At 35.8% G+C, this 70,078-nt stretch overlaps 8 protein-coding genes and 1 pseudogene across 10 annotated transcripts in view; 2 read left to right on the top strand and 7 right to left on the bottom strand.

The window, feature by feature from the left end:
• Positions 1-397, bottom strand: part of LOC114753430 (uncharacterized) — a 7,595-nt gene extending 7,198 nt beyond the window's left edge. The window contains exon 1 of the mRNA XM_028942120.1: positions 365-397. Coding sequence (XP_028797953.1) covers positions 365-397 — 33 coding nt within the window. The remainder of the gene's footprint in view (positions 1-364) is intronic.
• Positions 398-6,649: 6,252 nt separating this feature from the next.
• On the bottom strand, positions 6,650-10,215 carry LOC114753429 (PLASMODESMATA CALLOSE-BINDING PROTEIN 3). Its single transcript, XM_028942119.1, has 4 exons — positions 10,085-10,215; positions 9,762-9,998; positions 9,636-9,669; positions 6,650-7,274 (listed from the first exon to the last, which is right to left on the bottom strand). Exons 1-4 carry the CDS (start codon positions 10,137-10,139, stop codon positions 6,983-6,985), a joined length of 618 nt encoding a protein of 205 aa, XP_028797952.1. The 5' UTR covers positions 10,140-10,215; the 3' UTR covers positions 6,650-6,982.
• A 4,499-nt stretch (positions 10,216-14,714) lies between these two features.
• Positions 14,715-16,944, top strand: LOC114753425 (flavonoid 3'-monooxygenase-like). The gene is made up of 3 exons (XM_028942117.1): positions 14,715-15,178; positions 15,582-16,025; positions 16,115-16,944. Exons 1-3 carry the CDS (start codon positions 14,717-14,719, stop codon positions 16,751-16,753), a joined length of 1,545 nt encoding a protein of 514 aa, XP_028797950.1. The 5' UTR covers positions 14,715-14,716; the 3' UTR covers positions 16,754-16,944.
• Positions 16,945-21,428: 4,484 nt separating this feature from the next.
• On the top strand, positions 21,429-25,823 carry LOC114753428 (transmembrane protein adipocyte-associated 1 homolog). The gene is made up of 6 exons (XM_028942118.1): positions 21,429-22,011; positions 22,797-22,988; positions 24,285-24,447; positions 24,697-24,799; positions 24,900-24,981; positions 25,573-25,823. The coding sequence occupies exons 1-6, from the start codon at positions 21,712-21,714 to the stop codon at positions 25,648-25,650; spliced, it is 918 nt and encodes a 305-aa protein (XP_028797951.1). The 5' UTR covers positions 21,429-21,711; the 3' UTR covers positions 25,651-25,823.
• Positions 25,824-26,936: 1,113 nt separating this feature from the next.
• On the bottom strand, positions 26,937-28,965 carry LOC114753424 (flavonoid 3'-monooxygenase-like). Of its 2 annotated transcripts, XM_028942116.1 has the most exons (4): positions 28,461-28,965; positions 27,762-28,205; positions 27,632-27,676; positions 26,937-27,379 (listed from the first exon to the last, which is right to left on the bottom strand). In XM_028942116.1, the coding sequence occupies exons 1-4, from the start codon at positions 28,914-28,916 to the stop codon at positions 27,029-27,031; spliced, it is 1,296 nt and encodes a 431-aa protein (XP_028797949.1). In that variant the 5' UTR covers positions 28,917-28,965; the 3' UTR covers positions 26,937-27,028. The 2 variants fall into 2 exon arrangements, with proteins under 2 accessions (XP_028797949.1, XP_028797948.1); XM_028942115.1 differs by having other exon boundaries at positions 26,937-27,676.
• Positions 28,966-31,645: 2,680 nt separating this feature from the next.
• Positions 31,646-34,645, bottom strand: LOC114753423 (flavonoid 3'-monooxygenase-like; annotated as a pseudogene).
• Positions 34,646-38,599: 3,954 nt separating this feature from the next.
• Positions 38,600-42,229, bottom strand: LOC114753422 (flavonoid 3'-monooxygenase-like). The gene is made up of 3 exons (XM_028942114.1): positions 41,672-42,229; positions 39,672-40,115; positions 38,600-39,545 (listed from the first exon to the last, which is right to left on the bottom strand). Exons 1-3 carry the CDS (start codon positions 42,125-42,127, stop codon positions 38,904-38,906), a joined length of 1,542 nt encoding a protein of 513 aa, XP_028797947.1. The 5' UTR covers positions 42,128-42,229; the 3' UTR covers positions 38,600-38,903.
• An 11,664-nt stretch (positions 42,230-53,893) lies between these two features.
• LOC114753433 (chaperone protein ClpB1) lies at positions 53,894-57,850 on the bottom strand. The gene is made up of 6 exons (XM_028942125.1): positions 57,592-57,850; positions 56,215-57,378; positions 55,908-56,089; positions 54,902-55,804; positions 54,581-54,778; positions 53,894-54,493 (listed from the first exon to the last, which is right to left on the bottom strand). The coding sequence occupies exons 2-6, from the start codon at positions 57,362-57,364 to the stop codon at positions 54,191-54,193; spliced, it is 2,736 nt and encodes a 911-aa protein (XP_028797958.1). The 5' UTR covers positions 57,365-57,378; positions 57,592-57,850; the 3' UTR covers positions 53,894-54,190.
• A 1,305-nt stretch (positions 57,851-59,155) lies between these two features.
• LOC114753434 (protein LEO1 homolog) lies at positions 59,156-65,209 on the bottom strand. 2 transcript variants are annotated; one of them, XM_028942127.1, is made up of 12 exons: positions 64,966-65,209; positions 64,227-64,563; positions 63,384-63,526; positions 63,097-63,285; positions 62,542-62,718; positions 61,469-61,600; positions 61,206-61,385; positions 61,004-61,135; positions 60,755-60,859; positions 60,412-60,660; positions 59,841-60,007; positions 59,156-59,544 (listed from the first exon to the last, which is right to left on the bottom strand). In XM_028942127.1, the coding sequence occupies exons 1-11, from the start codon at positions 65,077-65,079 to the stop codon at positions 59,867-59,869; spliced, it is 1,899 nt and encodes a 632-aa protein (XP_028797960.1). In that variant the 5' UTR covers positions 65,080-65,209; the 3' UTR covers positions 59,156-59,544; positions 59,841-59,866. The 2 variants fall into 2 exon arrangements, with proteins under 2 accessions (XP_028797960.1, XP_028797959.1); XM_028942126.1 differs by having other exon boundaries at positions 63,384-63,522; positions 64,217-64,563; positions 64,966-65,208.
• Between the last annotated feature and the right edge of the window lie 4,869 nt (positions 65,210-70,078).

The raw sequence follows: 70,078 nt of genomic DNA, 5'->3' as shown, positions 1-70,078 counted from the left end.
TTACGCGCCACATCCATTATGCTAAAATCTTATTCGCATTAAACTTTCAAACAACCTAGTGGTCGCCTCCCTCACCCCATTCCAAATCTTATTTTACACAGACTCGCCTTCAATTCCAAAGGGGACAAATAGCAAGAAGTTCCAGTGATGTTTTAACAGTCACGCTAAACATCAAAACAAACGGTCAACCTCAAGGATCCAAACCAGTAATTTACAGAGGCGCATACCATGACCGAAATGACTGAAAACACGTCGAGAGTTAAAGAGGGGGGAATTCATACAAGAATGTCTCAATAATGTAGGACGAAAACAAACAAGCATGGAGAAAAATGCTGTTGGAGTAGGGTTTTCTGGGGCCTCTTACGCTGTGAGTGTCGCCTTGTTGCTGCATTTCCATGATTGTTGATGGCTTGTTGCTGCAACTTTTTGGAGCTTCTTGTACTGAAAGGAAGGAAAAGCGAAAGGTGGCAATGCATAGAAATGGAAAGACGGACCGACGAAGGAACTGGAGCGGCCCCACTGAGCCAGTCAAGAAAGGGAAAATGACAGAGTGGCGCGATGGAGCGGACGAAAATCCCGTTGATGCACTCATGTACTTGGGTGGGGCCCACCAGATGAAGATAAACGGTGATGATTGGGAGGAGATGAAGCTTGACCTGATGCGCTTTAACGGCTGTGGGCCTGCCCTCCATATTCACATGACAAATGATTGTTTAATCAAATTACAGTAAGCACGCGACCAGCCATAGCCCATAATCATTTGTGGGGAAGCCGTTTCTCCAGTGACCTCCCGTCTGCTCGTGGCGTGGGACGCGGCGGTTGAGGGCTAAAATGGCTTGATTTAACGCCAATCAAAATGTTGTCTCAAACCCACGATTTACTGGGCAAAGCTTTTTTTTTTTTGTCAACATGTTTCATGTAAAAAAAAAAAAACTTTTAAACTGCATTAACTTTTTTTTAAAATATAACAATTTTTTAATTTTACCCTTATTTGATATTGTAAACCTTTTTGAAAAAATAACTATATACACACAACATAAATGAATAATAAAATATACATTCATGCTAAAAATTTAATGAGATGACATATAAATAGAAGCAAAGAAAACTTTTTTCCTGCTTATAAATAGGATTAGAAGAGTATTCTCTTCATTTATCATTCAGAAAATTAGTAAAAAAAAAATCCCTATTTAAAAATTTAATATGGTTAAAAGGACTTGAATTTGAAACACATGCAAGTATAATCTATGAATACAACATATCTTTCACTATGTGTAACATATTTTTCGCTATATGCAAATAACTTCTATATTAATAATTGTTGCACACATCATTTGATGATATGTTGCATACAACGAAAGATATGTTGCACTCACACAGATCATAATTGCACTCGCTCAAACTCAGGTTCTTTTAGCCAATTAAATTTTCAAATAGGGATTTTTTACCAATTTTTTCTTTATCATTTATCTATCTAGCAGAACACATTTTAATGAGAAAATAGAAATATAAATATAATATATGCATCTGAAAATACGTATGTAAATAAATCATAATACCAATGGCTGATAAATAGCTTTTCTTAATTTTATATCATATATAAAATAAGTACAAATAAACAGAAATATAGTTTGTTTGATGGTGGAGAAATGGCGAGAGTGTGCTGTTGTGCGTCAAGAAAATGGCCTTCTATTTTTTTTTCAAAAAAATAGAAAAAAATTATACTAAAATTAAATCAAAACTCATTTAAGGGTATTTAGATTAGTTTTTAGAAATAATTTTACGATATACAAAATAACTATGAGAATGAGTTTTTTTTCAATTTACATGAAAATACTTATTTTTAAGTGATTGTTAAATGATCATTCTCAAAAATTTGTGTATTCAAACGATGAAAGGAAAATTATAAATAAATGCCACAAAAATTTGCATATCTCAAATCAATGATTTGGATTTCAGTAATTCCAAATCAATATAATATATTAAAATAATGTTTTAAAATGTTTATGTTTTTACAACATTGTCCCTTATTTAAAAAAAAAGAAAAAGCCCAACTACCCTTTCAATACCCAAAAAGGATAGCGATCATTTAGCCACCAAGCAACTATGTTAGACGTATGTCATAGATTCGATGCTTTATTCATTTTGCTCCTTCAAATTTAATGGGTACGAGACCATCATTTTGGTCTCCTTCTTGATAGTTAGACTCATAATATCTCCTGATAGCTATAGTAGGCATGATATATTTTGTCCCACATTACAAACTACTCCTCCGATCCTTATTATAAGACCCAATTTGACTTTTTATTTGGTCCTAATTATAAGACCCAAATCATTTTCTCTCTTATATTTATGCATTTTTTTCCAAGATAATCCTTCTAATAATGATAGTTTTAGCCAATATACTTAATTAACAAGGATATTTTAGGAATAACAACACTTATTAATTTCTTTTAAAACCACTTTGGCTTCTATGGATTATGATAGCAGTGGATTCAATGACTAGTTAGGAAATTGATGGAAGAGAAATTAAAGGTAAATTTTAAGAGTTAAAAATTATTTTCATTACTTATATTATTTTTTTGCCGTTACCAAATGTGCAGTTGAAGACAATGTATATAAGATATGGGGACTAAAAACCAATCTAGTAGCTACAATAGCTAGACAAGCATATCACTGCATATACAGGTTCAACTGTTTCAATGAGAAGGTAATAGCAAATTTTCAATTTCATCAATTGAAAAAATAACAGGAAGAATGATTAAAAAAAGCTGAAAATTAGTAAATTTCAAATCAGGTTTGTTAACAACACTTTATTTAATGTTGACAATACTGAATTTGTAAATGATAACAAATTTTTGTTGACATTCTTCATTTGGTATTTATAAATTTTCAACTTCTTTTTTTATGTCATTTTCTTAAAAAAATATTCATCAAATTAAAGCAAATATCAAGGAAAAATTAATCTCTTGGTTCTTGTAGTTTTCGCTCATTTATAACTCAATCCTTATACTTTGACTCGGTGCAACTCAATCCCTATAGTTTTAACTCAGTTGTAAGTTAGTTCTTGAAGTTTGACTCGCTGCAAATCAACCCTTATACTTTTAATCATTTTTTAATTTAGTCCTTCCTTTTATTAGATATATAATTTTATTTTTCAAAAACACAAGGACTAAATTATAAAATGGATAAAACTACAAGGATCGAGTTGCAACGAATTAAACTTCAAGGACTGAGTTACAGCCGAGTCAAAACTATAAGGACTAACAACACTTTATTTAATGTTGATATACTGAATTTGCAAATGATAACAAATTTTTGTTGACATTCTTCATTTGGTATTTATAAATTTTCAACTTCTTTTTTTATGTCATTTTCTTAAAAAAATATTCATCAAATTAAAGCAAATATCAAGGAAAAATTAATCTCTTGGTTCTTGTAGTTTTCACTCATTTATAACTCAATCCTTATACTTTGACTCGGTACAACTCAATCCCTATAGTTTTAACTCAGTTGTAAGTTAGTTCTTGAAGTTTGACTCGCTGCAAATCAACCCTTATACTTTTAATCATTTTTTAATTTAGTCATTCCTTTTATTAGATATATAATTTTATTTTTCAAAAACACAAGGACTAAATTAAAATGGATAAAACTACAACGATCGAGTTGCAACGAATTAAACTTCAAGGACTGAATTACAACCGAGTCAAAACTATAAGGACTGACCTGTATCGACTCAATGTATAAAGACTGAGTTACAACATGTCTAAACTATAAAGACCAAAAAATTAATTTTCCCGAATATCAATTGTTTTCTTTTTTTAATTGCCAAAAATGTGAAAATGAAGAAAAACTTAAATTTTCACTTAGGGAGCTACAGAACAATTTTATGAGATGCTAAGCAACGCCACTGATAGAGTTGAGAAATTAGATGAGTATGAGACAAGACTTTTATAAATTCAGTTGCCCAAACCATCCCAGAGGGATGGTATGAGGATGGGGAAACTCACATCTTTTATTAACCAACTAGAAATTCTTCTCCCGTGCGATGCGCGAATTAGTATATTTAATTAAATTTAAAATTATAATAAATTACATTATTTATTATAGCTCAAGATTTACTTTTTAGAAGAGTATAATCTTTTTATTTATTCAAATAAAACTTGAATCATAGATGCGGAATTTAGGAGAAATCGATAAAAATTTAAATTTATTTATTTATTTTTTCATTTAAAACTCCAATTAACATACTATTTAATTATAATGCTCCACATTTAATGCAATATATTCAAATTCAAATTCAAATATTATTCAAATTTAAACTTAATTATTAATTTTTCTTCATTTAAGCTTCTAATTGAATTTCATTTATTTATAATGTTTCTCATATTCAAATTTCAATTAATATATTATTCAAATCTCATTAATTAAATATATTCGTATCCATTAATGTCATACCCAGCCCATTTTCAAACCAAAAAGGTATTACAAGTTTTTAGGAATATAGTTGATGATTCTTTTTTCCTAATAATTGAATTATCTGACAATAAATTTTTTTTCAAATCGCAAGTCTTTATGGCATCAACAGTCTAGTTAAGGAAGATATAATATTAACAAGAATTATGTCATAACTGGAAGTAGGGCAGAACTCGTGTCAGCAAAAAAGTTAGTTAACCTTTCATCCATAAATTTCCATCAAGTTTAGCTCTATAATACAATTTATATAATGATATACACACTCTTTATATTACTAGGTATAGAGAGGACATGTCAATTGATGACGCTTTGGAGCTTGCCCAAAAAGCAACGCACCAGCCAGTTACTAACGACAGGCAAAATGGGGGAGCTGTCATCCATACATAACATATTTTTATTTTTTTTTATCTGCTCTCAAAATTTTTTACTGACTATAATTATACTATTGTTATAGTTTGCCTCGTGGGACAATGGGAATCAATGGAATTATGGCGCGGTAATATCACGGGTCGTTATAATCCTCACTATAACGAGGAAGCTCATCACTGTAAAGATGAAGATAGCAAAGAGGAATGTCCTCCTGATCCCATGGATGTTGAGGGAGGGAAGGAGGTTGAAGAAGAAGAAGGACTAGTGCCAATGAAATTCAAAGGGATGAAGAGAATAAAGCCTTAAAATTAGCTTATGTTTCAACGATTATGATTACGTTAGTTTTAAATTGAAAACATTTTAAAATTTCATTTTTATACAGTATATTGGTTTGAGATCATTGAAATTGGAATCATTGATTTGGGATATTCAAATTTTAGTGGCATTTATGTGAAATATTTCTTTGATTCATTGAATATGTAAATTTCTTAAAATTATAATAATTTCTCCCTCATCAGTTCCCTAACAATATGATCGTTAAAACTTTAATACCCACCACTCACCGGATCGAAACTTGGCTATGATACCGAATTATAAAATCTTTATCTTATATTTTAGGATAGAGAAATTACTCAATCAATCTATCTATTATTAATATATAATAGTATAGTACAAAGCAACACTCACCAAAAGGCACCATGTGGCTTCACCAGGATACAGCTAAATTGGCATTATTTTCCTATTTAATATTTAATAGTTTCTTATTTAATAATTATAAATGAAAAATAAGCCCCTTGTAGCGGTTTGTTTGTTGTGTGCGCCTTAGGACTTGTTTGGATTGATTTTGGGGTTCCAATCCTGATAACTAGCCAACAGTGATAATGAGTCATGCTAGTAGTCTAGGACGTGTGGTTGGAAGGGGAGAAAAAATAATCCTCTCTCCTCATTTGTCCGAAATTTTGGAGGGGCCCCAATTAATTGTGAGAAATCTAAAATCGTGGCAATCATTCCAGCCTTCTTCAAGGTCTAAGCAATGCTGACTTTTTTTTTCAGCCCCCAATTATAAGCACAAAAGTCATAGCTTCGTCTGGCCGCATCCTAAAATTTCAATGAAAAAGAATTAAAGTGAGAATAATTCAGATATAGTAAATAGTAAATAGAATTGGCCAAGATAAAAAAAAAAAAAAAGATAGAGAAAGATATTTGCCAAATAGCAAGTTTTTTTGGCCTGAACTTAATAGTAAGTTACTAATAATCCCATCGTTGGAGGGAAAACAAGGAAACTAAACTGAATTGGTTAAAATAGTGATTTAGGAATCGAAAGTCCAAATCGAGCAAGGCTAATCATAATTGAAATAATATAATTTTATTTAAAATATATAAAAATACTGTTCAGTACTCTTAACAGGATCCACTAATAGGTTCCAAAAAATTGGGTTTCAGCATCTTGCATTATACTACTTCCAATCCTAATTATAAGAGTTAGTTAACTAATTTAAAGAATTAAGAAAACAAGTTAAGTTAGTTATTTGTAATAAATATATATTATCTTTTCTAAAATATCCTTACTAATCAAATTTGTTAGTTAGAACTATCTTTATTAGAAGGACTGTCTTAAAAAAATACATAAATATTAGAGACAAAATAGGTTAAGATCTTATAATTAGAACTAAAATAAAAATCAAATAAAATTTTATATTAAAGACCGGAAATAATACTTGATTTATTTTTTTAACTGATTGCACTTTTGTGGATCTCTCATAGTCTGATCAACAGAGGCCTTCAAACCAAATTAGAGCCCAAAAAACCAAAGGCAACAAAATATAAATAAATAACTGACCTCAGAATCCAGATGTACAAACATATTATATAACATAGATGATGCAAAAACAGAGTCTCAAGAAGGAGCATTATGTAGTAGCCACACCATACTTCTCTATGCTATTAACTATTAGCCCATCATACAGTGCTCCGGTAGGTGGCAGGAGTAGGGACTGTGTCCCGAAAAGACCAAAAGAAATAAAGTGAAAAAGAAGAAGAAGAAGAAGCAGAGATATGAATATGATCACGTCTTAGTTAATTAACAGACTCTCATGAATACTCATTCTGCACAGCTAGCATAGAATGCCTTTCAAGTTCAACCCCAACAGAACTGAATCATGAAGATGCATGAGAACAGCACGGCTGAGATGCAAGAGTAGATACACGTCTCCACGAGTCTAAGCCCGCTGTGGCTATCATCGGAGTTCATGCCTGCTCCCGACGGCCCTAGGCTGCCGCTGCCGATGCCTCCAAATACTCCCGGCGCCGTACCATACGGAGTGGCCGTCGAGGTGGTCGAAGACGATGGCATCCCACTGCCGGTGGCTGTTGAAGATGAACTCCCGGTGGAAGGCGTGGCTGCCGTTGGGGACCCACTACCTGCATTGCTGGTTACCAGAAACAACACCCCAAATTGTTTCTTGGATCATTAGGACTTTGAATCCAGCCCAACAATAAATTATTAACGTATAAATATTAAGGAAATTAAATATGACATAATATTCCATGCAAACGGAATTGCAACTGAAAATGAGCTCAAGCTGCAAATTTATGTGCCACGAGCAGGTTAAGATATCCGATAAGTTCGTCCTCATTCATCCTAATCAAAGCCGGTTGAAAGCTTATAAATTCTCGTACTATGTATGGGTATTTAAAAAAAAAATAAACTTGAACCAAAATGCATGTATAGTGTTTTTAACTGAACAAAAAAAAAAAAAAAACAGATCGACCATTCTAACAAAATTTAGCATTATTCACTCGTTTAACCAAAACACAAACTTTATAACAACCAGGTTGTGCAACCGGCAAAACACAAACTTTATAATTACCCTTCGAGTAGGAAATCAAGAAGGGAACCTAAAAAGCTTGAGCGAGAGGTGGAACTCTAGCCAAAAGCTAGATGTTGAGACAAAAGAAGCAAGAACTTAAGTATCTGATTGACCATCTCATACTACTTAATATGAGATTTAAGAATATCACATTATCAAGTTTTTGTATTAATTTAAAGTGACAGTGGAGGAGCTAAGCTATGAAGGTACACAAAGATGAAGAGATACACGAACGTGGGCTTTTTAAAAAGAAGGCTCGGACATCAAAACAAATGATAATGCGCCTCACCGTCATCAGCCATATGCAAAATCAATCACAGTATTATTCATGGTGTCCACTTCCCCCACTTTTTGACTGCTTTGTAACTTTATTTCATCGGCCCAAAAAAAAAAAAAAACAAAAGCAAAAGGCCATCACAGCCGCCACCCCACTACCACTAGGGACACAATTGTCCTTTTTTCGTCCTTGATCCCTAAAGAATAAGATAATGATTGAGGTTTTCTCAATTGTCTTAAAATAAGACAAAACATTTTAAAAAATTCTGAGGTAAAAAAGAGGTGATGCTTGAAAACTGGAAAGATAAGATAGATAAGGCTCAGATGATTTGAGAATGATTTTTTGTAATGTCTAGCTCAATCCCTTTTAAATCCTTTCTAACACGAGACAGCTAAGTTTTCAAAATAATGATCGTTTCTCTAGTTTTTCATTATGTAATTTCCACGAGGCCCGTGCTTCAGAGGAAGGCATCGGATCCCAATTACTGCGGCGTCTTTGTATCCAGCTTGCGAGTACGTACGATGACTAAATTATGACCAATGAGTCGTGAACAAATGTATTGGTCACATTCGAAAAGGTACTCATATCCGTTGGATCAGGCCCACAAACAGTAACATTTATACCAAGCACCAAGCAACATAGAAAATGAAGGTACAAAAAGAAAAGCAAAAGGGAAAAGGAAAAGTGGCTCGCTAGATTTTTCCTATCTACTCAGTACAAAATAATAAATGTGAACACACAGAGCTTATAAAAATATGAATAATAATAAATGTAGGCGTTTTAAATTAATAATAAATGTTTCATTTTGGTTTTCTTACATCCAAACCAGATCTCATTAGATGTCATTTTCAGTAATTCCCTATCGTTTTCTCACACGCCAAACAAAGACATATTTCAGGTGAATTATTGGTACAAATCCTTAATGAGTTTTCCGTGCGTGAACTGGGGGAACAGTTTCAAATTTTTTTTTTTAAAAAAAAAAACCTCCACCACTTTTCTCCTACATAATGCGCCCAAGGAATTTCAAATTATTACATGTACAGTGCTTTATCCATGATTAGCCACACACAAGTTTATTTCCAATAGTTTATAGTTTATACTGGCATGCCAGAAAAACACTGATTTGCACCCCTTTACCTTTCGGCCTGATTTTGTTGCAACCCTGCTTAGACTCTTGGGAACCACCGAATATATGAGGCGCCACCTAAAGCAACTTCATTTGAGGTCAATTCATCTACGCAGTCGCTAGCCCCATCGTCCCAAAAGTAAAGTTGCCGCTTTAATTGCCTTTAAAGGTTTTGTTTAAAGATGACCACGATAAGCAGATATGAGAGGAAAGATTGGGCCTGTTTTTGCTATTTTGAATTTTACAAGTGAACTCCACTACTTGTTCCTTTTCTCTCTCTTTACCCCATCTTAAGTTTTACTTTAATCTTCTTCAAAAAATCCAAATCCGTGAAGTTCAGTTCAAGTGATACGGCATTGATAAATACTCACATACCAGGCTTCAACTAGGATCTTTAGGTCATTAAAGAGGTAAAATCACTACTATGCTTAAATAAACAGCTAAGGGAAGCTAAAAAAAGTGAGATGATAAAAGAAACAGCGAACGAAAATGCAAGCTAAAGGAGAGAAATGCTTACGTGGAGCTTGAAGGGTAGACACAGCCAGATGTACCTGCTCGTCATCAACCAGAAGAAAATGCAGGGTCAGATATATATATTGGAACCGTTTGTTTGGTGAGAGAAAGAAAGAGGAGGAGAACTGACCGGGGTTAGAGGCGGTGAGAGTGGCGGTGCCGGCGAAGTCACAGGCGCCGGAGGACTGAGACTTGCGTTGGAAGTAGCTGTTAACGGCGTAGTTGCAGTGAGCCCTCACGGTGTTAGGTTGGAAGCAAGGTCCGCTCGGACGGATGGGGTTACAGTCAGCTCCTGCTCCACAAGCATAGTCCAGCGTCTTCTGCAACACTTGGTCGCTTCCGTCCTTGCAGACGCACCAGTTCCCACCTTCCACAATTCAAAACCCAGACCAAGTAAAAATCAACACAGATTTATACAGACTCTCTAAGTTGGAGAAAAAGAAGAATGCGTACTGGAAAGGGGGGTGAAGGCCACAAGAGCGAGTGCCAGAAGTAGAAGAGAAGCCATGTTTGAGGAATACAAGAAAGAAGCTGGATGGATGAGAGAGAGAGAAGGATGGGAAGAGAAAATATGACAAATGAGAGATGGGGATATGTGTAAATGGCCTGCTATAAAGTCGGATGACAGTGGCCGCCCCTTTAATTCCGGTGTCGTTTTGTGCTGGCTTTTTCATGTTGCTGTAAATAAAAATTACTTTTCAAAATTATGGAAGTCCTTAAAATTTAGACATATTGTCATCAATTAATAGTAATACGTATATTATCTTTATAATTTAGAGTAAGGATATCTTATTTTTGTGCTGATTTTTTTAAAAGTTCCGAGGGGTCGTGGGCCCTTGAATCGGGCAGAGCTCTTTACCCGCTATCGAGGACAGAAAAATACAGAAGCATTGGGAGTTGCGAAAAGCGAATAGGGCGGAAAATAAAAGAGGCGCAGTCTTGCACCGCTTTCTGGAGCCTTGAAACATTTCAAAGCGCACCGGAGTCACTGATTTTTGTCTTTTTTTTAATGGGCACACACTAAAAGCATGAATTCACAACAGCACGTACAATTTTTGGCCAACCACAACAGCACGTACAATTCGGAACTTTTACTTTAAAAAAAAAGTCTCATGAAACTGGACTATGAGATGCTAACTAGCAAAGTAATACTCTTCCGGTTCTTAATATAAAACTTAATTTTTAAATTGGTTTTGGTTCTAAATATAAGACTCATTTCTCATATTTATCAATTTTCTTTAAATTACTCCTATAGATACTCTCCCCCCATAATCAAGTAGAAGAGGGAGAGGGGTATTAAGAAAGATGATTATGGTATTTTGGGAAAAATGTGTCACTTTTCTTATAATTAACTAACTTACTTAACTTTCTTAATCTAATCAAATTAGTTAAATGGGTCTTATATTTAGGATCGGAGGAGTAATTTTTTTAAAATTAGAAAGACATATACTAGTGGTCTAAGATAATAAATGAGATCAAATCAAAGTTTTTATATCACTGAATTACCCCAGCTATAGTGGACACCTCCAATCGTACGGAGTATTACTTCTAAATGGGCTAATGAGTTCCATCTTGATGATACACTTTACATCTCAGAACAAAAACAATCCTTGAACTCTTTAAGCATAAATCAGAAATGAGATTTTGAGGAGTCTAAGTGAAAAAGAGAGCCATCAAGTGGATTGGGCAGGAAAGGCTCCAAGCTGCCGCCACATGCACAGAGATGACCTTGGGCCATACCCATGGCCTCTTAGTAACAGTGCTCACCATTTAATCGGCTTCTCTGGGACTTCACTTACGAATACTTTAACCCAACTGGGCTAATTCTTTTTTTTTTTTTAACAAAAGAAATGAAACACGTTAAGTGAGTTGGATACTGAGGGCTCATCAAAACCCATACATACCTTCAAGTTCAAAAAACACTTACAAAGATACTTACAGATCGTCCACTAACAAGATTCTCAAATTGGCAGCGGGATTCGAACTCACGACCTTGTGGGTTATGAACTGACTCCTTACTGATTAGACCAACTCTTATTGAAAATACCGTATGATTATTTCAATACACAAACAACTAATGGAGTTTGTTCAATTGATAACAACTCAATTCATAACTCATAAAGTCATAAGTTTAAATTTTGCTCCTGATACGAGGGCTTTGTTAGTAGATAATCTGTGCATACTTTTGTAAAATGTCTCCAAATTTTAAGATATGTCTTCACCTTGGTGAACTCGCAGATATTTAAGTTATCTAAGTTTTTGTATTTAAAAAAAAAACACACAGACGCAGATCCAAATTCAATTGCCTTACTGCTACCTTGGTCGCTTACGGTTAGTTGCCTAAACGGCAACGCTGGTGTCCAGTGTGAGGCTGGTATTTCCGTTTGTTTGGCTTTTAAAACACTGCGGTATTAAAAATGTAAATTAATATTAATACATAATTGATGACTGACATTGATAATTGAGTATTGAATTGGTGACTCTATATATGTCGACGCTGACATGAATGATCCCCTGTAAGAAGCGCCACGTAACCATAATTTGTTGTATTGTTTCAGAATTTAACGTCATCCTGCTAATTTATTCCTATTCTGATTTTCTGACTTCAGAAAAAATCTTGCACGCTATGTCCAGATCTCTACATGATGCTCGTTTTCCTTTACTTTAAACTGTTTAGACTTGAATCCAGCAGTACAACTTTGAAAATCTTGTCTATAATATGTTTAACTACGTACGATCATAGTTAATGTTAAAATAATATCTTTCTTACATATGTTTTGCTCTCCACAAAAATACAAAATGTCAAAATTAAAGAATATGAAATCATGCATCAAAATATAATATGGACAATTATCTATGCAAGAGCCACTAGGGGCGCACCATGTGTACTCCATCTGGTCAACTAGTGTGACTCCCGGTTTGTTTGACCAACTTTACGTTTACAGTAAGGTCAATCTTTTTACGTATATGATAATGAAATTTAGACTGACTGATAATTAACGTGAATATAACGTTTATACATATTTAAGTATACTATTGTTTTAAAATGTAAAAAATTAAATTAATTTTTGTAGCACACATAGAATTCAAATATACAGGAATAGGGTGTAGTCAATGAAATGGAAACAGAGATAAAAATCATGTTCTAGAATGAACAGATCACCATAGAAAAATTGGAGCAGTTGCAATTATCAAAAATTAAAATTCCTTTACGTTTACTTATTTATTTTCTCTTGTGTTTTTCAATAGTCATCATTTGCGATATGAAATTGTTGGATTAAATTTAAACATCGTTGCGTTTAAGAATGGCTCTCCTCGTGGGATTTTTTCTCTTCCCTCCTCTAAATTTCTTCTTGTATATACGTTTTTCTAGTTTGGCTAAAGTATACATTTGGTCTTTTAACTTTATACAAGATTTTAGTTTGATCTTTTAACTTTAAAAAGTATACTTTTAGTCTTTTAACTTTAAAATTATTAGTTTTAAATGATAATTTTTTATAACAATCAAAGTTATTTTGAAAATTAAATTTAATACTACCTCCGGTCCTAATTATAAAAGTCAGTTGACTAATTTGAGCAGATTAAGGAAGTAAGTTGAGTTAGTTATTTGTCCTAAATAGGTGTTATTTTTCTTAAAATATCCTTGCTAATCAAGTGTATTAACTAGAATTATCATTGTTAGAAGGACTACTGTAAAAAAAAATATAAATATGAAAAAACAAAGTAGATTGGAGTCTTATATTTATAATTAAAATAAAAGTCAAACAAGATCTTATATTAAAGACCGGGGGTAGTATTACAGTATCTAGTAACATTTTATCAACATTCAAAAACTCAATGTTATCATTTCTTGTTAATGGTTATAAGATTAGAGGACTAAAAGTTTACTTTTTAAAATTAAGGGACCAAATAAAACTTTATGTAAAGTTAAATGACCAAAAATATACTTTAGCCTTCTAGTTTTCTCCCTGCTTAAATCAAATCACGTAAATAGCAACACAGTGACGTAAACAACTAAGAAAACAAGTTACAGGCATATATCCACAGTCCACGCATGGGGCAGTATAGGAACACAAAATCCACAGAGCAAGGATGAGACAGAAAAATCAACCGATTCCTTTTGAATCACAATGCTGTAAATGTTCGGATTCCATGAATTCAAAAAATTAAATTGACTTGTCCAATCGCTAATGTAATATTGTGGCTGCATTATTAGTGCTCTTCCTATTGAGTTATTTATTAAGGGAAATATTAATAATAAATAAAATACTCCCTCCGGTTCCTATTACAAGCACATGATAATTAACAACTTTACATAAACTAATGAAATTAGTAAAAATGAGTTATTTCTTATAAAATATTAAAATTATTCTTGATAAAATCAATTAACTGTACAGGAGTTCGGTTAATTAGTTAAAAAGTTTTATGATTTGTTAGAAATACTAATATGAAAAAAATTATAATACTTTAAACAAAACATGTTAAAGATCCTGGCAGGAGTATTTAGAATGAAATTGAAACTTGTCCCAGCCGCTTTAAAGATGCCAATCTAAAAGGGAAAATTAATTTAAAGATTTAAAAAGCCGTTTTATCCTTCTATTTATAGTCGACTACAGGGCTATAGACTACAGCTCAGGGGGTTGAAATTTTATAAGAAAAGAAGACCCAAAAAATTGCAAAAATTAACAAAGTTAATAAAAAAAAATTATTGCATGTATTGCATGAAAACACGTGTAATTAAATCCTAATAAAAACGCCACCAATCTAAATTCACCTATTTTTTATTTTAAATTTCAACTTTCCCTTTTGTCATCAATTGCATTCGGGGTACGTATGTAGCTATTCAGAAACTTAATACATGGATGGTGGACACAACAATACAAACCATATAGGCAAGCACGTGCACCCACCGCACTTAACCAACTCAGATTAACACTAAACCATATAAGTTTTCTCCGTCTCTATATATGCCTAAACCATCCACTTTCATATACCACAAACACTATATATATATCGTACTATTACTCTCACTCACTTAGCCACACAGTTGTGCACCGATCAGTGTCTCGGATCCACATATATAATATGGATACTGCGACTGTCTCTTCCCCTTGGCTTCTGGGCTTGGCTACGCTTGCATTAGCCAGCCTCCTTTATCGGCTTCTTAAGATCTTTAATCGTCCTTCTCTTCCTCTCCCTCCTGGTCCTACACCATGGCCTATAGTAGGAAATATGCCTCACCTTGGCCCTATGCCGCACCAGGCTCTAGCCGCCCTCGCTCGCCACCACGGTCCTCTCATGCACCTCCGCATCGGCGTCGTTCACATAGTGGTGGCCGCCTCCGCTTCAGTCGCCGAGCAGTTCTTGAAGGTTCATGATGCCAACTTCTTGAGCCGCCCACCCAACGCCGGAGCCAAGTACTTGATGTATAACTATCATGACCTCCTCTTCGCTCCCTACGGCCCACGGTGGCGGATGCTCCGAAAGATCACCGCCGTCCATATGTTCTCCAGCAAGGCCCTCGATGATTGTAGGCATTTCCGTCAGGTTCATTTTTAACCCGAGAGAATTTTCCATTCTCAGCAAGAAAACGGACAGTACGCAAATATATAACACATCTCAAAGAGAAATAATATAAACTAATTAACACAACATGCATTTATATAGTAGTATATAATAATAACTCTAGCAAATTTTATTATGCATCGGTCATGAACATGAACAGACAAATTATTTTTAAGACACAGTGTAATACTCATGCTAATTTTAGTTATGCACTTCTTAAAATACATGGCAAACTATTTTCTAGATGATGATAATCTTACACTAGCAAGATTTCGCATGCTGTGATTTTGTTCTCTTTTCTCTATGTGCTCGCGCCAGTACGTGTCAAGGGGATTGAGAGAGAGAGACGTGGCATTAAATTAATTGATGAAAGCAAGTATTGCAGGAAGAGGCAAGAAGGCTGGTAAGTAATCTGGCAAAGGTTGGGTCAAGTGCTGTGCAATTAGGGCAACTGGTGAACATATGTGTGACTAACGCGCTAGCAAGGGCAATGATAGGGCGGCGCGTGTTCAACGACGTTAGCGGCGGGAGCGATCCCAAGGCGGAGGAGTTCAAGTCAATGGTAATGGAAATGATGGAGTTGGGCGGAGTTTTCAACATCAGTGACTTCGTCCCGGCGTTGGAGTGGCTCGACGTCCAAGGAGTTCATGCCAAGATGAAGAAGCTGCACAAGAGGTTCGACTCATTCCTGACCAACATCGTCGAGGAACACAAGGCTTCTGAGAGACACAACCACAAGGACTTGTTGAGCACGTTATTGTCGCTTAAGGAAGTTCAGAATGACGAAGGAGCTACTCTCACCAACGTTGAGATCAAGGCCCTACTTATGGTACCATACTCTTGTCTGTAAAATGAACTTCTTTTTTTTCTTGGCCTTTGGTTTTACTGACGATACGACAATTATATTGACTGGTGCAGAACTTGTTTGCCGGTGGGACAGACACGACAACAAGCACAACGGAGTGGGCCATGTCAGAGCTGATTAAGCACCCGAGCATGCTGGCTCGAGTCCGGCAAGAGCTAGACTCAGTTGTGGGTAGAAACAGACTCGTGAACGAGTCAGATCTACAGAATCTGTCATACTTGCAGGCTTTCATAAAGGAGACCTTTCGTCTCCACCCTCCAACTCCTCTCTCTCTGCCGAGGATCTCAGATAGCGACTGTGAGATCTTGGGTTACCACATCCCCAAGGGCGCGACTCTGCTGGTGGATATCTGGGCCATAGGTCGTGACCCTAACGAGTGGTCCGAGCCGTCGGTGTTCAAGCCTGAGAGGTTCCTTCCCGGCGGCGAGAAGGCTGACGTCGATATTAAGGGGTATGACTTTGAGGCCATCCCGTTCGGTGCTGGTCGTAGGATCTGTCCTGGCGTGAGTCTGGGCCTCAGCATGGTTCAGCTTCTAACAGCAACTATGGCCCATGCTTTTGAGTGGGACCTGGAGGATGGAGTTAACCCAGAAAAGCTTGACATGGAAGAGGTTTATGGGATAACCCTCCAACGAAAGGTCCCCTTGGCAGTGAACCCAAGACCCAGGCTCGCCCCACATGCTTACTCCTAGTTTGTCCGCCTTCATCCCATGTCTCATGTTTTGAGCTGAAGACTTTAGACTGTCTGCTGATAGCCAAGTTAAATAAATCGTAGACAAATATACGAGTGTGTCGGATATATTTCTTAAATGTGCTTTCTGATGTGCTTGCAAATATTTTTTGGGTTCCGTTGCCCCATGAGATGTAGAATTTCTAAATAAAAAGCTGGCGGTGTGGACTCACAAGTTCAACTAATGCGTCAAGATCATCTCGGTTCAACAATGCCCACACCCCTCATGGAGAGGAGGTTGTGGATTCTGTATCCGGATGTTGCGAAAATGGGCTAAGGGGGTGGGTGTGCGGATTCACCCTTATGAGGGGAGGGTTTAAATAATTAAATTGTCCAACCCCCCCCCCCCCAAAAAGAAAAAAAAAACCAAACTTCAGCCAATCCCGCCTCTGTTTTTATGCGAAGACAATGGAAGGAAAACCTTTCTTTTTGTGAGTACGTGGATATCTTGTTATTATTGAAGACAATCAAAATATTATTGAGCAATAAATATGGATATTTCTATTAACAGGGTCTCAAGTTGGTGACTGAAAAATAGCAGAATTATAGTTTCATATTAGAGCCTGTTTGGATGACATCTAAAACTATGGTTTGGAAGGCAAAACTATAGTTTAGATAAGATGACATCCAAACAGTCTCAATTTTTTTGAAACCTTAGTTACAGCTGAAACAATGGTTTGGTGAGAAGTGAAAATTGTTGCTTCTGGGGAGTGAAAGTTGAGTAATTAGAGTGATAATTAGGAGTCAGATCGGAGTAACAGTATATTTTGACCAAAAACACCCAAATTAATAATTTTCACGGAAAATTAATAATTTTCTGTTCACAGCAAAATAAGTCATCTTCTCCAAAAATATTTTTACTCGTATATTTTATAAATATATATCCATGTATTAACAATTAATTAATTAATTATATTAAAGATAGGAGCTAGTATGTTGTTACAAAAACTAGTTGTAAAAAAATATTATGGAATTTCATGTTTAAAATCTTTAAATAAAATCAATCTTTTTACTGTTAGTGAAAAAAAGTATTTTTCTCTAAACATATTTAATCTTATATTTTATAAATATATATACACATATTAATTACATTATCTTATATATTATTAATTATGTTGGTAAAAAATATATTATTAACAATTTTATTACTTTAAATTAAAATATATGATAAAATTTATCTTTTATGTAATTATCATATTAATTTATGCTTCTTTTTAGTAATTTGTATATATAAAAAGTACTTATGATAATAACTATCCAAACATTCTCACTTCATCAGAATCACTTTTTCACAAAATCCATTCTTCATAGAATCTATTCTCTCTATAATCTATTTTTCAGAAACTATTCTTTAAATCATAGTTTAGTTTTGACCTTGATGGTAGAAGCCATGAGCCTGAGGTAACGTGATTTGGGTGTTGGGCCTTACAGAGCCCAGCTTCCTCAAAATGTGGGGCGTGGACAATTGCTCTCCGGGTCACAAGCTTTTAACACGCAGGGTCGGAGAAGGGATGATGGATGAGACGGACAGCGATGCTTATGTACAGATAAGATAAGAGCCATACCAATTGTGGTCTCCACTCCTTAAAAGTAATAATTACAATTCTTTCCAAATAAATTCTCCCTTTTTTTTTGCCATCCCAAATAATAGTCCTTTTAATTTTTGCTATGATGACCTGGTGGCACGTGAAACGCATAACATGCATTTGTTTTGTCATGTTTTGTTTCTTAGCAAGGCAATGTTAACGTTACATCACGCTTCACCCAAAACAGAAACCATGTCACATCTTTAGTTTTTTTTTTGTATAAAAAAAATTAGCTTGTTGGCTTTGTATTTTGCCCAACGCAATAAATACTTTAATCCCAATCATCATAGTGGTGTTGTGGTTGCCAATAGCAACATATTCATTAACATATCCATAAAAATATTATTATCCAAATTTTATATGTTGAGTAAATATGCCAGCTCACCTTGATCAATGATGACCATGTATTTTCGTGTGCTTTGACGGACCATTGCAGTTAATTATTTATTTCTTGGCCGGCAATTGCAGTTATTTATCCAGTTAGAGATCAATATCGACTTCTCATAATTTTTTTAAAAAAAGAAGAGATTAATATCGACTGTTATGAATGAAATACTATAATTACTTAATTATAAAAATTTTATAAAAAATAATTGAGGAGTTAATTACATCATATCTTTAAAAAAAATTCATTTATGGCCGCAAAAATTTACTATTGACACAATTAACTCGCGTCAAACTGAACTTTTTTTCCAAGTAAAATTTTGAATTTTTTGGAAAGCTTATGGGTGAAGTAAATGGAACATGAAAAAGAGGAGGAGGAGAATTCAAATGACGTGGGGATAAGTTTTAGCACATCAATGAAGCAAGTAAACGCAAGACGAAATGAGACGCAAGCAATTAGGATAGGATGGCCCCATGCCAACCCTACTAACTTGTTAATCCCCAATCCCGCCGAACATGCCAAAAACCAAAAAGAAAAAGAAAAAAGAAAATCAAACTTATTAAATCACGTTTGATGTGCAAGTTCGATAATCATTGTTTAAAAAAAATCGTATTAAAATCTTATATTGAACGAAGAGGCTAAAGAATGATTTGTACTGGTCATTGTTAATGTTTGACAAATAAATGTTTTATTAAATACTAGTCACTTTATACAATTCTACATAAACAGTTTAATTATTAAATAACTTCATAACGAATTAGTGCCCGTATGTCATTTGTTATAGTAGAATTTATCATTATATAATTGTATGCTTGTCACTTGTTGTGAAGTTTTTAATAATTATATTATTTACAGCACAGTATCTTTTTGAAAAAACATTAGTGATTGCACGGGGGGCATGCTAAGCCTGTACTTTAATTGATCGTAATAAATTTTGATGTTATGATCATTACCAAATTGAAATGCCGTTTAAATCTCATTTGTTATGTTATTTATTTTTATGTACTCCTCCGATCCTAAATATAAAATTTTATACATACTAATATAAAGGTCTTATATTTATGATCGGAGAATATTAAATGTCAATTAGTGCTCTCCCTAGAAACTTTGAGAAATAAGTTTTATTGTTTTCCGTAAATAACATTTTGTAAATCTTTCTAGATTATAAATAAAATTTGTTATTGTGGGTGCATTAAACTTGTTCCACTTGAATTAGAGGATTTGTATTTAAATTAAACTGTATTCAGTACTCCGAAATATTTTTTCCGGTACAACTATTATCCTAAAATATTTTGTGGTACATTCATTATTCTGAAACATTTTTTTAGGGTGTGTTTGGATGAAACCAAACCATAGTTTAGAGGATAGCTTCTGGAGAATAGATTCTAGGGAGCATAGATTTTGAGGAGAATAGATTTTGTGAAAAAATGATTCTGAGAAGTGAGAGTGTTTGGATAGTTGTTATCAGAAGCACTTTTTATATATACAAATTACTAAAAAAGACATAAGTTAATATGATAATTACATAAAAGATAGATTTTATGATATATTTTAATTTGAAGGAATAAAATTGTCAATAATATATTTTTTACCAACATAATTAATAATACATAAGATAATATAATTAATGAATAATTAATATGTGTATATATATTTACAAGATATAAGATTAATATGTTTATAAAAAATTAATTGAGGGATGTTAAAATCATATTATTGTTGAGATCTACTCTGACAGGCACAATTATACTCTCCAATTTGAGCCAAAAGCAGAATGGATTCACTTCTCCTGAAACCATAGTTTCGGGTTATGACATCAAAATTGATGCTGTTTTGGTGATATTCCACCCAAATCATGGTTTTGCCTCCCAAACCATCGTTTTGGGAGTCACCCAAACAGGCCCTTAGATGTGTCCAAAACCGTAAATTATTTTTTGATGCATTTAACATATCAAAATATATTTTTTTTGCGTCTAGCACTCAAAAATATGTTTTTGTGCATTCATTACGAAAGCGAAAAAAATATTTCTAAACATTAGATGCGTTTAAAAAGTATTTTAAAATACTGAATACATCATATAATATTTTAAAATGTTTGATATATTTAAAAAATATTTTGATATGCTAGATACAGTTTAACATTTTATATTTTATAGTTGTTCAAACTAATCCCAAATTGTAGGCCGATTCGCAGTCGTATTAGATAATTTGATTATTTCTTTAATTAATGCGCTGCTTATCTTATTACCATCCTGCTAATATTTTTCAGGCCCAAAAAAAAAATTCCTGCTAATATTTTACTATCTTACCGTATTAAATAAACAAGAAAGCTCAGGCCACAAAAATAATACTCCTCCAGTCCTAATTATAAGATCCAATTGATTTATTTGAGGAAATTAAGGAAGTAAGTTAAGTTGGTTATTTATAATAAATAAGTGTTGTCATTCCTAAAATATCCTTGCTAATTAAGTATATTGGCTAAAACTATCATTATTAGAAGGATTATCTTGGAAAAAAATGCATAAATATAAGAGACAAAATGGATTGGGTCTTATAATTAGGACCAAATAAAAAGTCAAATTGGGTCTTATAATAAGGACCGGAAGAGTAAATAATTAAATAAAACCCGATGAAGAAACTTCCACAGACCGAAGTCGTTCTCGTTCGCCGGTGGAATGAGCGTTGCCTTCTCAATCCACCGTACCCGGAATGTCACCCAAACCTCCATCATCCATCGCCCAAGTTGCAATTTCAGCTAATCGAATCTTTTAAACTCTCTGATCTTCTGAATTTATCATGTTTTGAACCCCTCCAACCAAACGTCACCCAACTATGCTCGTTCGGTTTCTCAAAACCCTTTTCTTCTCAATACACCAATCTGATTCCAGCCTTTGATATCAGTAAATAAAAAGCGAGGAAGAATAAGGAATAGTAATTAATCCACGCGAAATGATGTCAAGGAATCTCCTTCAGGCCATCCAAACCTCGCTGTCTCTCCCTCCAACTGCGAGCCCTGCGTCGAATACCAGCGATCGAGGTCTAAGATCTCTCTTCTCTTTGTCTAATTGCAATGGTTTCTGGTACGACGCCTTCCTTGTCGTTCCGTCGGTTTTGTTTGTCCTGTATCTGGCGGTCCACGCGAAGAAGAACCTGAAGAAACTCTATAATGGAGGATCTCATGTAATGAAATCATGTTATGCACTGCTTTGGGTTGCTACCCTTTTAAACCTCGCTTGGTGTTTATTCCAGGTATGCATAGTAGCTTCTTGTGTTCATTGGTGCGGCTAATTGCATGATAAACAGAAGAAAATAGTGGGGAGACTGGATTTTTGTCCTTCCCAGTTTTTTGACCTTTTCTTTGGGCACGAGAACCTGAGGAGATGAAATATATTATACCATTTAGAGCGAGTATCAGGATGTGAAGTTATGCAAAACAAATTAAAGTGATAAAGATTTAAGATTTTGGATTGTAAAGTCAAGGTTGCTGAATAGATGTTTTTGATGATTGCTGAGACAAATATGATCCTCGTTGCTGACACTTGAAATTGAGATAATACTTTACGCGTTTATGTGCCAGATGGACCTTTAGATTTGGATCTGAAAGGTCCGAGGTGGCTGAGTGAATGCTACCGAGTGTCTATGCTGTAGGCTGGGGTTTTTAGTCCCATGACTATTTATTGAATAAGCTTTTGCAGCTATATGTTTGATGCAGTTTCTAAGGAACTTATGAGTATGCATTTGACCATCTCTGGAATTTCTTCCAGTGAATTTGCGCATGTTATTAAAACTTTCTTTTTTTTTTTCCCTTCATCATTCACTTACGTGTAATGTTATTGTTGTTATTTCAAGCAAGGAAGAGTTCACGTTATTTAAGTGGAGATAGTAAAAGTGTGGCGTGATTTTCAACTTTGTTTCATCGCAAATATGTGAAAATACTCACTCGTTGCCCCTTCAGTTGGTTTCAGGCTTTGCATGTGTGCTATTATTGGCTGTAAAATAAAATTTCAACTTCGACTTCTCTCTTGTTTAAGCAGGGATGGCAGTGCTCTTCGGGCAAGGACGTTGCATGGAATTTCCTGTCATTATTGACGGCATCTGGAATTCTTTGGTTGGAGATAAGCATGACGGCTTTTCTTCTCAAGGATAATTATATGAATGGGATTGAAACTCTGGCGCAAACTTTCCTTGTATCTGGAATCATTGTGGTTGTGGATACTCTTCTTAAGGTAATATTTCATTTGCATTAGTTGATTCACATGCATGCGTTACACATTTTCCGCCTGTTCTCGGAGGTAATGTACCATAATTTTTGGCCCACACTGAAATATATTAACTTTTTTCTACTTCATATATCATGGAACTACTTTGTGTATACAGTCATCCCTTGCAACCCCCCCTTCTCAAAATCCGTGATATATATATATATATATATATATCTACCATGAGCACGTTGAATCTTTGCAACGTATGTTTTTGGAAGCTTTAATTTAAATGGCTTTCAGAACCTTTCTGTGTGGGTTACCAAATGATTTGCAAACTCATTTATTTGTCTATGGTTCCAACTGTTGCTTCCCCATTTCTGTCCTACGTAGTACTAACATAGTAACAGAGGTTTCAGACTTAAAAAAAAAAGAAAAAAGTAAGGGGTACTTCAAACATTTTATATCCAATTTATCCTCAAAGCATCTCTTGAGCTGCTTAAAATTGAGACCCCATAGATAAATAGCCTTGACCGAGGAGACCCCAAAAGTGTTAATATTTTTCAATTTAAGGCTTGTAGTTGCAACATGTGGATTGGATTATCATTTCTATTCTTCTATCACTATTTTGATCTCGCAGTTATTGATAGGATTCACTCACTTGTTAACTTAATTTTGGTCCTGCCATATACCAGACGCATAAATAAAAGAACATTTTTATGTGCTAAAATCTGAGTTACGTTCTATTGTCTTTTAAATATTGAAACAAGTGGTATGTTGGAAGCTTCATTTTAATTTTTCAGTTCATTTGGAAAGAGATTTCCAAGTCATTACAAAGTATCAACTTGAATATGGGGAAGAGGGCTAGGTGTGCCAAGAATTTAGTGGTGAAATTTTATCATAACTACTTATCTTTGTGAACATGATTTTGCACAAATGGGGAAGGGTGTTGGAAGAAGTGTATTTGGGGCGAGGATATCCTATTATTGTTGTACAACTTGATTTAGTGATTTGACCTTTTTATATTGATGTTGGTTGCTTTGTTTCTCTTGTATTTTGATTATTGCTATCGTAAAATTTCATTATTCTTCCTATGAATTTCCCTTTTCCTCCCCCTCTCAATTTTTTTGGTTGGTTATGATTACTTTTCACAGCATGTTCCTTGCATGTGACTTATGTTGTTTCTGTCCATTTAGTTGCTGATTATTCTCTTTGATGTCAATTTTTCTGTACATGCTCGTCAATGTTGCCACTTTCCTCTCCACTCATCTCGAACGTTTTGTTTCTTGATATGCCTTCACTAATTGAGTACTTTTATATCAGGCAATATATGTTTTTGGATTTGGAGTCCCTTTGTTCAATCGTGATGTTGGAAGCTCACATAAGATCAAGTGGGGTTTGTTGATAATTCACAAATTGTTGCTTGCAGCAGCATACGGCTTCATATTGTTCGTACATTTCTCTAAATGGAGAGAAAAGCTGCCTCGTAAGTGTGTGTGTGTGGGGTTCTGCTGTCACCTTTGTTCTTATTTGATCCATGTTCTAATCAAAGTAGATCCTCTCCGTCCTTGCATTTGGAGATATAGTGACACAAAAGAATGTTACTGTTTATAGGATCTACATGTCATAATCATACTCACCCATTCTTTTTCATCTTTCTCCCTCTCTGAAATCCCTTTGTAGGAAGGGGACCACAAATGTGTTCTGATGTATAAATTTCTTCTACCTTTTGCAGCCAGACCAGCATTCTACAACTATGTTGTTGCAATGTTTGTCTTTAGTTCAGTTGCCCTGTTTGCTTGTGGGCTAGCAGTGGTTGGGGCTGGCTTGGGCAGTTGGTAATCTCGCATCCCTTCTCTGCCATTGAAAGTAGCATTCAATAGTTTATTTTATGTTATATGAAATTTTCCCTGAATGGATGGATCTCCTTTCCTGCAGGATATACGATCTCACTGTACTTTGTTATCACTCTCTATATCTGCCATTTCTGTATGTAACTTTTCTTGAAGATTTTTTCCAGGTAATCATTTCTTGCCATATGCTACAGAAGTTACATCCAGATTTCCTATTAACAAACACTAACAAATAGGGGTTTCAAAATGAAGACAAATCAATTCAATTGACTGAAATTAAAAAAGGAGCGAAAATTGGTTTCTCTTGTATTGAAACCGATTTAATCGACATAAAGGTGACATTTGGGAGGAAAATCTCTGGCTAAACAAAAGTACTTACATCACGTGAGAAAAAAATAGATTTTTGAAAGTCAAGAAATCTGAAATAACTTCGATCATAAAAAATAAATAAATAATGGAGCAAATCGAACTTTGCTGAATCAGAATTAAAGAGAAAGAGTCTTCTTTTATGCAAAACTGATTAAAGCAGTCTGGTTTAATTTTGAATGAGGTCCTAAACAAACTCGTTGTACCCATGAACAACTCTATTCACAATTGTACTGCTTTCTTGTGGTGGAATTGCCCTAGTGTCATGCGGCGAACTCCTGAGTGCGGTCCCTCAAAAACATTGTAGTAGGCATTGCCCACTCAGGGATGTCTCTTATTATAATAAAAGCTTGAGCAGCGTATGATGTGTTAGTTCTTGCTTCTTGCTGCAGGAGGAAGACTTCCTTTTGGATAATGCTTATTACTCCGAGATGAGAGATGCTGGATTCTTTGACGCTGAGTGGGAGTAATTCCTCGACAACTTGTAAATGGACAGCCATCTTTTTATCTGTGTAGTGTGTAAATATTTTTAGATACCTATTGTCTTTTATGGCAGAAGCAGGGGGGAAAAGATTTAAGAGAACAAGTGTGCCTGAACGAAGCTTTAATTTGAATAAACCGATTTACTCTTTTAAGCGGTTTATTCCCCTGTTATGTTGCATGATCTGCACTGTAAAATAAGCTTCCATGGACTATAACAAAGCAAAGCTGGGAGGATGAATTGCATGGAGAATAAGAAAAGGGATAAATACTTGCAAACAACTGGGTGCGATGAATTCAGAAATCCCTATCAAATTGTGGGCTTTCATGAGCCCCTTCAATATGTCGGCTTTTCGCACTTGTTCGGTATATGAATGTGTCCGTGTTGTCAATTAACAAATGCCTAGGCTTCACCGTAACTCGTCTCGCGATCTCAGCAACCAATCCGTCCAAACCATCCATACCATAGAGGACCACATGCGGTGGCCTAAAAGACACATCGCAATTTATTCAATCGTCCACGACGGCTCAATCCTGCCATCTTCATGCCTGGTAACAGAGTAGGCGGGTTGATTGAAGCTCTGACATAGATACTTTGTAGGGTGGTTCTGGTTTGCTTTTCTGAGAATTGGGTTTGAAGGCCAACATGTGGTTTGCTTCTTTGACAACCCTTTGACCCCCTCCAGTGTTTTTGAGTATGTCGCCTCCCACATCCATTGCACTTGTCTGCTTGAGCTCGGTCTCATAAACACAGCACCCAAATCCATGTTTCACATTTGCATGGCATCAGCGTGTGGGGCTCATCTAATGTATTTAACGTTGTGCGCCTCTTCTGTTAACGCAGGTCGACATTGGGCTGTTTTAAAACATCAGGGGAATAACAATTGCGCCTCTCCAAATATTTCGGGCTAAAATTTCACCTCAACCCTCCTGTTCTAAGATAACCTAATAATTGTCTTTTATTAATTCTTCCGTTACAATTCGAGAATTCGAACACTGGACTGCTGCCCAAATCCCATCCTATGGCTATATGTCATTAATTTTTACTAACGCAGATACTGTATAATCAGATTCGCATATGAAATTGGCTAATGTGAAATAATAATTTGGATATTCACTCTAAGCACTGAAACACACTATGGGAAAATCAAAAGAAAAACAAAGGCTAGATACAATGAAGGGATTAATCTTTAAAAAGAAATTACAATGAATAAATTGGAGAAAGAATAAAAATTACAGTTTGGCTTCTCTTCTCTAATGCCATTGGCTCATGAAAAAGAATTATTCAAATAATGTAAAAAATTTCAACCATTGAATGCAAACACAGAAGAAAGCATAAGGACATACAAATCTGGAATTCTATTATCTTTAGGGAGACTGTGAGTACAGGTGTGGTGCAAGCCTGGGCTTTGGCTGGGCCAACAGAGGGACCTTCCGTTGGAGGGTAAGCCCATAAGCCTCGTCCATGTTGAGCTTTTGTGGGCTGAGACCATCGGCAAGCTCCCAATTAAAAGCCTGGGCCAGAGTTGCAGTCAGAAGCTGGACCACTCGAAGCCCAAGGTTCATGCCAGCACATATCCTCCTCCCACCACCAAATGGAATCACCTCAAAGTCATTGCCCCTAACGTCCACACCAGCCTTCTCCCCGCCCGGCAAGAACCTCTCGGGTCTGAACACCAACGGGTCGGACCACTCCTTGGGGTCACGGGCTATGGCCCAAACATTGAGCAGGAGAGTGGCCCCCTTAGGGATGTGGTATCCGAATATCTCACAGCTCTCAGCCGCGACTCTGGGCAATGAGAGAGGAGTGGGTGGATGAAGACGGAATGTTTCCTTTATAAAGGCTTGTAAATATGGCAGGCTGGGCAAATCCAACTCATTCACCAGCCGGTCCTGGCCCACTACGGAGTCCAATTCCTGTTGGACTCGGGCCAACATGGTCGGGTTTCGGATCAACTCGGCTATGGCCCACTCCGTGGTGCTGGATGACGTGTCAGTACCGGCCGCAAACATGTTCTGCAAGCAAATAGTCATCAACCATGCATGTTAGACCAAGCAAATGCCAATTGATCAAAGTGGACTCAGTAGGAAAATTAATTACCAGAAGTAATGCTTTGATCTCAACGTCAGTGAGCTTGGTTCCTTCATCATCTTGAGCCTCCTTAAGAGAAAGCAATGTGCTCAACAAGTGCCTGTGGTCCTCGTTCTGAGAAACCCTGTGTTCTTCGATGATGTTCGTCAAGAAGGCATCGAATCTTTTGTGCAGTTTCTTCATCTTGCCTTGAACTCCTTGAAGGTCCAGCCATTCCAACGCCGGAATGAAGTCGCCGATGTTGAAAACTCCGGCCAGCACCATCATCTCAACCACCATCGACTTGAACTCGTCCGCCCTGGGATCACATCCGGCAGCACCGTCGTCGAACACGCGCCGTCCTAAAACTGCCCTTGCGAGTGCGTTGGTGGTGCACACATTCAGCAACTGCCCTAAGTTCACCACTTGTGAGGCGGCACTCGCGAGATTACGCGTCAGTCTTCCCACCTCTTCCTGCAATTTGCATTCACTGAATGAGTTAAATTCATATTGATTAAAATGCAGGCGAAGTTGCAAACTCTGGTTTGATGTCACTCGAGGATCATCGATTCTACTATATTGCAATTTTTTTGCCTGAAATATACATTTCTTCATTATGTAATTTTTGCACACTTCTGTGATGTACGTAATGATTAAAAAAAAATGCATACGAACTTGTTTTCCTCCCTTACGTACTCAGTGTCGCATGGAGGGAAAGAAACTACTAACCTGACGAAGATGTCTGAAATCTTCCAAGGCCTTGCCGGAGAAGAGATGAACAGCGGAGATTTTTCGGAGCTTGCGCCACCGTGGGCCGTAGGGAGCGAACACGAGGTCTTGATAGTTATAACCCATGTACTTGGCTCCGGCGTTGGGAGGTCGGCTGGAGAAGTTGGCGTCGTGAACCTTCAAGATCTGCTCGGCGACAGAAGCCGAAGCCACCACGACGACGTCGACGAAGCCAAGGCGGAGGTGCATGAGAGGACCATAACTCCGAGCTAAATCGGCCAAAGCATGGTGAGGCACAGGTCCCAAGTGAGGCATGTTCCCGACGATGGGCCAGGGTTTAGGACCGGGAGGAAGAGGAAGAGAAGGCCGCCGGAAGAGGTTGAGAAGGCGATAAAGAAGGGAAGCTAAAACCAGAGAAGCCAAACCCAGGAGCCATGGAGAAGTCACAAAAGCCATATTCGAAAAAGACGAATTAATGAGAGAGTGTATTATAATAATGGTTGAGCAGGATATGAATCGAAGAAGGAGAGAACAATAAAAGAATGATGTGTGAGGAGGAGGAAGAAGGAGCTATTTATAGGGTTTTGATGTGGACAAATAGTGAAGAGTGGTGGGTGGTTGAATTGAACTAGAAGACAAGGTCAGTGAGACGACTTTGTGGCTTTCGCGGGCTGCTAAAACGCAGAAAAGTTCATACGGGGATGAAGCTTCTGTTTATTAATTGCGCTTCCAGAATAGGATAGCAAGTCAAAATAAGATATATGGAGGAATTTAACTTTAACGGTATTTTTTCAGCACTGGTATCTTCTTGGAAATACCCCCTTATATATATTGTTAAATTGACAAATTTAATTCTAATTTTGATCATTTTTCAGAATATATATATATATATATATATATATATATATAGATGTCAAACACGATTATGCTTTTTACGTAATGTTTCAGTTGAGAAAGGGTCAAAGATATAATTGGCGAAACTATCTATATTAGGAAAAAAAATTTAAAATCATAATTAATCTTACTCTGGCCAACAAAAGGTCATAATTGATCTTTATATCAACATTTAATTAATACTAATCTGATTTCTATAAGCGATGACTGAGAAATGTTGATATATATTCTTTTTTTTTGATAAACATGATATATATTCTTTTATCAAATGAGAAATCAGTAAAAAAATAAATAAATAAAACTTCATATCAATATTGGAAAGGATGGCAAAATTATCAGCGTAGTGGTAATTAAATAAATCAAATTCTTACGCACAAGATAGAGTATTCGATTGAATTGATCTTTAGGAAGGGCCAATAAAGGTAAGATTTTGAATAATAGGAATAGCAAATTAATTAATAGAAGATAATCGATGAAAAGGATCTTTTGAACTATAGTTTGGTCAATTTATTCAAACATATATAAGTATATCCTATTGACCAGATAATAATCTGGAACTATATATTAATAAATTTATTGTGCTGACGATTGAGGAGCGAAAAACCTACGCAACGCAAGCCGACAATATCGATATATAAACAGAGAAAGGAAAACGCACAGATGAGGGAATAATAGATGATTGCATCAAAACGCTGTCACGAACAAGCCACACAAGTCATTTGTTTAATTGGATTCACTCTCAACATTTTAATAATTAGAGAATTTCAGCTGTGATGGAGACTTTCACCAAGTTTGAAACTGTCGTTTTCCCAAAATTAAACGTGTTGAATAGTAAAAGAACGACCAACATATATATATATATATATATATATGAGAGCAGAGGACGTACGTCCATCAGCGATGATCGACGTCGAAATCATTGATGACGCATATATATATTCTTAATATCCTCAAAACAAGAATTTATGTGAAGTTTAGAATGAGAGCAACAAAGCGACATCGAGTTCGGAGGCACAATTGTAGGCAAAAATATTCCTAGCTGGAACTTATAAAACTCATGCCGTTGACAACTATAAGCATGCATAATGCTTGATCTTCCATATCTCCAAAAACACTGTCTACACACACACTCCAATTCCAAGCGACGTAGGACACCAAGACTGCTTAGCAGTTTTAGATCCGTCCAGTAGGAATCTCCAGTGACTTCCTCATATATACATAAACCCAAAATAAGATAGCAATTAAACCACAACTATTATCATCTACACCTTTTTATCCTAAATATAGGAGCTAGCTAGTTATTGAGGGATCATTTTTAAGTAGCTCCTTTATATACATACACAGAGAGAGAGAGAGAGAGAGAGAGAGGAGAGAGAGAGAGAATCAAATAATGGAGTATCAATCTGTATTCAAGCCAGGCACACAATGCAACCAACACCTGAGATGGGTCAATTATAAGAGATGCTGGACAGCCAAACCACGCATGATCTTCACAACACATGAGCCTGTTGAGTGGCATAATTCCTTTTAATTTCCACAATTTTTCTTATACGTCGTGCAGAGAGTGGTCGCATGAGGATTGCGAAGCTTTTTGGGGGAAAAATTGGATGCCAACTAATTAAATTAGTATGCTGTCCACAAATGATATAATATATATATATATGAGAAGATGTAGGCCAAGTGATAGATGATAGGCTTGATGCTTCACTTAAACTGTCCCAATACAACACATGCGTGAAAGATCATCACAAACTGAACTAATTAGCTGAATGGCCTCTCATAGCTGTTAGCCATATATATTCCTCCAAATCTGAAACATCCTAGTCCTCTTTCGATCAATCAATATAACATACAAATGTAGCAGCCATGAGATCTACGTACTGACTCTCACCGCAGATTTGGGTCGGAACGAAGCCAGGGGCTCATGCCAAATCAAATGATTGGTTCATAAATTTCTGCTAACCAGCACATTGGATTACATGCCCAACCGGATCCGCCACCTTTTTTTTTTTGCAGCCATGGAGTCACAATGGGACGAAACACGTAATTATATCAATGGTAAATCTTGGGGCCAAAAAGAATCAGTGACGTGGAACACAACAAATTGGGTTAAAAATTAAAATAATAATTTGGATAAAATCTCTGAGCACTGAAATAAGCTTCGGGCCGCAAGACAAAATAGAAGATAATAGCAAAACGAAAGTAGAAAACAACGCTAGTTGAGGACCATGAAGAGACGAACAATACTATGAATATGTGAGAGAAAAGGGTGAGATTAAGCCAGGACCATTAGGCTTCTCTTCTCTGGTGCCCATTGGCAACTGAACAATAAATTATACAATATAACAATACAGCAAATTCTAAACAGGTGAAGGAAATACACAGCAAATCATATCCACAAGCATATTTGGAAGTCAGATGGCATATCTCAGTAGATTGTCAGTACAGGTGTGGCAGAAGCCTAGGCTTTGGTCGATCCATCAAAGGAACTTTCCGCTGGAGGGTAAGCCCATAAGCCTCTTCCATGTTAAGCTTTTCTGGGCTGAGCCCATTTTCCAGCTCCCAATCAAAAGCCTGGGCCAGGTTGCAGTCAGAAGCTCGACCACTCGAAGCCCAAGGTTCATGCCAGCACATATCCTCCGCCCACCACCAAATGGGATCACCTATTCACCTAAAAGACCTTGCCCCTAACGTCCACACCGGCCTTCTCCCCGCCCGGCAAGAACCTCTCGGGCCTGAACACCAACGGGTCGAATCATTCCTTCGGGTCACGGGCTATGGCCCAAACATTGAGCAGGAGGGTGGCCCCCTTAGGGATGTGGTATCCGAATATCTGACAGCTCCCAGCCGCGACTCTGGGCAGTGGCAGAGGAGTTGGTGGATGAAGACGGACTGTTTCTTTTATAAAGGCCTGTAAATATGGCAGATTTGGCAAATCTAACTCATCGGCCAGTCGGTCCTGGCCCACTACAGAGTCCAATTCCTGTTGGACTCGGGCCAACATGGTCGGGCTTCGGATCAACTCGGCTATGGTCCACCCTGTGGTGCTTGATGACGTGTCAGTACCGGCCACAAACATGTTCTGCAAGCAAAAAGTCATCAATCATGCATGTTAGGCCAAGCAAATACTGATTGGTCAACGTGGAGTCAGTAGAAAAACTAATTACCAGAAGTAATGCTTTGATCTCAACGTCAGTGAGCTTGGTTCCCTCATCATCTTGAGCCTCCTTGAGAGAAAGCAAGGCGCTCAACAAGTGCCCGTGGTTCTCTTTCGTAGAAACCTTGTGTTCTTCGATGATGTTTGTCAAGAAGGCATCGAACCTTTTGTGCAGTTTCTTCATCTTGCCTTGAACTCCTTGAAGGTCAAGCCATTCCAACGCCGGGATGAAGTCGCCGATGTTGAAAACTCCGGCCAGCACCATCATCTCCACCACCATCGACTTGAACTCATTGGCGCTGGGATCACATCCGGGGGCACCGTCGTGGAACACGCGCCGTCCTAAAACTGCCCTTGCGAGTGCGTTGGTGGTGCACACATTCAGCAACTGTCCTAAGTTCACCACTTGTGAGGCGGCACTCGCGAGATTACGCGCCAGTCTTCCCACCTCTTCCTGCAATTTGCATTCACTGAATTAATTAAATTAAAGTCGTATCTTGATTAACAACATGATGCCAAGTTGCAAAGTCTAGCTAGGTATTAATTGTCGAGATGCAATCCCATGCTTTATTAGTGGGGAACTAGTTTCAATGCTTATTGTTTTGATGAGTACTCCAAGCTCATGAAATTTTGACCGTGTATATCTAATTTGAATAGTTCAGATTTAAAATCTTTAATTAATCATTTCAAATAAAAAATTATTTTAAAAAAATGATAGTTAAGAAATTATTTTTATTTTAGATTTCATCCATATTAAAATAATTATTTGGAACAAATAAAAATAAAAAAGAAATCAAATCTTGACTATCTAAATAAAATATGAATAGTTTAGATCTGATGAGTTTAATGTATTTATCAAAACGATAAGTACCGAAACTAATTTCATTAGTTGCCTTCATATCCTTATAAAAAGGGCCAGGTTGTTTGAATCGAACGGGGAAAGAAGTTCTGAAACTCTCATATGGTAACGCTGTCTTGCTTTTTTCCTAGCTAACACGGCATCGCTAATTTAAAATTTTTTTTTAGAACTTGGTATGGGAAAATGGCCAAAATTCTTATTTATTTTTTCATGTTTATAATATCCGCTTGTATGATTTAAATTTTAAGCACACTAATAATTGATCAATCGTCTTATCTACGGACGGTCATTTCCCAAAAAAAAAAAAGAGGCAATCTGCTGACAGATCAACTTATAAAAAGAAACTAAAATTTGTCTGTGTTTGAAATTTCGATTGTTTAAAAGTTCTATTTGAAAACGATACCACTGAAAACAAAAGTGATCGGTTAAAACAATACATATTCTTAGCTGGATCTAATTTTAGAGAATATATATTGCCGAGAATAAAAAACACCTTTTTTAAAAAATGCCTGAAATAATGTTTCATCATCCTTTTACCTTCTACGTAGTAGCTAGTATTATACATTTATGTGACATATTACGGAATCTGTATATTCCTTAAGATATCGTGTATTGAATAATTGTTAAAATTTTCTTCATCCAATAGTTCTACCATCCAAGTTTTCAAACATATTGAAAAGACGGAAATAATTCAAGAACTCATTAAAACTCAGGAAAACGAAAGAGAAGTAGTGGCAAGTTTTTCTCGAGGGGAGTAGTCATAACATATTAATTGATCGAAACAATATTGATTACCGAAAATATCAAGTATTTGCTAGTAGTTTAAGAACCTTCGGACTCATTACAAAATTTTTGTACGCTTCTGAGAGATGTAAAGATAGTTAATTAAATGTAATGAAGAACGTATATGCCTATAGGGACTTGTGCTCTTTTTTCCTCGCTCAGTGGCATTATGGAGTTGAGAAGCTTATACAGAGAAAGAAACTCCTAACCTGACGGAGATGTGTCTGAAACCATCCAAGGCCTTGCTGGAGAAAAGATGAACAGCAGAGGTTTTCCGGAGCTTGTGCCACCGTGGGCCGTAGGGAGCTAACACGAGGTCTTGATAGTCATAACCCATGTACTTGGCTCCGGCGTCGGCTTTTGTCGCCGAGCTTGCGCCGCCGTGGGTCGTGGGGAGAAGTTGGCGTCGTGAGCCTTCAAGACCTGCTCGACGACAGAAGCCGACGCCACCATGAAGACGTCGACGAAGCCAAGCCGGAGGTGCATGACCATAAGTCCGACCCAAATCGGCCAAAGCATGGGGCGCAGGGCCCAAGTGAGGCATGTTGCCGACGATAGGTCAGGGTTTGGGACCGGGAGGAAGTGGAAGAGACAGAGAAGGTCGACGGAAGAGGTTGAGAAAGCGAAAAAGAAGGGAAGCCAAACCCAGAAGCCATGGAGAAGTCACAGAAGCCACATTCGAAGGAGTTAGGATATAGGTAGGGGTAAGTGAAGTGAAAGGAAGAGAAGTAATAATGACAGGATTTGTGTTGCGTGATAGGATACACAGAGGTGCTGTCTATCTATCTTCTACTTTCTATATAAAATCTTGTAATACCTGTAAAATGGATCGGTTTTTGTAATACCCATTTGAGTTAAAATGGATTGGTTCACCTTCAACTCTCAATAAATTCGCTACTTATCATGTTCCGTTAACCAAGTCTTCAATATATCCGTTCAAAATGAATCCCCTTCTGCATTGATTACAACGTCTTTTCCTTTTCAATACAATTATGTTTCCAAATAAAGATGATTAAACGGCCACCTTAGAATAATCATGGAGCCCCTCCAATATCCAGACGTTCTTCATTTGCTTTGTCACTCAATTCAAGCCATCCCCATGATGACGTGAAGCAACTTTACTCCATGGTGAGAAAACATGGTCATCTCTTGTATTTTTTTGAGGTCCCTTCTAATCACCTGTGAATAGTAGTTGTGTCTTCTCTTGGAGTTTCAAATAGTGGTTGATTTGTTGAATCATTTTCTTTTCTGGAAAAAGAATCATTTTTTTAACTTCATTTCGCTTTCATCATTCTATTCCTTTCTTTGCATTAAATCTAGAATGATTGTTAATCTTTGACTGTTAATCTTTCTTAAATATAAATATAAAATAAACCCCTTGTAGCTCAACATTCCTAATTATGTTTGCAAATCTAATCCAATCTCTATTTATCTTGTGGTATTTCAAGTTTTTCTCTTATTTTTGTTGGTGAACAGGCAGGGCTGGATTACAAACTACTTCTCCAGTTATAAATATAAAATTTTTTTTATAGTGTAATTTATACTATAAAATGAGTTTTATATTTAGGACCGGAGTAGTACAGGTTGTTTTTCTCTGTATACAAATGCTTTTGTGGTAGAGATCTCCTCAAGTATATGTCAAAATCGATCCAAATCATTCACTGAATTCAGAGGTAGTGCAAGTATTGGGTTTCTCTTTAATACGATGATTGAAGATGATAAGTACAGATGGAGGAGTCGCGATGTGCTAACTCTATATATATAGATATATAGTATATGACCTTTATTTGTTTTACCTTTTGATGATTTTGTGTGTGTAATATTTTCAAAAATTAATAAAAGTGAGGTGTTTTTACCTTTCAATTAAATATAACGTTATCAATTATACCGTAACGCAAAGAAACAATCATGGCTAAGTTACACAAACATTAAGAGATGTTATTATTTTGTCCAATTACCTATTTAATCATTAATTCAATCATACTAACAAATGTTTTTCATGTCATAATATTTTTTCCTTGTAGAACCTTTATTAATACAATATTGATTTACACATTATAATATTATGTATTGATTGCGTTTTAATATTGTTATTACTAGAGGAAGATTAATGATTTGCCATCAATTTTTTCATATACATCGAATTATAAATCATTTACCTTAACATGCATTTATGCTCATGCCAAATTAATATATATTTTTAATTTGTGCATGATATTTGGTCCTCATTAACATGATTCTTAAAAAGAAAAGAAAACAATTAGAATTGATATCATTAGAATATGACATGTAACTGCATCAACCAACCCATGCATGGCATGGGGAAAAGTCACTACAACAAAATGTGTTATTTACCCCTCTCATTTATGTCTGTTTTAAAAAATAGAAGAGACTTCATGTCTGTTTCAAAGAAAACAGATGTTAATTCACGTCTGTTTACACCAACCAGACGTGAAGTAATGTCTGTTGCTTCAAAACAGAAGTTAATTCACGTCTGTTTACACGAAACAGACGTGAAGTAACGTCTGTTGATCCTAAATAAACTAGTTTCCAGTTTATTTATAAATTTGGGTTGATTTGGTGAAGTGTGGCGGGTTGTTGAATTTGAAGGAGGTTTGTCGTAACGAGACAAGGTCACTTGCGCGGCTTTGCGCCTTCCCGGCTTTGATTATTGATACCCGTCTACTGGAATTCTGTTTAGAGACGGAAATTTCAACGGATTATGTCCAATTTAAGTGATTCATATTTCATTTTATTTAAAAATTATTTTTTTTTGCCAACTTGTTTGGACATTATCTTATCATGTATAGAATTGAAATGAAGATAATTTTTTTAAATTATGAGTTTCTCAATTTTTTTTAAATTATGAGTTTCTAACAAATATTTTTATTTAAAAATTATAAGTTAAAAGTTTTAAACATAAACCGGTTCCACGCGGGGTGGCCTCCACACAAAATGTTCAATTACGCGGAGGCTTCAGCATTAGTTGTCATTATAATTGTGCTTCGAGAATGATAGATAGAACCCCTCACACCGTCATCATTTTAGTTTTTACATTAATTTATTTCCAGAATAATGAAAGGAATGAATGGGAGATGTTTGGATTATTAAGAGAATATGACTTTTGTTGAGTTGTTTCCTCGAGTGTTTTTTTTTTAAATAAAAAAAAGCACGACGTTGCGAACTTGAGCTTTCAATAATGTATATAATGAGTTGTGAATTATGGTTACAAAAAAAGGAACTCTTCGACCTAAATTTTTACTAAATTCATAATTTAGTTTGTAAGAAACAATTCTATCCGATCCTTTGTCAGTTTTAGTCCTAGTATAACTTAATTTCTACAAATTTTTTTATTTAATAAACTATAAATACTGAGTTGTATTTAATTTGAATCGATTCAGGGACTAAATTAATAATTAAAAAATTAGAAACTACAAGTTTTCCAAAAAAATAAAGTAGAACCTCTTTTTCTTTTCTTTTTCTTAGAGAGAAAAGGCCTGGTATTTTCTTCGAAATACCATATTATACGTCCAACTTGATTATGAGTTTCTTGGCTTGGTCATTCTTCTTCATGCATATCCAGGGTACGCTGTTAATGTTTGTTTGATTGTTTTTTATTTATTATTATTTTGAAAGTTGAAGGGGGTCAAACTCAAACATATATTAAACTATAGTCACTAAAAAAATAAACTAAAAGTGTAATCATAAAAAAAAAATGTATTGGATTAAAGAGAGAATGTAACTAATCTTTATTTGCATGTTATAAATATTAAGGTTATTAATAGGAGGATAATTAAGGGGAGTGGTCTTGAAATATCATAATCAGGGAAAGTCTTTTTAAAGTTAAATGAGACAAATAATACGCATAAAACTCGACGTACTCTTGATGAGACTAGCAAAATTATGGTTAAAAATTTGAAGGAAAGTTTTACAGTATATATTTGTTGTGAAAGGGGAACATAATAAAAACAATTTTTGATAATTAAGACAAGAAGCTTTAATTTCCAGGTAATTCTCATAAACTCTGACAGAGAAGCAAATCACGCCAACAACAATATATTCCTCCATTTAAGACTTTTTTTATAATATAAATTACGTTACAAAATGAATCTTATATTTAGGATCGGAAAAATTCAATTAAGCATGTCCTACTATATAAATAAAGTTATACAATACTATATATAAGGGTATTCATTCACGAACATGCAAGTGAAAACACGTGACATACACTAAAAAAAATATATGATTAGCAATAAAATTTAGTAACAAAATTTTAATTTAACGACCGAACATGTTAGGGTTTTCTCATCAAAATCATGGTCTTGAGAGGTATCCAAACACTCCCCCCTAACTGCTTATTCTGTTTACACTATAAGGACCAGAGCAGAGCAGAATTAAATTAATTATAAAATTTGGAAGGCTGGGCAGTTATGGTACAAATTGTTATTAAGAAGATCACATCAAAGTGGTAAACAAAGAAGATCAATGGAAAATCTTTAGATATACATCAAATTCATCACAAAAATAAATGCATAAGCAAGTAAACCATAAAGTTCATCAAAGAAATATATACTCGTCATTATTCTGATACATCTCTTAATAATTAACTTAATTTATTTCTACAACCTAATTGAACATCTGAAAAAACGGCAAGCATGCTGGGAGGCGCGCGTTTGAAAGCCTTGAGTTGAAGCTGAGGAATGAAATTACATGTAGGGCTCACTCTCTCACACTCTCGTAAAACTTGAAATTAGGACGAGTAGACATGGGCAGCAAGCCTGGGCTTTGGGTGTACGGACAGGGGCACCTTGCGTTGCAGTGTTATGCCGTACGCCTCCTCCATGTTCAGCTTTTGTGGGCTAAGCCCATCTGCCAGCTCCCACTCAAATGCATGGGCCAACGTCGCCGTCAGAAGCTGGACCGTCCGAAGCCCAAGGCTCATGCCCGCGCATATCCTCCGCCCCGCTCCGAACGGGATCACCTCGAAGTCATTGCCCCGAACATCCACGCCCGCCTTCTCACCACCCGGCAGGAACCTTTCGGGCTTGAACACCAACGGGTCGGACCACTCTTTCGGGTCACGAGCTATGGCCCACACATTCATCAGCAGAGTGGCTCCCTTGGGAATGTGGTATCCGAAGATCTCACAGCTCTCCGCCGCAATTCTTGGAAGCGAAAGAGGGGTCGAAGGATGAAGACGGAAGGTTTCCTTCACAAATGCTTGCAAGCATGGGAGATTCGGCAAGTCCAATTCGCTCACTAGTCGGTCCCCGCCAACCACAGAGTCCAATTCCTTCTGGATTTGGGCCAACATTTCGGGGTGTCGGATCAGCTCCGCTAGGGCCCACTCCGTGGTGCTTGCTGACGTGTCAGTCCCCGCCGCAAACATGTTCTGCAGTTTTTTTTTTGGAAATAAAAACGACTTCATTAAAAAGAAGATAAAAAGATTACAAGATAAAAAACTCAAGGTGAATAAATAAATAAATTGAAGTCGGTGGAAAGTAAAATAGGGGAGTACCAGAAGCAATGCTTTGATCTCAACGTCGTTGAGCTTGGTTTCTTCGTCGCCGGGGACTTCCTTAAGGGAAAGTAAAGTGCTCAACATGTCCTTGTGGTGGTCGCTCTTAGAACCCCGGTGTTCCTGGATTATGTTTGTGAGGAAGGCGTCGAATCTTTTGTGGAGCTTCTTCATCTTGGCTTGAACTCCTTGAAGGTCGAGCCATTCCAACGCCGGAATGAAGTCGCCGATGTTGAAAACGCCGGCCAGCACCATCATCTCCACCACCATTGACTTGAACTCGTCCGCCCGGGGATCGCATCCTTCCGCACCGTCATTGAACACGCGCCGCCCAATCATTTGCCTGGCCAGGGCGTTTGTGGTGCACACGTTGAGCAGTTGTCCCAGGGTCACCGCGCGGGACTCGGCTCTTGCCAGACTACGTGTCAATCTGGACGCCTCTTCCTGTCAATAATGCATTGCGTACATTCAATAAGCTGGCAAGAATCAAATTACTGCTTATGCAGGACATAATATAATACTTTTTAATTATTAATATAAAAACTAATTAATTAATTCAAGTAAATTAAAATTTTTAATTAAATTAGTTAATATAATATATTTTTTTAAAAATACCTACAATTTTTTAATGACATCCTTTTCTTTCTTACTTAATTATTGTTAGGAGAATATCAATAGGGTTAATTTAAAAAATATTAATAAACATATAAAATAGGATTTATATATAGAATCAATATTAACTCCCACTTGAATCCCACATTAAGGGCCCGAGAAGTAATTCATTATCACAAATCAAATAGGGAAAAATGTTGGCAAAAAAAAATCAAATCGAAAAAAAATTTATTTGGTATGTTTTTCTTTTTTTCCTTTTTTATTTAAAGTTAAATTGATTAAATAAATATAATAAAGAGCAGTCAAATATTTAATTTATAGGGACACATGTGCCTTTTTTTCCTTACGAGACGAACATTTTTAGAATCGATCTCTCCTTATATTTTTTCCCAGTGAGCTAATTATTTTATGAAAATATTTTATCTACACGAAAATATTTATTTGTCAGGACGTCTAATTTTTTTTTCCTGTTTGATGATGTAATGATGACTACAAAATGTTGTCAGTTTAAAGCAATCCAGAATTACAGCTTCTGAAAGCGATATAGGATCGGTTTATCAGTTTTGAATTGAACGGACTGTTTCTTTGGGACAATAAAAATAAATAAATAAATTATATCCAGTAAGAAGCAAGGAAGAAATTAAAACAGGTAGAATTACCGGCTCAATTTGGGAAAAGTACAAAAAACAGAGGTTACAAAACAAAACACGCAGTTTTTTAAAAAAATAGAAAAATATTGATGTGCTAACCCATGAGCCCTTATAGAACAAAAAAAATTATTTTCACACTGATCGCGCGTAAAGGTAAATCCGCCTATTCACATTCATGTGTTACCTGTTATTTTTCTAGTACATTCTAATCAGCTTTTGCAACCCCATAACTAAATTAACGTCAAGAAATAAACTAGAGTTCAACCCCACAGATATATTTTTCGATTCAATTAGTGAAAGTCATTAACAAGATCTTTCTTTAATAGACATGTTCATGGTGTTCAAAGTATATATCCATATCTTTTTATATATTCTCTATTTTCCAACATATGATATCGCAGAAACGATATATTTCTTAAGTGATCGTCTAAAGAATACTCAAAAGTTGTAAAATTCAAGTTGGGAAGTAGTTGACTAAAAACGAAATATAAAATATTATCCGAAACTCCTGCAAAAACACGAAGAAGAAGTAACAAATAGCTTTCGATTTCTTAAGGAAGTGGACATACATTGAAGGTGGTAGATCAGTTCGATGAATCATTGAGAACTCTAATTAAATTATGTTTTTTAGTCAAAGGATAAAGTATGCTTGTTATCAACTTAATTATTAGATCTTAAAAAAAATGATACACAAAGCTAGAATCCATGTATTTAGCTGTAACGAAAGAGTCAACTCACCTGACGGAGATCTCTAAAGTCGTCCAAGGCCTTGCCGGAGAACAGATGAACGGCGGAGATTTTGCGGAGAGCGCGCCACCGTGCGCCGTAGGGAGCGAACACGAGGTCGTGGTAATTATAAGCCATGTACTTAGCTCCGGAGGTGGGCGGTCGGCTCAAGAAATTGACGTCGTGAACCTTCAAGAACTGCTCGGCGACGGAGGAGGAAGACGCCACGACGACGTCAACGAAACCGAGACGGAGGTGCATGAGAGGGCCATAGGTGCGCGCCAGGTCGGCGAGAGAGTGGTGGGGGGCGGGGCCCAGGTGAGGGAGGTTTCCGACGATGGGCCATGGCTTGGGACCGGGAGGAAGAGGAAGAGAAGGGCGGTTGAAGAGCCTGAGAAGGCGATAAAGGAGAGAGGCTAAAACCAGAGTGGCCAAGGCCAGAAGCCATGGCGAGGGAAGGCCAGCCATATGAACTGTGTAAAGAGCACAGACGTACGGGATGCAAGGTTATGTGTGTGTTCTTATGAGGAGGTGGAAGAGGAATAATCTGTTGGGATCTGATGGCTTTCCGCGGGAGGGGAAGACCATATTTATAATATAATTGATGCTGAGAGGAGGAGGGGCTTCAGCTAAGAAGTCTTCATCAGCAGGGTTGATTATAATATTACTAATAACTATTGAGAGTTTTAATAGATTATTAGAATCATGAATGTTATTAGTATGTTTCTGTATTATTAAAAGGTTCAATTATATACGATGACTTTAAACATGGCTCAGCTTTTAAAAGGCTTTAATTATAATTATTAGAACGGGAAATTTACATGGTCCATCAGTAGAAAGCACCTCTCCAATTAATTAGCTAATTAACTAGGGTAATTAACTAACTAACTAGAGGTGCCAGCCCTCGGTTTCTTTTTCCTTTCTTGGGTGGAGTTGGCTGGCATGGGAGCCCAAAACGGTTCAAAGAATATTATATACCACCTCTAGTTCTAAGACTCTGTTTATAATTTACAAATAAGATTTTATAATTAAGACCGGAAGTAGTATGCCGGTATTTTACAACACGGTAAATGATGCGCGGGTAAAAAGTAGAAGAAAGAAAATGAAATTATATAATGTATATATAATATGACGCATATATATATGTGGCATTAATAATGTAATTTACATATATAGTTTGTAATTATAGTATATGGGTTGTTATGAGGGGGGGAGTTGACATAGGGAAAGAGAATGGGGGTTAGGTTGATGGAAATGCGGGCGAGGGGGTAGCTAGAGAGCTCAAGTTGTGGACTTTGGTGTTGAAGTTGAAGGGTTCAATCTCCTTTGTTTACTTGTATGTGCTTCCACTAGAGATGGCAAGAAACCGCCACATTTCCCTAATGGGATTTAACCAGTCTTCTCAACCTCTCCTCGTTTGCCGCCACTTGTCTTCTCCCCCTCTCTCTCTTTTAAATACCAGTAATAATTAATCTCACCTTTGACTATACGCTTTGTCGAATATTAGTGCGTCTTCCTGCCTTTTTCATTCTTTTATCAGCTTCTATCGTCGCTTTACTCTAATTCAGTACTAGTTGCAATGAGCTTAGTTTTCCACTAACCCATTTCGTATAATCACTATCCTTATAAAATTCATACACAATTGCGCGCGCGCGCGCACGATTTTTTTTAAAGAAAATATATCATCTGATCTTTCTCCACGTATTTCATTGACGTTGTGCGTAATCTCTTATCATCTTAGAAAGTGTTTCGATTAGTATTTTCAAAAATATTTTTTCACAAATCGAAACAAATTCTTTCATATATTTATTTTGCACATCGAAAAATATTTTTAAAACCATGTTTTGATTCTATCCAAACATCCCTTTGCTCAAATATTACTCATCGACTCACCTAATATATATGTAATGTATGGCCTCATCCAGTCAGTGTAAATTAATATCCATAATTTGATTAACAAATGAAAGTGACAAGCATGACGTATAATAGGTGGCAACTTCCAGTGTTACATTATTATGATATCCGCCTTAGTAGGTAACACTACAGCCTGAACTACCCCTCCCCCCAAAAAAAACAACAGAAATAAGTTTTTCCTCCCTTATCTTCAAGAATCAAACGTAATGGTTTGCCTTATAAAAAAAAAATTAATTGGAATGCGACGCGATCACTGAAGACAGGACCGTAGCAGTTTACAAACACACCACAGGTCTACTTATTTATTTTTTTATGCGCATATATTATTATTTGCTGATGTGGCTTTCCTTATTTACTTTGTATATGCACAGGAGATCGAGTTAAATTTCTTCGCGTGCACATGTAAGCAAGGAGAATATACTACCTCCTGTGTTTAATGTATAAGTGTTAGATGCCTAATTTGAAAAAATTTAAAAAAAAATTAGTTTGCTTATTTATAACAAATGTATGTTGGCTTCTCTGAACTATCTTATTTAATTATACATATTGAAACCATACTTTGGCTAGAATATCTTATAATTAATGGGAATATTTTAAGAAAAATGTGAGACAAAATAGATTGAGATCTTATATTTATAACCAAATTAAATTCTCAACTAATGCTTGTATTAAGTGCAGGAGGTAGTAATATAGATCACAGAGAGAAGCCAATCTTGGATTGTGTTGAGTGGGTGAAGACACGTGATGTGTGTGGTTAAGTGGCCGGAGAAAGATTTATGCCACGATGCGCATTGGTGAGAGAAATCTGAGCCGTAAATTTTCCCCCACAATTGAATGTGGAGAGATCATTTGATTAATTTGCATTGTTCGCTAGTCGCTTGATCTCCGTCTTTATATATACACAAACTACTTTCGTTTGGTATTTAATATAAGAGTTAATTTGATATCTAATTTGTCTTACATATAAGATTTTAATTCATTTTGTCTTTCGTGTTTATCTTCTTGTAGTAATTGCACACGTTAAATATTTCATCAAATGATAATGCTAACCAATACGTATAATTAGTAAGAATATTTTAAGAAAGACAACAGTACAGTACGCCTATCTATTACAAATTACTGATTTAACTAATTTTTTTAATATGCTAAAATTAATCAACTAGTTTTTTATATCAGTGACCGGATATAGTATATTGGAAGGGGAGCTTTATTTTTTCATCAAGCAAAGATTCCTAGCTAATTGTTGGCAAAAAAAAAAAAAAAATTTCCTACCTAATCACCGTTCCTATATTGTCGGCCGTTATACGTCCTCCCTTTGAGAGAGATAATAAATGGCATTTCCATGGATGCTTCAGATTTATCTGCTTCAGAGAAATGCTCGCTAAAAAACGATGCCATTTTTCAAATACAAAGCCTAGGCATAATTTCTGAATACTTATATATACACACCCCAATAAAATCATCCAAGCCAATTAATTGATTAATAGTCGACAAGTCCTTATATATATATGTGTGTATCCATGAATATATTCCTAATCGTACTAGTAGGAAAATAATGGGAAAAAAAAATGAGTATAAAGACAAGAAGTAAATCTCTCATACAAACCGGAAGCCACAGATCCTTATCCTGTTAATTCACTGACGTGGCTTGACTCGGGCCTAGACTGTAGTTATATAGTAAGAATGGATCTCATGAGTTTTTATAATGGACTTAATTTTAAGAAAACAAAATCTTAATTAAAAAAAAAAATCACGTGTAAGTAGCCAGAACGCAAGTAGCGGGCGGCGCTTGTTTAATTAAATCCGCCAAAATGTTATCGTCATGTTATTAGAAAAATGTGTTTTAATATTGTTTTACAACGCCCTACTCTTGTGTTTGCTTCTTTTTTTTTTTGGACACAAAATGAGAGCGAGATTTAGTTTATAAATAATTTAGCAGTTGACTTTGGAAGATTCTAAAATTGATTTTTTTTTTGGGTGCTCAATACATTATAGCTGTCCTGGAGGGAGGAATTCAACAGCGTGGTTACGATTTTTATTATTAAGTATAATTTTCAAGAATCAACGTACGATCTTGGGCATTCGTTCAATATATAAGATCATCATACTAAATTGTTGTCTTCCTGTAGCTGTATATTCTTCGTTTGAGTCGTCAGCACATTTTTTTTAAAAAAATATTAATTAATCTGACTTTTCTATTTTTTACGGATTTTTTTTAACTTTGACATTTCGTTAATTATTTCTTAAATTGACAATTTTTTTCATTTTATGTTTTATATATTTAAAAAATAATTGTCCAAATCAAAACATTTAAGTCATTTAAATTTAATCAGTAATTAATAAATCGATGAACAGGAGAAAGCAGAAGTCTACAAAGATAGAGAAGCCAGATCGGAAAATCACCCGGGCCGCACCATGAAATTAAAGTAATTAATTAAGTGTTTGAGTTGCAATTTTGCTACCCGTAAATTGAAAGTCATAATTTTTGGGGAATCTGCTGGAAACTAGTGGTAATCAACCTGAACTCATAGAAATTCAGCGGAGAATCAACTTGAACAGGCTGGATAGTAGATACACACACACATACACATACTGACATATATTGGCCAAAACAGGATATATTGTGTGTTATAGGATGTAACGTGAGCCTGGGGGTTTGGAAAAACAAAAAAGCAAAAACAAACGCAAACCTGGGGGGAGGGGATTTGTGAAAGCTGGTCAATTTTCAAAAGCAGCCGGCAATGGTTTGAAGATATTCTATTTATAAGACAAAACGAGAAGATTTTTTTATTCTATTTATAAATTATTTTATTAAATTTTAATGTGAATATATTATTTTGTCCTTCATTTATTATAAAAAAGTATATATAAATATCAGTAAAATTAAAAAAATGTTATATTTTAATAGAGAGTTAATATATTTTAAGTTTTTTTTATTTATATGAAATATATTGAAAGTATTTTTTATAAATAGAACAAAAAGAGTAATAAAGAAGAGACTTGATGTGTGAAGTGGCAATATGATTTAAAAATTTTGTAATAAATTAAGGCAGTTGCAGTTCATTACAACGCCAAGACCTGGAATCTTTCTATAGGTTTGTATAATTCAGAAATTGACTCGGTCTCATCCACGGATTGTCCGCAGGGTTCAAGGCTTTGAGACATTATATATTATCTGGAATTCTTGACAATTTCAAACAGGATTAAGGAACAAATTTACTCATAGTGTTTTCACTTATGAGTACATTCGAAACAATTTTTGAGTTTAAACTTTTATAATGATGCTAACCGTTTAACAGTAATGAGCAACGTTGTCATGATTTTAAATTTTCATGGCAAATTTATACCCAAACAAAACTTTCGGATGCTTTAAGAGTGAAAATTTTTGAAACCTCGTATATATTAATGAATTTGCCTGTGTTTATACTTGTATATCAATAAAAATTGCAATTTCAAATTTTCTCTTTGCTTTCCCTTTTCTTTTCTGGTATTTTTTTTTCGGTGGGGAAAATCTTGGGCTCTTCTTTATCTCAAGAGGCAAGAGCTGATACCAAACTTATTAATTAGTTCAACAAACTAATTAATATGAAGGCCTCACAAATTTCAACTGCTGATGATTAATTGCTTCGCCTAATTTCTTTTCCTTTTTCTCACCCACGCCTGTGCGTTTGTGTGTGAACTGCTGTAAAATCGCGTCCTCACCTAACCATCCAAGCCTTACGCGCAGCAAATAGGAACAAATCACAACCCAGATAAAAAATAATACGAGTAACCACATTTTTTGTCAATAAGAAAATAATTACTGTAGTTAAAAGTCTCCTTTAGTTTTTCTCATTTTAATGCCAATCGAATGAAGTACATAAAAACAACTTTTTAAGGAGACGAGCGATTCTAGAATTCGGGGTCACGGAAAGCCATGGTAGAAAGACCTACTCCTCTGGTTCTATCTACAGGATATTTTAAATATGTTTTATATAGTTTAAGAAAAAGTTTGAATTGTGTTAACTCTTTTTTAAAATATAATAATTTTTTAAGTTTACTCATATTTTATATATGTATTTTTTAAAAATATAAATATCTATATAATAATATAAATAAATGACAAAATAGTATATTAGCGTTAAAAATTAAATAAAATAATTTATAAATAGGACTAGAAAATATTTTCTTTTGACCTTATAAATATGACAAGAAGAGTATGTTACAACATTAATTACATGTGTTTACAGAGTGCAGACATATTATTCATTATATATAATATACGAGTTGGCCTTTTTAAATTTTTTTTTTTTACCAGCATGGCCTTTTTAAATTAAGCAAAAATTTTCATTTGATTGGAATTTGGAAGTTGTCATTTGCATTTCCCATACCATAGAGAAAGCACGAATAAATCATAGGGATTTTGTATATACACTCTATAAAGTTAGATACTTCTAATTTGTGTGACGAGTCGAATTGTATATTTATGTAAATCAATTGGATGGGTCAAATAAATAAAAAAACACAGTAGGGCCCGCTTTAGAAGAATAGACTTGGACTGTGTCGTTTTCCGTAAAATCGGACTTGCCATTTTATTTAATATATTCTTTTCCCGCCCTGAATTCAGATTTGACTGGATAAAATTTTGTCCTCCACCAATCACACGTATCCACAACAGCTGAATTTTTAAGGGTAAAATCTCCTAAATGCCCTCCTAACCACATTCCAATGTAGTAATATAAAAGTATCCAAGGATCGCGTTTGACCGAGGCAAAATTGCAAATTTAAGAAAACTTCATTGTTTTTATTTTGATTATTTAGTTAACAACCACTTATATATAAAAGATCTGGAGGGAATATATTTATATATATATATGATCCTTTTTCTGAAAAAGAAAACCGAAATATTATCCAGTTTATCTCTCTTTTTTCACTCCTAAATTAAAACAAACACAATTTTGAAGGTGAGAATCGATGCAAGTGACACACATTGCCTGAATTTGGGAGGAGATTCTTCAGAAGGTCAAGGACAATACGAAGATCAACTTGATTGCCGTCATCCAAGACTTGGCAGCTCCAACATTAATTTTATTTGTTGACAAAAACAGGCTTCTTCTTCTTCTTCAAACTTCCCCAAAATTTCATCCGTCATTAAGTTGTATTAGCAGTCATCATGCACATCTATACACACTGAAACTATGAATAAGTGACGATATCATTTGTTGGAAGCAAGCAATCAACACTATTTTTTATATGAACTAGTTAGCCTTATTACGTTGTATTTTGAATTTTATCCATTGAAATGATTGTTTTAGTGAAAAATTTATATGATTTTCAACATTATATTTCTCTTTCTTCTAAAACACAGCAATTCAGAAGACGACCTGAGCGATAAGGTTTCAATTGCAAATTGTTTACACAATATAGAAGCTGACATGAGTTCTATTCCTTTCCCATGCATATATAGTGGGATCAAATTGACTATATTACAAGCCAATTTTCATATATATATATATATATATATAGTCATCCCATTCTTTACACTTAATTCTAAAATTGAAACTGCGTGTTGAATATTTCATTTTTGGGATGACCTTGAGATATAATTTATATTTACTCATTTAATTAATTCTTTTGTGCTTGAAACTTGATATCTAAAATGAGAGGCTGTAAACCGTCGATCTTCGTTTATTGTTTGATTTCCAAATATGCGTAGCCGGTAGCCCGCAGGACATGAGAAATATTTGCTGCCCACACCTTTTCACATATATTTCTGCTTGTGTGTGCGCTAGCGCGTCTACATATATATATATATATATATATATATATATATGATGAACACAATTGGATTATACTCATCTGATCCTTAATATAAGATCTTTATACATACTAGTATAAGGGTTTTACATTTAGGACCGGAGGAGTATATATTATTCCATCACACAAACATGTTTGATTATTGACAAATGTTGTTTTGGTTAGAAGAATAGAGAAATGGACCAGGTCGTTAATTCTGTTTTGGGGGGGGGGCGCGGAGGGGGAATTCAAATTGAGTTTAATTAATTAGATGATGATCCTGGTTGGAACATGTCGTGTTCCTGCATGCAGGATGTCTCATATATATTCCATCTTCTAGAAACTAATCTCTTTAACTTCTTAAATTACGTCGTCAATAATAACCGTGCTATTTTCAAAACCTCAAGTAATTTGCACTTCCGTGACCTAATTGAGCAGTAGTTTTGATTTTTCCATTATGAATCGCATATCCGGGAGCTTCTTTGTAAGTATAAGATTTCCACCCCTTTTGTATGAGCTCTTCCTTTAGATTTATATTCATAACAATATTTAATTATGTATGCACAATAATATTGTTAAATTATGTTTGACTTTAGTATACATTTCTTTTAGATTTATATCAAATTTCATTTTAATTATACAAAGCACGCTTAAATTTAAAGAGGTTGGATTAAAAATATATCTTATAAACTGATGAGAACAATATATAGAAATGAAAAAAAAAAAAAAAGGAAGGATCAAGGCAAAATTTCCTTTTGTTGCTATATCTAATTTTTTTCTCGATACAATGCTGTGTCTGGTTTTTTAATTATAAGTGTTGTCAGAAATTTTTGGCTATTTAAAATCCTAAAATTTTTTCACATGTTCCTAGTTAACTAGCTAGGCATACGGACATAAGAATACTGCGACCAGCTAATTAATTGATTGATTAATTAATCATTTTCTATACACACATGTTCCTTAAAATTTAATTTTTTGGTATAACTCAGAGTATCGGTCATTAAGTCATTTTTAACAGATTAATTAATAAACCATGTGTTGCCCATATCTTAATAAGATCAATAACACAGTGTTTCGAAAAGAAATCGTATATATTTACGTGACCAGAGCAGGCTCTAGGAAGTTGGATCGGGATTATGAGGATTAGCTTCCTTGATGTATATCGATATATATTGAGGGCTATAACAGAAATTTACGAGAGGAACACTATAATTCTGTTGATACAATATTTATTTATAATAATTCTGTGAAAGGCGTGACGGTGGTTTAATCACGAAAGTAGTATGCTTTATTTTACTTTGTCTTGAGCTTTTTATCCTTCTTTAAGGAGAAATTACCATGTAAATATCATTTCCTTTCCGTGCCTGGTTTCTCTATTCTTTTATTTTTCATATGTTTCTATGTACCAGCTCAGATCCTTAATTTAACAGCTAATTTGATATTTAATCTAATCCTAAATATAATATTCTAATTCATTTTGTCTCTCATATTTATTTATTTTTTTCAAGTAATCCTTGTAGTAGTTATACATATTATAAATTCTATCAAATGGTAGTTTTAGCTAATACACATGATAAGTAAGCGTATTCTAGAAAAGACAATACTTATTTATTATAAATAACCAACTCAACTAATTTTCTTAATCTCTATAAATTATTCAATTAAGTCTTATACTCCCTCCGTTCCTTATTATAAGAGACGAATAACCGAATTACGTTGATAAAAAAAACAGTTAAAATTAGTTAAGAACAATTAATATGTAAAAAGTATAATTTTTTTTCCAAAAATACCCTCATTAATAAGGAGAGAGAATATGAGAGAGAACAATGGTAATTTATTAAAAGAAAGAGAAGTGGAAAGGAGAGAGAGTGTGAGTTGGAGACAATAAATATGAGTAAAATAGGAAATCAACACAAAAAAGTAGAGACAACTTTTAAGTGTCTCTTATATATAAGAACATGCCATAAGCACTAAATGTCTCTTATAATAAGGAACGGAGGGAGTATTAAAAACCAGTATATTGATATGGTAATCACTCTAGTGTTGAATTAAAGTTTATAGATGCTTGAGGGATACGTTGTTGGCATGCAGATGAATGATGGAGAAATCAAAATCATTATACTACCTCCTGTCTTTAATATAAGATCTTGTTTGACTTATATTTTAGTTCTAAATATAAGATCTCAATTCAATTTGTCTCTTGTATTTTTTTTTTCAAGATTGTCCTTCTAATAATAGTAGTTATAGCCAATAAACTTGATCAGCAAGGATATTTAAAAAAAATAGTTATTTATTACAAACAATTAACTTAAATTATTTTTTTAAATTTATCTAAATTAGTCAAACCGGAGGTAGTATGTAACAACCACCAAAATAAAAAGAATTTGCAAGCATGTGAAGACAAAGAACAAAAGTGTGAGGAGACTGACGATGGACACTGCAAAGCCAGATTCATGGGCCAGGGGAAGATTCTATCTGTTTTGCTTTTCTTCTTTTAAGAAAAGATGATGAAGAAAACCACCCAAAAAAATGAAGAGCTATAGTATATATTGTGTGAACTGAAAATATCCTACAGAGATATCACACTGTATTAATATTTTAATTTATTCTCATACAATTTTTTTATAATGAAATATAAGTAACTTTATTATAACGACAGATTAATTATTTATATCTCACGAACCACGTGATGAAAAATTTACTGTAATTCTCAAAACCTCGGGGTGTAAAGTCAAGAGATAAGGTTGGAGTTTGAGGAAGTCGTGTTTTCAATTTTATATTTATAATATTGGAAATTTGCAACTAACACAAGTGGCCACCTACTCATATAAATATACATACATATATATATATATATATGTATGTATAAGTAAGAACTATGAAGTGCGGCTATTAAAATATGAAGTCTTCAAATGTTGACTGGGGAAAAGCTTTGGACGCAACAAACGTCACAGTGATTGAGTTGGGACGTTAAACCAAAGTACGTACATACATAACAAAAAAGGGGTCATCCAGCTCCAGGGACAGCTCAGCCATACACGGACCCATTTGATTCGATTTGGGATGTTTCTGAATACAGCATAATTGCCGACGTAAAGCAATGAGTCGGGCACAGCATCTTATTCAAGTGTGGCGGTCACACTTCAATTTATTTGACTAACCATGAACTGCAAACTCCACAACCCATCTTCTCTCGTGCAGCAAGATTTAGAAGGTATTTAGATAAAAATAAAATTTTTAAAAATAATTTAATAATATAAAATAAGTATGTGAAAAAAATTTTTGTCTCGATTCACATAAAGAATAAACCTTTTAAAAACATCTTCTGGCATTCCAAACACCCATTTGGTTGCAGATTCATTTTTTTGGCAGTGAATAGCAATATCTAAATAGGTTGGTGGATGCACGATTGTATGTATGTCGTTGATTGATGTCAGCATGAGGCTTGAGAATAATATTTTAAGAAAAATTAAGAAGATCTCGTCGGATGCTGCTCAGGTAGAAGATAGAGGCTAGCTATAGCTAATTCCACTAAATTCACCTCATAGAACGCAGTTGGTGAATGAATAGCTGAGTTAACACGACACGCAATGAAAGAATGAAACAAATTTGTTGGTCCACTTTTGCTATTCTCTGGTAATTCCAATGCTTCTGACTCTGACAGCCCTAAAACTGCCATCAGAATCATCAGCACCACTGGCCCATGGGAAGCTGGCTTCTCTCTGCTACTCCCTTTCCTCTGCTGCTCTCCTCTGCCCAAAACTAGGTCGTTTTGGGTGGAAAATCAGGAGGGTTGAATTTTTTTTCCCAAGAAAAAAAAATCCAGTATCCTTATCTTCAACTATTTTTTAAGAGCACTTTCAGGCAAAAAAAAAAACTATTTTTTAAGAGCACTAAGAGCCCCCGGTATCTTAAAATAACTTTAGATACTCTCAATATCTTAATATATTTCCAGGAGTACTTACCAGTATCATAAAATAATTTTTTAAATAATACAATGTTTTATAATATCTTTTAATGCGTCTAACACCATCAATTGTTTTTGAAATAGCACTTGGCAACCTACATCTAGGACATTTGTTTTTTAGAAACATTCAATATACTTAATTTTTGATATACTTAAATTAAAATATTTTTTTAAGAACATCCACCCGATATTTTAAAATGATTTTTAGTATATTCTGTAATTTAAAATATTTTTTTAATGACAATCAACATCTTAAAATAATTTTTAATACATTTAACGCCATAAATTGTTTTTGGAAAATTAAGAAAAATATATCAAAATGGGTAGAGGAGGGCAGCAGAAGGAAGGGAGCAGCGGAGAGAAGCCAGCTTCGTGCCACGGAATAGTTCAGCTTCGGTCGAGTGATCCTTATTTCCCCCTTGCAAATAATGACATTTCAGTTACGCATCTCATGACTTTCAGCAACAAAACCCCACCTCCTTCGTACCCAACTATTCAAGGACTGGAGCTGCCCCAATTTGTCTTGCTTCAATGCACAAAAACTAGCCAAGAAAAGAGTTCCATTCAGACATACACACTTTCATACCACAGCTCTGATATGATTCAAATTCCGAATGTCGATGCTCGACAGGCGAGGAAAATATCCCAAAGAAGTGAATTAAAGCTTGGGACGGGACCCACATATCGTAATTTCACAACAAAGTCGGCGTCTTCATTCTTCAGTCGAACTCAACCAAACAAAAACAAACAAACAAACCATATATACACCTTTTTCCTCAACAGAGGGAGTCTTCATTTACAGTGCCCTGGGTAAAACAAGGAAACAAAAGGAAAGGAAAGGGGAGCCGCTCAAGTCTCATCCATTTTCATAAACTTCAACCTTCCATCTCAGCATCTTCATCCTCATCAATTTCCTCAATCTTCATCTTCTTGACTGCCTGAGCAGCATCATTCTTAGATGCGTTTGGGATCTGGATCAAGACATCTGACTTTTGTCCAGTAGCTTCATTAACCATTCCTCCGTTCTTCTCCACACGATATGTTAACGAGTTGCCTTTAGGCCCAGCATCTATATAGACCGTCGAGTTCTCATCAATCTCTTCCCTTAAAAGCATCCTTGAGAGCTCTGTCACCACCTTCCTCTCAAGCCATCTCCTGATTGGTCTAGCACCATAAACCTGCAAATAATGAACATCCACTTCAGTATGGACGCCTTTTAGGATCATATAGCAAATTAGTATTGATTTTGATGTAATAATACTAACCGGGTCATAGCTCTCTGCCAGGATAAAGTCCAATGCTGCGTCAGTCACTGCCATAGCAACTCCCCTCTCAGCAAGACGTACCGCCACATCCTTCATTTGTAACCTCGCAACCTTCCTCAGTTGCTCATGTGAAAGAGGATCAAATACTACAATTTCATCCAGCCGGTTCAACAGCTCTGGCCTAAAATGCCTTCTCACCTGTACAAGGAAAGTAGTTCAGTAACCACGGCCACAGAAAGAAAACAATGTCTTTTACCATACACATACACATGAAATTCTACGTTGTGACTCTTGAGAAAGAAAAAATCTGCGATAAACCACCTCTCGCATAACTCGATCCCGAGCTGCTTGCATCGTACACTTTCCTGAGAGCCCGGACAGGAGATGCTCTGCTCCAAGGTTCGAAGTCATGATGATGACGGTATTCCTGAAGTCCACTGTGCGACCCTGGCCATCAGTTAACCTCCCATCGTCCAAGACCTGAAGTAGAGTATTAAACACAGATGTGTGCGCTTTTTCCACTTCATCAAAGAGGACCACACTGTAAGGCCTTCGCCTGACAGCTTCCGTGAGTTGCCCTCCCTCCTCATGGCCAACATACCCAGGCGGTGCACCGATTAACCGAGAGACCGAGTGTTGCTCCATGTACTCGGACATGTCAATTCTTACCAGCTGATTTTCATCATCAAAAAGTTGCTCAGCAAGAGCCTTCGCAAGCTCAGTCTTACCAACCCCAGTTGGCCCTAAGAACAGGAATGAGCCAGTAGGTTGTTGAGGTCTTCCGAGCCCAGCCCTTGACCTCAACACTGCCTCTGCCACCGCACTTACTGCTTGATCTTGTCCCACCACTCTCTGGTGCAATCTATCAGCAAGTCCTATTAACCTTTCTTTCTCATTCTGGCCAAGCCTCGTCACTGGTATGCCAGTCCAGCGACTCACAACCTCAGCTATTTGATCTGGTCCAACAGCTTCTGTCAACATCAAATTTTCACCAGCGCTTCCTTCTAATTGTTGTATTGCGGATTCCACCTCCTGAATTGCCCCATATCGCAGGTCCGCAGCTCTGGCTAGATCATATCGCCTCTCAGCCTCTTGTAAGGCAAACAACAGCTCCTCTCGTTTCTGCTTGAGCCTGCGAAGCTCATCAATCCTTTCCTTCTCTTTTCTGTACTTCATCATCAAAGGTTGAAGTTTATCTCTTAAATCGTCAAGCTCTTTCCGCACCTAAACATGACAAGAACGTTTAGAAACGATAAAATAAATAAAATAAGAGCCTGTAATTCAAAACATTAAAATATTTCACAATGCAAAAGACAACATTACATACTTCTACGAGACGGGCTTTGCTAGCTTTGTCTTTCTCTTTCTCAAGTGCGTGGAGTTCCACTTCTAGCTGCATTCTCTTCCTTTCAAGGTTATCAATTTCCTCAGGCTGACTATCAAGTTGAACTCTCACATTAGCACATGCCTCGTCCACTAAGTCAATTGCTTTGTCAGGAAGATGACGCCCTGTAAAACCATGTATGCCATCATTTAAGTATACATCCATGCGTGAAATATATGCTATTAAAGGGACCGATTTCTAACGCTGGAAATTTAAATACAAGAACAAAAACCCCAGACACGATGCATACCTGTGATATAGCGGCTAGACAACTGAGCTGCAACAACCAAAGCACGATCCTGAATCCGAACACCATGATGACCTTCGTAACGCTCTTTCAGCCCACGAAGGATGCTAATGGTGTCTGCGACACTGGGTTCGGCCACATAAACCTGTTGGAATCTTCTTTCAAATGCGGCATCCTTCTCCACATATTTCCTGTATTCCTCTAGCGTGGTAGCGCCAATGCATCGGAGCTGACCTCGAGCAAGCATAGGCTTGAAGAGATTGGCAGCATCCATTGAGCCCTCAGTACGACCTGCGCCAAGGACTAGATGGATCTCATCAATGAAGAGAATAACTTTCCCCTCGGCTTCCTCCACTTCCTTTAGAACTGCCTTCAATCGCTCTTCAAATTCTCCCCTGTATTTTGCACCCGCCACCAGAGCACCCATGTCCAATGCAATAAGCCTCACATCAGCGAGATTACTAGGAACATCCCCTCTAACTATCCTCTGTGCCAAACCTTCAACCACAGCTGTTTTCCCCACTCCTGGCTCTCCTATGAGAACCGGGTTGTTCTTCGTCCTTCTTGATAAAATCCTCACCACCCTTCGGATTTCCTCATCACGACCAATAACAGGGTCAAGTTTACCTGCTTGCTCAACGAGGTCCCGCCCATACGTCTTCAATGCTTGTAAATTTGTATCCCCAGAAGCACTTTCAACCTTTTTCCCTTCCTTACCACGAAGCTTATCTACCTCAGATTTCACTCTTGCTGTAGCAACCCCTGCTTCCTTCAGCAAGTCACCAATCTGGGAATCTTCAAGAAGACCCAGAATCAATTGGTCAACAGCCAAATGAGTGTCTCCACGGGACTTCTGTGCTGCTTGTGCCCTCCGAATTACTTTAATCAGGGTAGTACTAGCAGGTATCTCATCCGGAGGGGGAGACTGAGAAGGTAATTTCTTCAATGCTTGATTGAAGACTCTCTCCGCAGCGCGAGCAGCTTCTTCCCCGGCGGCACCAGAAATTGATTGGGGGAAAATGCCAGCGGGATCAGAAATCAAAGCAACTGCGAGATGAAGGGGCGTGAATTGTGCATGGCCAGCGCTCATTGCCAGCTCATGTGCCCCGGCAAGAGCCTCATTGGTCTTGTGAGTAAACTTATCAGGATTCATTTGTATATTAGAACCTAACAAAAGAAACAAGAATTCAGAAACCTATTTGATGATGATAAAAATACAACTAAGGAAAAATGGCACAGATAGCATGACACACATTAAGGACACAAAGTATCATCACAACCCAACGACACCCGTTAATTAATCATCGAACGTCACAGTAGCTATCTCACTGACCACAAAAGCATTCAGAAAGCATAAGGTTATAAAGGATATTAACATACCAGTAAGGAGGAGATGAAAACTTTCAGAACAATTGCGGAAGTACAAGCCGAAAAACGTAGAGTTGCAAGGAAACACTACAGAGATATTAAACGAGCAAGCTTTAACGCCTTGATCGGATGAACCAAGAAGAAACACAGAAAATATGTACACTGCCCTTCGGGAGATTTGGTTTAGAGAGTAGCTGAAGACGTTTCGGAACTTCTGTTAGCGGTGAGGAAAGGAGGAGGACGTTTATTTGTTGATGTGAGAGAGGCATCTGGAAGGCTCGCGGACGTTCGCGACTGAGCGAAGAACCTCCTAGAAAAGTCGTTCCCCAATTTAGGTGCGCCTGTTTAAATTCGAGCTGTTCGGTGATGGGCGAAGAATCGAATGGGCTGTACTGGACTTCCCCAGAATGTACGAACAGGCCCATAATCCGCTTTCAGAGTCTAAAGCCCAAGTCTATTAATATTTAGGGGGTATTTAGATATCAAATCATAATTTTAAAAGTGCTTTTATGGTATACAAAGTAAATATGTAAAGAAATTTATTTCGATTTATAAAAAAATACTTCTAAAAAATACTTTTTGGGTTATTCAAACACCCCCTTAGTGGTCAGCACCGACTTGAGGGCATCACCCAACTTTCAATATGAATTATAACCTATAAATTATAATATAATTTAAAATGTAACACGATTTTACTACCCTAGTTGTAACTTTATAAGTTTTTAATGGTGAATCTTAACCCGCATAGTACTTAAATATTGATTGATGATTGGTGATAAATTGTTTCATGGATTCTGGTGGCCATGGATTTTTTCCTTTCAAATCTTCTTACACACGTTGTTCACTTTTTTCAACTATTGTCTCTTAAACTATTAAAATATGAAATAATTAAAAAAATATTAACACTTCAATAAACAAAACTTAGAATTGAGCATACTTTTTAGTTAAAAACTTTAAAAAAAACTTATAAAGTGGTTGAATAGTGTGAATTTTGCAATTTTATTTACCTTTTTTCTTCCTTTCAAATGCACTAAAACATCGACCGAAACATCATGCAAGGATAAGTCTATCTTATATAATCTTTCTCAAATAAAAGAAAACGAGGGTAATATATTTTCAGTCTCGTTTTGGATCCATAAAAAGTGAGTTTTTAAAATTATAATTTGAACATCGAAAAGTATAAGAAAAGTTACAATTTGATGCGTGAATTGTATGATGAAATTACATGTAAGCAAAGCTAATAGGAATTCAAATGTTTTTTTTTTTTTTGGACTCAAGAATTCAAATGTGTCTTTGGGGACATCCGATAGAAGGAACAATATGAATTGAACCAAACACAAAAATCCAAAAAATTGGAAGATTTAGCGATCACTTTTCAATTTAAAAGGAGTAGATTGTGAACAACCATAAAATAAATTGAAAAAGGTGCGTTTTTAATTTTTAAATTAAAGAGTAAATTGTAAATAGGGCTTGAAAATGCAACGATGCTTATCCAATACTACCCATAATTTACATCGACTTTTTTCTTCATTTAACAACAGTTAAAAATTCATGCAAACAATGAAGAAAAAATAAATTGACTGAAGATTGCAATTGATTCGAGTGCAAAAAATGAAAATTATCACAGGAAATGAAAATAAGAGTGATAATGAACATAATCAGTAATTACAAAGATGATAATTCATGGGCAGTTATAAGCTTTTGTGAGTGATCCAAAGATACTCTGCTACGTCTCAAGCTTCTATATTCATGCTAAAGGTGCTTGGAGGTGACGAGCAATTTCCATTTCTATTATATGTAAAGGTAAATAACTAAATTCAAATGCGCGAAGGGAACAGAAAGCGGAGAAAGATGAGCCATCTTGGCTTCTGCTGCATTGGATAATCTGCTAGCCGCCTTCTAACCACATTGCTCAACAATCCCAATCGCAATGAACCCGGGAAAGGCACAAGGCGGACGGCTTCCCTGGAACATAACATCCATTACCATTGGCACTCAACCAGTCTAATGTCAGATAAAACCAACATCGACAACCAATATGGTGGCAAGGTACAGTCAGATAGCATTTTAAACTAGGACAAAATTTAATCATCAACAATAAAATGCAAAACAAAAAACGGGGGAAAAAAAAAGGTGCATTCCTCATCATCTCCAAACAAAACATTTAGGCGTCATTGTGCTGGCCGCTACCGCGGCCTCCCCTCATAGGAATGACAAAGTGATTACACTCGGGTCTCATAATAAGGTTAAGGTACACTCACATGAAGGCAATGCGGCTTGAAGAAATTCATTCCTCATCACTATCATAAACAACTGCCATTCGCCTGTGGGCATGGTTTGTTGCTTTTCTTGGAGGAGATTCCTCATCTGACTCAAAACCCTTCCTTTTCTTGCTGCCTCGGATCTCCTTATTCTTCTGCTTTGGTTCCTGCCAAAATTCTCAAGATTAATCCAGAAAGCAGTCCAAAAATTTCTGAGAATTTTGGACTTCCCAAGCAGCATTTCGAGATTTTTTTTCCCCCTTTGGTTAATACGCCCAACACCTATTATTGGCATTTAACAGTTGCCACAGCCTACACACTTCATATCCCATCAGCAAAAATAAAAATAATTTTGCCGAAGCCAATAACTTATATGCCAACGTAGACAACAAATGAGAAGAAAATACTACCAAAGGGCAAAAGAAGTTGCATATAAACCATAATATTCGATCTAGAAGACCAAAGCTCTACAATACAAGTAATCAAATACAGAAGCCAGTCCGTACCTACTTATTCATTGATAAGTCCAGCAAATCTTAAAGCAAACTAAATTATTTGAGAATAATAATACCTCCTCTTCCTCTGATGCGTCATTAACTTGTGCTTCTTCATAACGTTCTTCTTCATCTTCTTCTTCCTCATCCTCATACTCTGGTTCAGTATCCTCGGCACTTTTTCGTGGCAGAGGTCGATCATCTTCCTCGCCATCAGTTTCATACTCAGATTCCTCTCTCTCATCATCTGAGAACTCTATCGGACGCCGGGATGACTTAACAGGTGGGAAAGATGACCTTCGAGGGATATCCTTGTGTGCCTGTGACTATGATCACAGGAAAAGGGAAAAAGCCTTCATTAAGTGATAGAAGGAAGATGACCAGCAAAATTCCAACTATCAGCATACAGAGTGATGGTACCTTCTTAGCATTCATAATTCGCTTCTCTGCTTGCGCTTCGACATCAAAATCATCCTCAAAGCGGCGACGAGCACGATGAGAATTATAATAATCTGTTTCATCATCCTGACAAAAGAAAAGTGAATGATTAATCAAATTGGCATAGTATAAAATATTAGATGGGTAATGGGCATAGAAAACACTCTGGCAAATGCGCATGCAAATGAAGGCTACAATGACTGAGCAGGAAATAATATTTTGAGAGCAAACCTCATCCAAAGCATCCTCCAAAAACCCAGGAGAAAGTTGGCGCCTCCTTTCTACAGGGGGAGCATATTTCCGGCTCACCTTCTCTCTTTTACGGTTGAGAAGTACATTGGCTCTGATGTTTTGACTTTCTGCCTGCAAAATCCACAAGGAGATTAGTACAAGTAACAGCAAAAGCATGAAACTACTATCCAATAAATTATACCTTTTCTTTTTCCTCCTTCTCCCTCTCAGGATCAATGTCAGTAATGCAATTTTTAACCTTATAAACTTTTTTATGTCTTGAATCCACAAGGGCAGTCAGCAACCTATGAGAATTTGAAGACAAGGAAGACGGCATAAATCTCATTTTCCTTAATAGCCTTCCTTGTGATTGGAGGATCCCCTGCACACATTGTATAGCGTTGGGCACATGGTTCTCTAGACAATAACCAGCAAGAAAGTCATATATAGCATATCACAACTCACCTTCCCATGTCTAAGAAAAAGATGCGCTTGATCATGCTGTGCATCTTGCACAGATATGTCAAGAACTTCATTCCCTATTAATAACTGCAAGCTGCCATCAGACCACCTCACAAAACGAGCATTGCTTTCACACTACATCAGCATAAAACCAATGATAATTCATCTTGGTCATGAATGACATATTTTATCAAAGAGCAAGGGTGCTACAGTTCAAATGAAATAGTTATGGTATTAAAAGCAGAACAGATGAAAAATTAATAAAACATTAACCACATGCATCCATTATGCCCACATACATCAATGGAGCTTATTTATACATCCACTTTAAGAAAACTGCCACAAAGTTGATGGCGTGACCAGTACATAGAAAACACTCATTAAGTGAGTCATACATATTTAAGTCCTGATACACTGGACTGCAGGGTACTATGTGCAGACACAACCATGAGGCAATTTTATTCAGAATCAACCCTGTCAGAGCATGGCCACCCAGTTGAGCCTCACAGAAGCTTTAAACCACCTATTCCATTAAGACTTATCATTTAGCATCTTTTGATCCTTTACCATTTTAAATTACAGCTTCGCCAACTAAACTTGGATACAATATACCTTCTCAATCACACCTGGTCCCAATCAACGGGAAATTAAGCAAGGGAGAAAAACAGAAAATAAATCACTGACCAATGTGATGTTCAAATTTCGTCCTCCAAATTCCAATTATTCCTTAACATCTCAACTTGTCAAATTCAGAAAATTCATTATTCGTCCATTTCAGCAAAACCATTTGTTACCAAGCACGCAGAGGTTTGAGTCATATGTCAAAAGAACCTGTGAACTTTACATCCTCCAGAGAAATTCTACCTCAACAGCTAAGATCAATTTCAGTATCAAGCTTGTTATTTCAGATAACTCTTTACCACATAAAAAGGACAATTATAAAGCACAAAATAGGAGAACAAAGAAAGTATATAAAAGTGAAAAACAGCTTATATACAAGATCATCTGTCTTCTATCCATGGGCATGAAATGAAAACTGTATGGAAAACTAACTACAATGATATATTGCTACATACAGTCGTTGTGCCATCAGGATTTCTCACAGTCCTCCAGCGCACAATGTTGTTCTCCAACCGTATGCGTTTCTTGGCTCCAGATTCATCAGTAACAAATGTATCCTCTTCAACATATGTTTTAGGATCAAATGGTTTTGGGTCAACACCCATAATATTAGATACTTTGATCATATTCATCTGGAAAAAAAAAGTGTCAAAACTCAACATATACTGTCACTGTAATGCAAATCATCTTATAAACGTCATTTCAACATGTAGATTAAGCACCTATATAGTGAAACAGCAATAATTTATTAAGCATGGCCTTGATATCAAAATGTAAGATTGCATTAGCATTTCATCAAACAGGTCAGTAAAGTGATAATCAAGCAAAGCCCTAAAAAAATACATTATGCGATGGTCAAAATTCCTACATTCACCCAAGCTTCTTTATATATAATCTTCTAAATCATAAAGATGTAACATAAGCAATATCAGACGTCTAGTTACATGTCTTGTCCATCCCCCTTGTGCCCTTGAGATATAAAAGAATCATCAATAGACATAATGGCATACCTTTTCTGGAAAAGCTGGAGGGGGTCGAAGTGGAACCTCTAGCTCCAATGGGGGCCCAAGTGGTTTCTCTTTAAGTTTCATCTCAATGTTATCCTCCTCTGACTCATAATGAGCTTCTTCGTCAGCAATTATGTCCTCTGGTCTTAAGCTCTTTCCATAACTGCCTTCCTCCTCCTCCAAAGGAGATCTCTAAACCAGGAAAATGATTAGTCTTATTATCTTATACTTCAATTCTAGGTACTTGATGAAAAAATAGACAAATCTTAATATTGAACTCTATCACTCACATTTGAATCATGCTCAATGTCATGCCGAACTGCATATTCTGCCTCCTCCTCATCATCATCAAAATCACCAAACACATCACGAATTTCAGGGGCAGAATGCAACATGCGAGCCCGATCCTTGTCATCTCTGGGTGATCCACTGCCAAAGGATATTTTCTTATTCACTACATATGACAATAACTCATGCACAAAGCCAGGAAATATTGAGTCATCAACCATGGTCTCAGTTCTATTCCAGCATCTATTTTAAGGCATGATTTAACACGCAGAGCCATTCCAAACAGATTTAGAACGAAACATAAATAGCCAGAGAAACTCAGACATTAGGTTCAATTAAAACATGCACTGAACAATCTACAAAAAAAAAAAAAAAAGTTACTCATCTGGTCCTTAATAGAAAACCTAATTACTGAATTAATTTTGATCGTAAATACAAGGTCTATTTCTCATATTTACCAATTTTCCCTATATTACTCCTGTCGATACTCCCTCAATCATAATCAAGTAGGAGGGGAAGGGAGGATATTAAAAAAGATGGTTATGATGTTTTAGGAAAAAAATTTCATATTTTTTATAATTTAACTAACTTACCTAACTTTCTTAATCTAATCAAATTAGTTAAATAAGTCTTATAGTAAGAACAGAAGGAGTACTATATTATGGGCCTATTTGGAATGGCTTTTAAATAGTTTTTTAATTGTGATTTACAGAATATAAGATAAGTATCTGAGAGGAGCTTTGTCTCAACTTATGTGAAACATGTCTATAAGTGCTTATAATCATGATGCGAAACGGTCTATATAATATATATGTATAGAACCTGTTAAAGATACCTTGGACTTCTAGCTTCGTCGACTTCCTCGTCGTCATTTTCAGGATAATGGTGCTCTTCTGACCTCTCAGATCCACTCTCAATCACATCCCTACGCTTGCTAGTCACAACTCTCTGATTGTAGTCATCTTTTGCATCGCTATCAGAATCTCTTGCTTCACTTTCTTCTCTCTGATCAACAATATCTACCTCTTGGGAACTTTGCTCCCTCTCACCTTCACTTTCGCCGGGATCTGGATCCCCATCAGGCACATCACCCTCACTTTCTATTTCCACCTCCCCATGACCCTCACCTTCAACTTCCCCTTCCCCTTCAACCTCAGGCTCTATCCCTCCCTCCCCTTCATCCTGAAGAAAAACAGAATGATTTTCAATTCAGCTTTAGTAACCTTGCGTAAAGATTTTATGCTACACATAAGAGATGAGACAGAAAGCAGTCCACTTAAAATGTATATACTCATAAGGTAAGAACATCTTTCCATTCCCACAGTTCCAAGAACAAGTAAACAGATTCCCATAAAAATTAAAGTCTGTCCCGTTTTCTACGATAATGCGCAGTGCTGCAGTGAATGTCGTGTTTCAGTTTACAAATAATACGGGTCTGGATACAGAATGAATTTGCAGCACGCCAGACCGATGCTCATATTTGGGGAAGAAACAGGAAACCTAGCTTCAGACAATGAAATTGCACGCTCTAACAGTAAACGAAAGAGAGAATTTGGGGGTAAGAAACAAGAAATCGTATCTTACAGAAGCGTAAGTGGGTTGGGGATTCGATTCATGTTCGGAATCAAGCTCTTCTTCCTCTTCTGATTGATCGCCGAAGAGGTTCTGCATCATCTGGTGTCGCTTTTCTTCTCCCATCTCTGTTTGGTGCCAGCCTCTCGTCCTTCCTCCTCTCTCAGGGCTGATCAATAGCAGTATAAAACAAGGCTCGGTGATTTTCTTCCGCGGAGACGATTAAACGGCCACTCGTCGCTTTGATCCCTGGAGGGTGTTTACCACGACGGTTTGCGAAAGTGATTGGGGGTTGCGTAATTTTTATTGTTTTTTTGGGGGAACCGATAAAATTTTCTTAGCCAACTTCTAGCCGAGCACTCTGGGATAATCGTCGCCCTCAAGGTTTTGATTCTTGAAAGTTGAAACCTGAGATAAATTTGTGCCTGAGCCTTTCTTTTTTTTTTTTAATCAAGGAATTTTGGCCTGATTAAATTTACAGGGGAATAATCCCAATTTATAATCGAGGCTTTCATCTTTAAGCTTCCTTAGTTTAAACATTACTGTCTCTCTTATTTGTAATATAAAAATTAGTTAACTAATTTGAGTAAAATTTATTAAGTTAATTATTTATAATAAATAAGTATTATTTTTTTTAAAATACTCTTACTAATAATGTGTATTAGCTAAAATTATCGTTTGATATAACTTTTAACTTGTACAACTACTATAAGTACTATTTTGAAAATAATAGATAAGTATGAGAGATAAAGTGGATTGGAATTTTATATTTAGGATCAAATTGAAAATAAAACCAACTCTTATATTAAGAATCAAATGCAATATTATTAGTAATATCAAATACTACCTCTGGTCCTTAATATAAGACCTCTTTTGACTTTTATTTTGGTTCTAAATATAAGATCATAATTTATTTTGTCTTTTGTATTTGTCCATTTTTTTTAAGGTAATCCTTATAATAATAATAGCTCAGGCCAATACACTTGATTAGTAAGGATATTTTAAGAAAGACAACACATATTTATTACAAATAAATAACTTAACTAGTTTCGTTAATCGATTGAAATTAGTCAACTAATTCTTGTATTAAGGACTATGGGTAGGATCAAGTTATCAATATATCAGTTTTTTTGACCGAAAATAATAATATCTATTTGGGTCAACAAAAATTATCAATATAAAATATAATTTAAATAGTATTATTAGTAATATAAAATATAAGATTATCGATATACTACCTCCGGTCTTTAATATATGTCCTTGTTTGACTTTTATTTTGGTCCTAAATATGAGACCCCAATCCACTTTGTCTTTTATATTTATAAATTTTTTTTCAAAGTAATCCTTCTAACAATGATAATTTCAGATAACAAACTTGATTAGCAGTGATATTTTAGGAAAAACAACACATATTCATTACAAATAACTAACTTAACTAAGTTTCTTAATCTCTTTATATTAGTTAACTGGATCTTATAATTAGGACCGGAGGTAGTATCAGTTTTTTGACCAAAAAAAATATATATATTGGGGTCAACAAAAATTATGAACATAAAATATCGTAGTCAATATAAATAGAGTTTATATTTTTTGTCAACTATAAATGGAGATAATATCAAGCAGCATATTTATAAGCAGAATTTATACATTAGTGTCCTTTTTATACAAAACATTTACGATATACTGACAATGGATCTAATCTTTTAGATTTAGGTTTTAACTTTTAAACGGCTGTCTTTAATTTATATTTTTAAAATAAAGAATATTTAAATCTGGAAGTGCCATGAATATGAAGTAGCATAGGAATTTAGCATTATCCCGGGCAAAAAAGAAAAAAGAAACTTTACCTAATGCATGAAAAGTCATGTCTCATAATTATTGATATACGTACTATAAATTACCAGATGATACAATGATAGGACAAGGTATGATCGGCTCTTACATTTCTACGTACTCATATAAATAATGCTACCTCCTAACTTTAATATAAAATTTCGTTTGATTTTTATTTTGGTTTAAAAATAAAAATTCAATTTATTTTATTTTTCATATTTATACATTTTTTTTAAGATAATATTTCTAATAATAGTGGTTTTAGCTAATATACTTGATTAGTAAAGATATTTTATGAAAGGCAACACCTATTTATTACAAATAATTAATTTAATTTATTTTTTTAATCTTCTTAAATTAGTCAATTAGCTCTTATAACTAGGACCGATAGGGGTATGTATATGAAGAAGGCTGAGATGGCATGAGTCATGCAATAGCGTTGACCAAATTTAGGAAAATTCTGATGGAAAAAAACAACAAAGAGTACTGTTTAATACTCATCCGGTCTTTAATATAAGACATGTTTAACTAATTTGATTAGATTAAGGAAGTTGGGTAAGTTAGTTAATTATAAGAAATGTGACACGTTTTTCCTAAAATACCATAATCATCTTTCTTAATATCCTTTATTCCTCTTCTACTTGATTATGTTGAAGGAGTATATAGGGGTAATTTAGAGAAAATTGATAAATATGAAAAATATGCCTTATATTTAAGATCAAAACTAACTCAATAGTTAAGTCTTGTATTAAGGACCGGAGGAGTATATTACATTTCAAGAACATAAAAGGTTGATTCGCCCTAACGTGTCGCCAACTCCGGTCAGCGCGGAACTCCCTAGTTTTCGGTGTCAAGGATGAAGGAGCGGAGGAAATTGTTGCCAAGGTGAAGACCATAGCTAGGCGGTCATCCACGCGTGCTGATGGGCTTCGAGCTATGTCGGTGAAGGCGGTGGTTTGGCCCTTGACGACAGGATGCAATGCTATCGTAATACCGTTCGAGAGATCCACCCGATGCTGAGACGCCAAATGGTTGTTCGGTGCAGCCGTGATGCCAACTGCATGGTAGACGCTCCCGCCAAGGAAGCGTTAGGCATGGCGGAGGGTTCCACCTGCTTCTCTAACCCGCCTGCGTGCATCTCCGAGCTTGTGATGAAGGACGCTCCGGGTCTGCGTTTGTCTTGCTCCGGGCTTTCTTTGTCCATTAAAAAAAAAAAGTTGATTCACATTTTTTAACTATAAATATTCTGGTGAACTTTAGGATATTAAAAAAGAATATAAAAAAAGAGTAGAAAAAGGATGGAGTATAAGAAAAACGAAAAGAAACATGCAGTAATCTTATCTTTAAACCATGAGTAATGATGTTAGAGTTAAGGTTGGCAAAAATGGAGAACTCACGACTGAAGTTTAGCTTAAGAGAGATACCAAGAAACAAAGAAAAATAGGAGGGATGCTAGGGGCAAAAATAAAAGAAAAATGGTAGATTGGTAGGCCGGAAAGGAAGGATAGAAAGGATGATTAAAAAATGGGGCGGAGTGAATTTCAAAATTTGAAATTTGAATCTCTCATTATTGGCCTTAATCACAAGCGTTCATTGGAGCTGGCCCCTATTTTTGTGAAAGCGGCTGAAAAATTGGCAGCCATAGCTCCTGCTACTCTCCTGTCAAACTACTTAGGATTTATTGGAACGAGCAAACACTTGGGCCAAAGACATAAGAAAGATGTACAGAGCCCAACATGTGCTGCCCATATGGGCTGTTACTGCCCATGTAAACAGTACTTGTGAGGGGAGCTGAACAGAAAATGTGATCAGCTCGGCTCCCCTGGTGCTGTAGATATCAAAGTGTGCTTAAATATCTCAAAAATATTCGTAGAGGAACATTTAGTACCTGAAATTTTTTTTTTACTCTTATCTGTTCTGAAAGTTTTATTTTTTAACAAAAGTATTCTGATTATTATCTCCCGTTAAATTTGTCTAGTCTTTGTAACAGTCAAATTTAACATTGTATAACGATTCAAGGTAAAAATTTGTCTGGCATTTGTCTGGTACTCCTCCGGTTCTTAATATAGGACTTAATTCTTGAGTTGGTTTTGGTCCTAAATATAAGATCCATTTCTCATATTTATCAATTTTCTCTAAATTACCCCTATGGATACTTCTCAACCATAATCAAATAAAAAAGATAGAGGGGGTATTAAGAAAGATGATTGTGGTGTTTTAAGAAAAACGTGTCACTTTTCTTATAATTAACTAACTTACCTAACTTTCTTAATCTAATCAAATTAGTTAAATGAATCTTATATTAAGGATCGGAGGAGTATTATATTTTTTACACGCACTTCGTACTCTCGTTTTTAGAGGTGTAATTTTATCATGATCTTTTGTTTTTCACAATTCTATCCATAAAAAGTGGGGTGGGGGCCATTACCGGGGTGAAAAAGAGAATCGTTCCCCTGGATGATGTCACTCTTCTTTAAGGCATGTAATTGTGGCGAGAGCAGCAACCTCATGTCTGGTTTTTTTTTTTAATGCACAATAGGACTGTAACTTTTTTAAGCCGCGTTATTCATAAACCATGCATAGTACTGTATAATTTATTTTTCAGATTTTGCGTACCGGGGATATTTTAATTTGCATATTTTGCGTACGCATTCACAACATCAACCCTTTTTTTTTTACCAGCACATTCACAACATCAACCTAAATATACTGATAAAATTAAATGGAATAGGACCGCACATGTATCACATCTCTTGGGACGAGCTAGATTGCGACATTTTATCAAGACACCTAACCTGACTGAGAAATTCAGGCTCCTTAAAGGTGTGCTATATATATTTTTAATCAGCTAATTCCTTATTACATCCATATCTGATGATAAAAAGCCAATGAAAAACTTAATATAAATATTCAAATTTTATGGTCTGTGTGTACCAAGCGCATGTTTTACAAACAACATAAGCATGCGATGGCTAGGTTTAAACTGGCTGCAAAATTTTTGACCAAAAAAAAAACTGGCTGCAAAATTAATTTAACACCACTAAGGCCTAGTAGGTTTTCAACAAAAGATTGGTTTTAGATCCATAGTCGCAGCTAAACTACAAGCCATTAAAGAAGGACTGCAACTTTGCAAGAAAAAGGGTTTGAGGAAGGTTCAACTATTCTCCGACTCCTTGAAACGCTACAACTCCTGTATTGAGAGAATGGACAACATCACCCCTTGGCAACTAAGATCTCGGACGTAAGGTTGTTAATCTTTGCCCATTGGGATATCGAGATATCGCATGCTCAC

Source organism: Neltuma alba, unplaced genomic scaffold, assembly GCF_004799145.2.
Source record: "Neltuma alba isolate B1F8T4 unplaced genomic scaffold, ASM479914v2 tig00007926_pilon, whole genome shotgun sequence".
Taxonomy (NCBI): domain Eukaryota; kingdom Viridiplantae; phylum Streptophyta; class Magnoliopsida; order Fabales; family Fabaceae; genus Neltuma; species Neltuma alba.
The sequence above is the reverse complement of the archived record's forward strand: the minus strand, read 5'-3'. Positions and strand labels throughout refer to the sequence as shown.

What these genes read in the sequence shown, in the direction of transcription:
- LOC114753428 (XM_028942118.1), top strand. Translation starts at nt 21,712, where the DNA reads ATGATGTCAAGGAATCTCCTTCAGGCCATCCAAACCTCGCTGTCTCTC. An exon ending in ATGGAGAGAAAAGCTGCCTC is followed by an intron (nt 24,448 to 24,696) that starts GTAAGTGTGTGT and finishes TACCTTTTGCAG; the next exon opens with CCAGACCAGCATTCTACAAC. An exon ending in GGGGCTGGCTTGGGCAGTTG is followed by an intron (nt 24,800 to 24,899) that starts GTAATCTCGCAT and finishes CCTTTCCTGCAG; the next exon opens with GATATACGATCTCACTGTAC.
- LOC114753424 (XM_028942115.1), bottom strand. Translation starts at nt 28,916, where the DNA reads ATGGCTTTTGTGACTTCTCCATGGCTCCTGGGTTTGGCTTCTCTGGTT. An exon ending in ATTTCAGACATCTTCGTCAG is followed by an intron (nt 28,206 to 28,460) that starts GTTAGTAGTTTC and finishes TGCAAATTGCAG; the next exon opens with GAAGAGGTGGGAAGACTGAC. An exon ending in AGATCAAAGCATTACTTCTG is followed by an intron (nt 27,677 to 27,761) that starts GTAATTAATTTT and finishes ATTTGCTTGCAG; the next exon opens with AACATGTTTGCGGCCGGTAC.
- LOC114753429 (XM_028942119.1), bottom strand. Translation starts at nt 10,139, where the DNA reads ATGGCTTCTCTTCTACTTCTGGCACTCGCTCTTGTGGCCTTCACCCCC. An exon ending in TCTCACCGCCTCTAACCCCG is followed by an intron (nt 9,670 to 9,761) that starts GTCAGTTCTCCT and finishes GATGACGAGCAG; the next exon opens with GTACATCTGGCTGTGTCTAC. An exon ending in GTCTACCCTTCAAGCTCCAC is followed by an intron (nt 7,275 to 9,635) that starts GTAAGCATTTCT and finishes TCTGGTAACCAG; the next exon opens with CAATGCAGGTAGTGGGTCCC.
- LOC114753434 (XM_028942126.1), bottom strand. Translation starts at nt 65,079, where the DNA reads ATGGGAGAAGAAAAGCGACACCAGATGATGCAGAACCTCTTCGGCGAT. An exon ending in CCCAACCCACTTACGCTTCT is followed by an intron (nt 64,564 to 64,965) that starts GTAAGATACGAT and finishes GTTTTTCTTCAG; the next exon opens with GATGAAGGGGAGGGAGGGAT. An exon ending in CTCCAGCTTTTCCAGAAAAG is followed by an intron (nt 62,719 to 63,096) that starts GTATGCCATTAT and finishes TTTTTTTTCCAG; the next exon opens with ATGAATATGATCAAAGTATC.
- LOC114753425 (XM_028942117.1), top strand. Translation starts at nt 14,717, where the DNA reads ATGGATACTGCGACTGTCTCTTCCCCTTGGCTTCTGGGCTTGGCTACG. An exon ending in ATTGTAGGCATTTCCGTCAG is followed by an intron (nt 15,179 to 15,581) that starts GTTCATTTTTAA and finishes CAAGTATTGCAG; the next exon opens with GAAGAGGCAAGAAGGCTGGT. An exon ending in AGATCAAGGCCCTACTTATG is followed by an intron (nt 16,026 to 16,114) that starts GTACCATACTCT and finishes TGACTGGTGCAG; the next exon opens with AACTTGTTTGCCGGTGGGAC.
- LOC114753422 (XM_028942114.1), bottom strand. Translation starts at nt 42,127, where the DNA reads ATGGCTGGCCTTCCCTCGCCATGGCTTCTGGCCTTGGCCACTCTGGTT. An exon ending in ACTTTAGAGATCTCCGTCAG is followed by an intron (nt 40,116 to 41,671) that starts GTGAGTTGACTC and finishes CATTATTGACAG; the next exon opens with GAAGAGGCGTCCAGATTGAC. An exon ending in AGATCAAAGCATTGCTTCTG is followed by an intron (nt 39,546 to 39,671) that starts GTACTCCCCTAT and finishes AAAAAACTGCAG; the next exon opens with AACATGTTTGCGGCGGGGAC.
- LOC114753433 (XM_028942125.1), bottom strand. Translation starts at nt 57,364, where the DNA reads ATGAATCCTGATAAGTTTACTCACAAGACCAATGAGGCTCTTGCCGGG. An exon ending in GGGATCGAGTTATGCGAGAG is followed by an intron (nt 54,779 to 54,901) that starts GTGGTTTATCGC and finishes TTCCTTGTACAG; the next exon opens with GTGAGAAGGCATTTTAGGCC. An exon ending in TGGCAGAGAGCTATGACCCG is followed by an intron (nt 54,494 to 54,580) that starts GTTAGTATTATT and finishes CATTATTTGCAG; the next exon opens with GTTTATGGTGCTAGACCAAT.